This window comes from Oryx dammah, unplaced genomic scaffold (assembly GCF_014754425.2).
Source record: "Oryx dammah isolate SB20612 unplaced genomic scaffold, SCBI_Odam_1.1 HiC_scaffold_21, whole genome shotgun sequence".
NCBI classification, from domain to species: domain Eukaryota; kingdom Metazoa; phylum Chordata; class Mammalia; order Artiodactyla; family Bovidae; genus Oryx; species Oryx dammah.
The window spans coordinates 71230081-71302169 of NW_024070205.1; positions in this window are offsets into that span (position 1 = coordinate 71230081).

A 72089-nucleotide genomic window follows, 5' to 3' on the forward strand; every position below is an offset into this window, starting at 1 on the left:
AATCCCCATGGACGGAGGAGCCTGATAGGCTACAGCCCATGGGGTCGCAAAGAGTCGTACATGACTGAGCGACTTCACTTTTCACTTTCACCATTTCTAATAGATTTTGTATTTCTGTTTTATTTAGTTTTGTCATTTTTCTAGAGGTGTTTTTTTTTTTTTTGTTACTACTTTACAATCATGTGACTTTTTTTCACTTCTCTTAATCTTACATCATGTAACTAAGAACATACATTTATGTGTGGAGATGTTTAAACCACACTGAGAGAGTACTTAAATTTTTATGAAAGAAGGGGCACATTAAGACATTTCTATATATGTAGACAACAATATATATACTTAAATATTAACTCACTATATATGTTTGTGCATATACAAATATATGCAAACACATTATATCATATATTTTCTATATAATCTTACATTAAAAAAAGTATACTGATACTTAAAAATAGCTGTTTTTTTAATAGTGAAATAAAATTCCCCCTTATTTATCTATTTTTAATTTTTTGTATAGTGAACAATACATTGTACATAATTTTTAAAAAATGGTTGGAATGTTAACTTGTTGATGAATAATGAACAGTGTTATGAGATCAAAGATTTCTACAGAATAACAGCTATTCATTGACCTTAGCAAGAAGAGTTTGTATAGTAAGAATTAAAAGGCACTTATATATCTATTATTCCACAGTAGATTCTTTTCTTAAAAAAAAATTAAAAAGAAAAACATGAAGCAGCAATTTGTAATGAACATTCTTCAAACATGTGACAAAGAATCCAGGTTCTGAAATTAAGAGAGGTCACAGAGATGATGCTACTGCTTTTCCAGAGAGGGGAGATTAGATATATCCTTATGCTGATTTTTTGGAGAGTGGTTGAAGATATAGATGAGAGGGAATATACTTGATAAATAAGATTTTTGATGGGGAAAAAGAGTGGATGGTGTTTAGTTCATACATAGAGAGGCAGATCTTTTTTGAAAAGAAAATACTTTTGTCCAATTAGAAGAATGAAGACAATTGACATAGAAATGAAGAGTGGATATAGAAATTGATCTATGAAAGAAATATAGAATATGGCATTTTGAAATGTTTGCAGACTCAAATACATCTTTTCTTTTGTTCTATAATTTATATATAAGCAGCAACATGCTTTTATTGATAATTTTAATTAATGGCCCACGGCAAATCTTAGCTCACAGAAATGTTTTGTTATGCCTCAGAGAAATCAGAGAATTCCAAATGAAAATCTGTATTTCTGCCTCATTTTGAAAAGTTGAAAGTGTTCTTTTGCTTATTCTAAAAATTCCCATAATAACAATAGTTTGAAAATCACAAGTCTGGGACAAGTTAAACTGTTTTGATTTGGGGGTACCAGATGCCTCAAAAGAAATCTACAGCCCTGTGTGGACTGCTCCAGTCTCCGCTGCACACCACTGCATTCTACTTCTTAAAACCTATGTAATTCCTTCTCATAATATGTAAGCATTAAGAACCTTGGGAACTATCAGTTATATTACTAAAAAAGATGTCCACTGGTGAGGCAACAAAGGAGCACAGTTGCTCTCATCCCAAGAAATCAATAACCAATGTGTAGCATTGTGGAGAGAAGGCCAATTACCTGCCCTTATATCTTGATGTGGCCCTTATATCTCAAGGGCTCCCCTGGTGGCTCAGAGGATAAAGTGTCTGCCTACAATGCGGGAGACCAGGGTTCAATCCCTGGGTCCGGAAGATCCTCTGGAGAAGGAAATGGTAACCCACTCCAGTATTCTTGCCTGGAAAATCCCATGGACGGAGAAGTCTGGTAAGCTACAGTCCATGGGGTCGCAAAGAGTCAGACATGACTGAACGACTTCACTTTCTTCTTTATATCTCATAGCTGAGTTCAGAAAAGCCAAAATATCCCATGAACTTTGTGGGTAGTCAGACTGATAAATTTTTAACACTGAAGTGTACATTAGCAATAAGTGTTATATTTGGACTCAAGTTCCAAATTATGGAAAATCAATGTTAGATATATCTTCTTATATAGTTGCCTATTTCCCTTTTGTTTTGTTTTCAGTGATATTTTAATGGAAGTTTAGAGATGGCTATGTCAGGGTTCAGTATGCCAAAGTAATGTTATGTCACCTAAGTATAGCTCAGTAATAAAGAATCTCCTGCAATGCAGGAGAGGTAGGCTCAATCCCTGGGTCAGGAAGATTCCCTGGAGGAGGAAATGGCAACCTGCTCCATTATTCTTGCCTGAGAAATCTCATGGATAGAGGAGCCTGGCAGGCTACAGTTCATAGAGTCACAAGAGTCAGACACGACTTAGCAATACCACCACCACCACTGAGACTATATTTCTTACCAGTTTAACCTCTATTTTTCCATCTAGGTGTTCTGTGCCCTCTATTTCTCATACTGAAATACATGTCTAAGGAAAAGGTATGGAGTGAGGCTTATGGAGAGATATGTGTGTTGTGGTAGAAGAGAGGGAGGGAGAGAAGAAGAGGGAGAGAAAGAGAGAAATATGAGTGGGTTCTTGCAACCTAATAATATAAAACATTTATTTTCTCAGATGATGGATCTGAAAAATAAAAGAACTTTTGCAACAGTATATCTTTTTTCACACATTACCTATGCTCAGGCTGGAAAGAGAAGAATGCTTAGTGGATGCTATAAAAGAAAAGAGCTTTAGCCCCAGGGAAATGAGATAAGTCCCTGAGGACTTTGAGGAGAGAAATGGAGAAACTATCACAAGATGACCAGTCCTTAGACCTTGAAGTCCATCCACAGCACCTGAGAACCAGGTCAGCTCCCACAGGAACTTCCCATTCATGACAACACTTAATCCACATGAATCCAAGAAGTTACCTGGATTACTTTACAGTTGGCTTCTAGTTCAAAGCAGATGATCTATCACCTGCTGAATATTTAATCTACTCTGCCAGGCCTTAACACCCTTTCTACTTATTCAATATATTAAACAATCTTTCATTCCCAAGGACATGTATTAAGCCCCTTAAAAAAGGGAGTAAGTACCTAGATATGTACCACTACACTCAGAATAGCACTCCCAATTCTCAACCAATAATTAAGTCCTCCAAAATCGGGAAGAATAATCCCCAGGCTCATGTCTACTTCCCAAGCCAGTATCAGGATAAAACTGATTGCAAAACTTTCTCAGAACTTGCACAGAGAAAAATCATACTTTTGTCATACAAGTTGAGGAAACTGGATAAAATCCTGAAAGCAATTGGTAGCACTTTTTGTATTTTAAATGAGAGATTAGAATATATATATATATATATATATATATATATATATATATAGAATACTGTTGTGACTAGTGTAGAAACACTTGTGTTTTAAATGAGAGATTAGAATATATATATATATATATATATTTAGGAATATTGTTGTGACTAGTGTAGAAAATGGAAATAGCAAGTGAGGTTAGGAGATAGTCTAAGTAGCATAAATACCCAGAGGAAAAGTTAAAAATTTAATTGCCTTGGAACAAGGTGCTTAGTTTCTTGGAATTTAATTATAAAATGAAAATAATAATAAACATAAAATTATGTTATGAGATTTCACTTGTATGGTTCCTAAGACCATCTGATACAGTGAAACTACATAATATAAAGCTTCTATCACCAAAGTGTTGATCTCTAAAGGTAGGAAGTGCATCATGGTCATGGTAGAGAGTTATGACAAAATGTGGTACGCTGGAAAAGGGAATGGCAAACCACTTCAGTATTCTTGCCTTGAGAACCCCATGAACAGTGTGAAAGGCAAAAAAAAAAAAAAAAAAGACATAGAAAGACATACTTCCCAGGACAGTAGGTGCCCAGTATGTTACTGGAGAAGAGTGGAGAAATAACTCCAGAAATAATGAAGAGATGTAGTTAAAGCAAAAACAACACCCAGTTGTGGATGTGACTGGTGGTGGAAGTTAAGTTTGAGGCTGTAAAGAGCAATTGTGCATAGGAACCTGGAATGTTAGGTCCATGAATCAAGGCAAATTGGAAGCGGTCAAACAGGAGATGACAAGAGTGAACACTGACATTTTAGGAATCAGTGAACTAAAATGGACTAGAATGGGTGAATTTAACTCAGATGACCATTTTATCTACTACTGTGGGCAAGAATCCCTTAGAAGAAATGCAGTAGCCATCAGAGTAAACAAAAGAATACAAAATGCAGTATTTGGATGCAATCTCATAAACGACGGAAGGATCTCTGCTCATTTCCAAGGCAAACCACTCAATACCACAGGAATGCCCCGACAAATAATGCTAAATAAGCTGAAGGTGAATGGTTCTACGAAGATCTACACGACCTTCTAGAACTAACACCCCCAAAAGATGTCCTTTTCATTATAGGGGACTGGAATGCAAAAATTACAATCAATAAATACCTGGAGTAACGAGCAAATTTGTCCTTGGTGTACAGAATGAAGCAGGGCAAAGGCTAAGAGTTTTGCCTAGAATGCACTGGTCATAGCAAACAGCCTCTTCTAAAAACACGAGAGAAGACTCTACACACGGACATCACCATATGATCAATACCAAAATCAGATTGATTACATTGTTTGCAGCCAAAGATGGAGAAGCCCTATACAATCAGCAAAAACAAGACCAGGAGCTGACCTTGGCTCAGATCACGAACTCATTAGTGCCACAAACTTAAATTGAAGAAAGTAGGCAAAACCACTAGACCATTCAGGTATGAATAAATAAAATCTCTTACAACTATAGCGTGAAAGTGACAAATAGATTCAGGGGATTAGATCTGATAGACAGAGTGCCTGAAGACCTATGGACAGAAGTTCATAACATTGTACAGGAGGCAGGGATCAAACAACCCCCAAGAAAAAGAAATGCAAAAAAGTAAATTGGTTGTCAGAGAAGGCCATACAAATAGCTATGAAAAGAAGAGAAGTGAAAGGCAGAGGAGAAAAGGAAATATATATTCATCTGAATACAGAGTTCCAACGAATAGAAAGGAGAAATAAGAAAGCCTTCCTCACTGATCAATGCTAAGAAACAGAGGAAACAAATAGAATGGGAAAGACTAGAGATCTCTTCAAGAAAATTAGAGATACCAAAGGAATATTTCATGCAAAGAAGGGCACAATAAAGGACAGAAATGGTATGGACCTAGCAGAAGCAGAAGATATTAAGAAGAAGTATCAAGAATACACAGAAGAACTATACAAAAAAGATCTTCATGACCCAGATAACCACGTTGGTGTGATCACACACCTAGTGCCAGACATCCTGGAATGTGAAGTCAAGTGGGCCTCAAGCATCACTACAAAGTTAGTGGAAGTGATGGAATTCCAGTTGAGCTTTTTCAAATCCTAAAAGATGATGCTGTGAAAGTGCTGCATTCAATATGCCAGCCAGTTTGGAAAACTCAACAGTGGCCACAGGACTGGAAAAGATCAGTTTTCATTCCAATCACAAAGAAAGGGAATGCCAAAGAATGCTCAAACTACCACACAATTGAACTCATCTCACACACTAGCAAAGTAATGCTCAAAATTCTTCAAGCCAGGCTTCAACAGTATGTGAACCATGAACTTCCAGATGTTCAAGCTGGATTTTAAAAGGCAGAGGAACCAGAGATCAAATTGCCAACATCCATTGGATCATTTAAAAAGCAAGAGTTCCAGACAAAACATCTACTTATGTTTTGTTGACTATACCAAAGCCTTTGACAGTGTGGATCACAACAAAGTGTGGAAAATTCTGAAAGAGATGGGAATAAGAGACCACCTGACCAGCCTTCTGAGAAATCTGTATTCAGGTCAAGAAACAACACTTAGAACTGGACATGGAACAACAAACTGGTTCCAAATCAGGAAAAGAGTGCACCAAGGCTGTATAGTGTCACTCTGCTTATTTAACTTATATGCAGAATACCTCATGAGAAATGGTGGGCTGGATGAAGCACAACCTGGAATCAAGATTGCCAGGAGAAATATCAATAACCTCACATATGCAGATGACACCAACCTTATGCCAGAAAGTAAAGGAGAACTAAAGAGCCTCTTGATGAAAATGAAAGAGGATAGTGAAAAAAATTGATTAAAACTCAACATTCAGAAAACTAAGATCATGGCATATGGTCCCATCATTTCCTGGCAAATAGATGGGAAAACAGTAGAAACAGTGAAAGAATTTTTTTTTGGGGGGGTGGGGGGCTTCAAAATCATTGCAGATGGTGACTGTAGCCATGAAATTTAAAAGATGCTTGCCGTTTGGAAGAAAAGTATGACCAAGATAGACAGGATATTAAAAAGCAGAGACATTACTTTGCCCACAAAGGTCCATCTAGTCAACGCTACGGTTTTTCCAATAGTCATGTATGGATGTGAGAGTTGGACTCTAAAGAAAACTGAGCACCAAAGAATAGATGCTTTTGAACTGTGGTGTTGGAGAAGACTCTTGAGAGGTCCCTTGGACAGCAAAGAGATCCAACCCAACCATCCTAAAGGAAATCAGTTCTGAATATTCATTGGATGGACTGATGCTGAAGCTGAAACTCCAATACTTTGGCCACCTAGTGCAAAGAAATGACTAATTTGAAAAGACTCTGATCCTGGGAAAGATTGAGGGCAGGAGGAGACAGGGATGACAGATGATGAGATGGTTGGATGGCATCACCAACTCATGGACATGAGTTTGAATAAACTCTGAGAGTTGGTTGTAGACATGGAGGCCTGGTGTGCTGCAGTCCAATGGGTCACAAAGAGTTGGATAAAACTGAGTTCTTAGTCTACTGAGTTATACTGAGACTGAACTCTACTGAACTGAAGGGAGTGCATCTAAGCACATATTAAGGACATAAATGCTTTTCAATAATTGATGAATATCTGTATGTTTAATATTAACTAACATCATACTGTTTAAAATAGGCTCAGTTACCATGAGATTCTAAAATTTATTAAAAATTTTTATTTCTTTGTACAGCTGATCCTTGAACAACACAAGCTTGAACTTCAAAGTTATACTTTATGTTTTTTTTTTTTTTATTTTTCAATGGTAAATACTACAATACCACATAACTCACAGTTGACTGGGTCTAAAAATGAAGAAACAGAGATATGAAATAAGAGTGGATATTGAGGAACCAGGAACACAAAAGGTAGACTATAAATTATACACAGATTTTGGATTGTGCACAGGGTTGACATGCCTAACCCCGCATTGTTCAAGGGACAATAGAATTCAATGGTTTTTCATGAGAATTTATAATCTAGAGCACATACTTGACTGCATAATTAAGAAGACATGAGGAAGATAGTAAACTTTTGGGACTCTTTTTGATGCTTAAATACATTATGTGTCCAGACCTAAGATAAATTGGAAAATGCATAAATGGGAAGAATTAATCCATTGATAAATGTAACTCCCAAAATATCAATGTGCTGAATGTCATAATTATTTAATTCTAATATATCACAATTAATCAATTTTCCCATAATGAATTTTCATACAGCTAGATAGTTAATGACTTTACTATCATCCCCTAAAACAAGTTAATCTTGTTTTAATGCTCAAACTTTCAAGCTTGAGTGGAAACATCCTTTTGGAATAAAATAAATGTTTTACAAAACTTTGGGAGTATTATTTGTTATGTCTATTATTTGAAAAGGCAGTTTTTCAAGAGATAACTTTTAAGTAGATTTTAAAGTATGACTGCATCTGATAGGAAACACAATGGAACTCATTGACCATTTAATCCAAAACTCATTTTTTTTTGCAGATGGACCATAACTTTGAAACAGCAGTTCATTATCAATAACTGTGAGCGTGTCTTAAAAGAAATTCCCCATATGTAGAACATATTATGTTTCAAGGACAGAAATTTCTTAAGACTAAACTATGGGTCCAGTTCAGTTCAGTTCAGTTGCTCAGTCGTGTCCGACTTTTGCCACCCCATGAATTGCAGCACGCCAGGCCTCCCTGTCCATCACCATCTCCCAGAGTTTACTCAAATTCATGTCCATCGAGTCAGTGATGCCATCCAGCCATCTCATCCTCTGCCGTCCCCTTTTCCTCCTGCCCCCAATCCCTCTCAGCATCAGAGTCTTTTCCAATGAGTCAACTCTTTGCTTGAGGTGGCCAAAGTACTGGAGTTTCAGCTTTTAGCATCATTCCTTCCAAAGAAATCCCAGGGCTGATCTCCTTTAGAATGGACTGGTTGGATCTCCTTGCAGTCCAAGGGACTCTCAAGAGTCTTCTCCAACACCACAGTTCAAAAGCATCAATTCTTTCACACTCAGCTTTCTTCACAGTCCAACTCTCACATCCATACATTACCACTGGAAAAACCATAGCCTTTACTAGACGGACCTTTGTTGTCAAAGTAATGTCTCTGCTTTTCAATATGCTATCTAGGTTGGTCATTACTTTTCTTCCAAGGACTATGGGTACCTCTTTAAATTAATGGATATGTATTTAATTTTATAAAAATAGATTTGTGCACTAGTGATGTTATTTTATTCTATGCAAGTCAAATATTCTTTCAAATACTAAACAAACCACAGGTATACTTAATAGAAGAAAAATTCCTTAAAAATATTTATCTGCTAGTTAGTATTTCTTTAGGGAAATACTTTCTAATAGGAAGTCATCATAGTGATTAAAAAGACAGACACATTCAGGGACCCAAGACATCTACTAATCTGTTCTCATTGCTAAAATGATAACAATACTCTTTTCATAAAATTATTAGCAAGATAAAATAAGTTTCTATATATAATCCTTCAAATAGTGTCATATATATGACTAACTGCACAAAAAAATAAGCTGTTATTATTACTAATGGTTTACAGAGTATAATCAATTACATCACAGACACTTTCACAAATCAGTAATAAAACTAGGGAAAGAGTACATGAAACCAATGCATTTTAATGTCATGTTCCATGAAAATTAAGCAGACATCCTATGGCAGACAAATGTGCATACTAATTATTATCAGCAAACTCATTAAAGCTTCAATATTCTAGCTAACTCACTGTGAAGGAAGTTCATCAGTCTGACCTTGTAAGATATCTTGACTCCCACAGTGTCACACGGTGGCTTTTCCATTCCAACGGTGGTGTACCTATTATTTTGTTTGGCACAAAGTAATTTATGGTGAAGATTTTAATGGGAAAACAGCATATAATTTCATGTTTAGCTTTCTCTTACAGATTTAAACTCAACTCCTCTCTTCTTCAATCTTTCCCAGCATCAGGGTATTTTCCAATGACTCAGTTCTTCCACCAGGTGGCCAAAGTATTGGAACTTCAGCTTCAGTATCAGTCTTTTAAATGAATATTCAGGACTGATTTCCTTTAGGGTGACTGGTTTGAACTCCTTGCAGTTCAAGGACTCTCAAGAGTCTTCTCCAACATTATAGTCCTGCTGCTGCTGCTAAGTCGCTTCAGTTGTGTCCAACTCTGTGCGACTCCATAGATGGCAGCCTACCTGGCTCCCCAGTCCCTGGGATTCTCCAGGCAAGAACACTGGAGTGGGTTGCCATTTCTTTCTGCAATGCATGAAAGTGAAAAGTGAAAGTGAAGTCGCTCAGTCATGTCCGACTCTTAGCGACCACATGGACTGCAGCCTACCAGGCTCCTCTGTCCATAGGATTTTCCAGGCAAGAGTAGTCGAGTGGGTTGCCATTGCTTTCTCCAATTATAGTCCTAAATTATCAATTTTTTTCAGAGCTCTCATATCCACGCATGACTTCAAGGAAAAAAAACATAGCTTTGACTAGATGGACCTTTGTTGGCAAAGTAATGTCTCTGCTTTTTAATATGCTGTTTATGTTTGTAATAACTTTTCTTCCAAGGAAAAAGCATCTTTCAATTTCATGGCTGCAATCACCATCTGGAATGATTTTGGAGCCCAAAATTAAAGTAATGTTTCCATTCACTGTTTCCATTGTTTCTGCATCTATTTTCCATGAAATAATGGGATGCCATGATCTTAGCTTTCGAAATGTTGAGTTTTAAGTCAATTTTTTCACTCTCTTCTTTCACTTTCATCAAGAGGCTCTTTAGTTCTTCTTCACCTTCTGCCATAAGGGTGGTGTCATCTGCATATGTGAGGTTATTGATATTTCTCCCACCAATCTTGATTCAAGTTTATGCTTCATCCAGCCTGGCATTTCACATGATGTATTTGCATATAGGTTAAATAAGCAGGGTGACAGCATATAGACTTGGTGCACTCCTTTCCTGATTTGGAACCAGTCTGTTTTCTCATGTCCAGTTCTAAGTTTTGTTTCTTGACCTGCATACAGATTTCTCAGGAGGCAGGTCAGGTGGTCTGCTATTCCCATCTCTTGAAGAATTTTCCACACTGTTCTGATTCACAGAGTCAAAGGCTTTGGCATAGTCAATAAAATGGAAGTAGATATTTTTCTGGAACTCTGTTGTTTTTTCAATGATCAGTCGGAGGTTGGCGATTTGATTTCTGGTTCTTCTGCCTTTTCTAAATTCAGTTTGAACATCTGGAAGTTCATGGTTCACATACTGTTGAAGCCTGACTTAAGAATTGTGAGCATTATTTTGCTAGAGTGTGAGATGAGTGCAATCGTGTGGTAGTTTGATCATTCTTTGGCATTGCATTTCTTTGGAATTGGGATGAAAACTGACAATTTCCAGTCCTGTGGCCACTGCTGAGTTTTCCAAATTTGCTGGCATATTGAGTGCAGCACTTTCACAGTATCATCTTTTAGGATTTACAATAGCTCAATGGAATTCCATCACCTCCACTAACTTTGTTTGTAGTGATGCTTCCTAAGGCCCACTTGATTTCACATTCCAGGATGTCTGGCTCTCGGTGGCTGATCACACCATCATGGTTATCTGGGTCATGAACTTTTTTGTAAAGCTCTGTGTATTCTTGCCAACTCTTCTTAATATCTTCTGCTTCTGCCCTAACAAAAAGGCATACAATTTCTGCCCTTTGTTGTGTCCATCCTTGCATGAAATGTTCCCTTGGTATCTCTAATTTTCTTGAAGAGATCTCTAATCTTTCCTATTCTATTATTATCCTCTATTCCTTTGCCTTGATCACTGAGGAAAGCTTTCTTATCTTTCTTTACTATTCTTTGGAACTCTGCATTGACATGGGTATATGTTTCATTTTCTCCTTTGCCTTTTGCTTCTCTTCTTTTCATAGCTGTTTGTAAGGCCTTCTCTGACAACCATTTTGCCTTTTTCGTTTCTTCTTCTTGAGGATGTGTTTAATCACTGCCACCTGTACAATGTTATAAACCTCTGTCCCTAGTTCTTCAGGCACTCTATCAGATTGAATATCTTTAATCTATTGGTAACTTCCACTGTATAATCATAAGGGATTTGATTTAGGTCATATCTGAATGGTCTAGTGGTTTTCCCTACTTTCTTCCATTTAAATCTGGATTTTGCTTTAGGCAGTTCATGATCTGAGCCAGGGTCAGCTCCCAGTCTTGTTTTTGCTGAGTCTATAGAGCTTCAACATCCACAGCTGCAAAGAATATAATCAATGTGATTTTGGTATTGACCATCTGGTGATGTTCATGTGAAGAGTTGTCTCTTGTGTTGCTGGAAAAGGGAGCTTGCTACGACCAGTGCATTCTAGGCAAAACTCTGTTAACCATTGACCTGCTTTGTTTTCTATTCCAAGGCCAACTTTTCCTGGTACTTTGGTATCTCTGGACTTCCTACTTTTACATTCTAGTCTCCTATGATGAAAATGACATCTTTTTCGGGTGTAGTTCTAGCAGGTCATGTACATCTTCATAGAACTGTTCAACTTCAACTTCTTCAGCATTACTGGTAGGGGCATAGACTTGGATTACTGGGATTTTGAATGGTTGCCTTGGAAATGGACAGAGATCCTTCTGTCGTTTTTGAGATTGCTTCCAAATACTATATTTTGGACTCTTTTGTTTACTATGATGGCTACTCCATTTCTTCAAAGGGGGTCTTGCCCACAGTAGTAGCTATAATGGTCATCCGAATTAAATTCACCCATTCCAGTCCACTTTAGTTCACTGATTCCTAAAATGTCAGTGCTCACTCTTGCCATCTCCTGTTTGACCACTTCCAATTTGCCTTGATTCATGGACCTAACATTCTAGGTTCTTATGCAAAATTGCTCTTTACAGCCTCGAACTTTACTTCCCCCATCAGTCACATCCACAACTGGGTATTGTTTTTGCTTTGGTTCTGTCTCTTCATTCTTTCTAGAGTTATTTCTCCACTCTTCTCCAGTAGCATATTGGGCACCTACCGACCTGGGCAATTCATCTTTCTGTGTCCTATCTTTTTGCCTTTTCATGCTGTTCATGGGGTTCTCAAGAATACTGAAGTTGTTTGCCAATCCCTTCTCCAATGGACCACATTTTGTCAGAACTCTCCACCATGGGTCTATCTTGTCTGGCCCTACATAGCATCACTCATAGTTTCACTGAGTTAGACAAGGCTGTGGTCCATGTGATCAGTTTGGTTAGTTTTCTGGGATTGTGGATTTCATTTTCTCTCTCTTCTGATAGATAAGGATAAGGGGCTTACAGAAGCTTCCTGATGGGAAAGACTGACAGAGGGGGAAACTGGGTCTTGTTCTGATGTGCAGGGCCATACTCAGTAAATCTTTAATTCAATTTTCTATTGATGGATGGGGCTGTGTTCCCTCCCTATTGTTTGACCTGAGGCCAAACAATGGTGGAGGTAATGAAGATAATGGCGACTTCCTTCAAAAGGTCTCATGGTTAGATAACTTAGATTAAGAAAATAGTTGATACTGATACTATAGGTTAATTAATTGGGGTAAACATAGGGGATTTTTTTTTAATGCAAAATGAGGAATTATTGATGAAACTAGGGATTTCCTTAAAAAAAAAAAGCAAACTAAAATAAAATGTTTTAAGGTTGTGTAGGGGGGAGGGTATAGAAATTTCTCCCCACCACTACTAACCAAGTTTCTAACACCAGCTTGGAATCCTATACATCAAATCAATAAAAACCCTAGAAATAAATGCATGGCACCTATGGTCACCTAATCTATGACAAAGAAGAGAATAATATACAATGGAGAAAAGACAGTCTCTTCAATAAGTTGTGCTGGGAACATTCGGCAGCTACATGTAAAAGAGGGAGTGCCTGAAGAACTATGGACAGAGTTTCATAACATTGTACAGGAGGTGCTGATCAAACCATCCCCAAGAAAAAGAAATGCAAAAAAGGCAAAATGGTTGTCTGAGGAGGGCTTACGAATAGCTGAGAAAAGATGAAAAGCTAAAGGCAAAGGAGAAAAGGAAAGACATATCCATTTGAATTCAGAGTTCCAAAGAATAGCAAGGAGAGATAAGAAAGCTTTCCTAAGTGATCAATGCAAAGAAATAGAGGAAAACAATAGAAATGGAAAGATTAGAGATCTCAAGAAAATCAGAGATACCAAGGGAAATTTTCATGCAAAGGAAACAACAAAGGATAGAAATGGTATGAACCTAACAGAAGCAGATGATATTAAGAAGAGGTGGCAAGAATACACAGAAGAACTGTACCAAAAAATCTTCATGATCCAGATAACCATGATGGTGTGATCGCTCACCTAGAGCCAGACATCCTGGAAAGGAAAGTCAAGTGGACCTCAGGAAGTATCACTACAAACAAAGCCAGTGGAGGTGATGGAAACCCAGCTGAGCTATTTCAAATCCTAAAAGATGATGCTGTGAATGTGTTGCACTCAGTATGCCAGCAAATTTGGAAAACTCAGCAGTGGTCATAGGACTGGAAAGGTCAGTTTTCAATCTAGTCCCAAAGAAAGGTAATGCCAAATATTGCTCAAACTATCACACAATTGCACTCATCTCACAGGCTAGCAGTGTAATTCTCAAAATTCTTCAAGGCAGGCTTCAACAGTATGTGAATCGTGAACTTCCAGATGTTCAAACTGGATTTAGAAGGGCCAGAGGAACTAGAGATCAAATTGCTGACATCCACTAGGTCATAGAGAAAGCAAGAGATGTCCAGAAAAATATCTACTTCTGCTTCTTTGACTAGGCTAAATCTTTTGACTGTGTGGATCACAACAAATTCAGCAAAATTCTTCAATAGCTGAAATATCAGACCACCATACCTGCCTTCTGAGAAATTTGTATGCAAGTGAAGAAGTAACAGAACTGGACATGGAACAACAAACTGGTTCCAAATCAGGAAAGGAGTACGCCAAGGCTATATATTGTCATCCTGCTTATTTAACTTATATGCAGAGTACATCATGTGAAGTACTGGGCTGGATGAAACACAAGCTGGACTCAAGATTGCTGGGAGTAATATCAATAACCTCAGATATGAAGATGACACTACACTTATATCAGAAAACAAAGAAGAACTAAAGGTCCTCTTGATGAAGGTGAAAGAAGAGATTGAAAAATCTGACTTAAAACTTAACTTTCAAAAAACTAAGATGATGGCATATGGTCCAATAACTTCATGGAAAATAGATGGGGAAACAATGGAAACAGTGAGTTGGTGATGGACAGGGAATCCAAGTTGCTGCAATCCATGCTGTTGCAAAGAATTGGACATGACAGAGTGACTGAACTGATACCATGGAGAAAAGACAGTCTTTTCAATAAGTTGTGCTGGAAAGATTGGGTATATACATGTAACAGAGTGAAATTAAAACATCCTCTAACACCACACATAAAAATAAACTCAAAATGAATAAACACCTAAATGGAAAACTGGATAATATAAAAGTCCTAGAGGTAAACATATAGGCAGAACACTCTTTGACATAAATCACAGCAGTATCTTTTTCAATCCACTTTCTAGAATAATAGAAATAAAAACATATACAAATGAAACCTAATTAAACTTTAGTAAATGCTTTTGCATTACAAAGCAAATGATAAGAAAACTACCTACAGAATGGTGGACCATATTTACCAATGATACAATAATTGGCAGTGAATCAATTACCAAAATATAGAAACAGTTTGTATAACTCAATATGAAAACAACCCAATCAAATAATAGGCATAAAATCTAGTTAGATATTTTTCCAAAGAAGACACACCGATGGTCAAGAGGCACATGAAAAGATGCTGAATATCGCTAGTAAATAGGGAAATACAAATGAAATTATCCTGAAACATCATCTCACATTGTTCAGAAGGTCCATCACCAAAAAGTCTACAAATAATAAATGTTCGAAATGGTATGGGGAAAAAAAAAAAGAATGCTGGTGAGAATACAAATTGGTACAGCCACTATGGTGAACAATATGGAGGTTCTTTAAAAAAACTAAGAATAGAGCTACTATGTGATCCTGCAATCCCACTCCTTAGCATATATACAGAGAAAAGCATATTCTAAAAAGACATATGCACCCCAATGTTCATTGCAGCACTATTTACAATAGCCAAACTTGGAAGCAACCTAAATGTCCATCTACAGATGAAGGGATAGAGAATATGTGGTATACATACATATTGGAAAACTACTCAGCCATAAAACATAATGAAATAATGTGTTTTTCAGCAATATGAATGGACATAGAGATTATCATGCTATGTAAAGTAAGCCAAAGACAAATATCATATGATATTTTTTATATGTGGAATCTAAAAGATGGGATAAAAATGAACTTACATACAAAATAAAAATACTCTCACAGACATAGAAAACAAACTCATAGTTTCCAAAAGGGAAAGGCAAGGAGGGAGCTATAAATTAGGAGTTTGGAATTAATATATACATACTATTATCTTTTAAAAAAGTAACCAACAAGGACCTACTTTATAATGCAGAGAACTATAATCAATATTTTTTAGTATAAGGAAAAATAACCTTAGTATAAGTAAAAATAAATAATATATAGATATAAATATAGATATATTTGGGCTTACCAGGTGGTGATTGTGGTAAATAACCCACCTGCCAATGCAGGAACATAAGAAATGTGGGTTCAATCCCTGGGTTGGGAAGATCCCCTCAAGAAGGGCATAACAACTCACTCCAGTGTTCTTGGCTGGAAAATAGCATTAAGAGAGGCCCTGATGGGCTACAGTCCATAGGGTCACAGAGTTAGACATGGCTGAAGAAACTTAGCATGTATGGATGAGATGTATTTATATCTATATATATCTGAATCACTTTGCTGTATACCTGAAACTAATACGCACTGTAAATAAATGATACTTCAATAAAAATTACTTAATAAACTTTAGATTTATTAAGGTCAGTTGATTAAAAAAAACTGTTAATAAATTCAATTTACTATTTTAACATAAATTTATTTATTTTAATTGGATGCTAATTACTTTACAATATTGCATTGGTTTTGCCATACATCAACATAAATTTAATGTACACACAAATGAGGTATATTTGTTTACATTAATGAAATGTATATATTTGATATTAGTTTGAATTACTGACTAATAGTTATTTTCATTAAATATTATATTATGGATGAATATTGACAGTTCCCCTCCAGGTCTCTGCTGCCTAGTGTATTACTGATGGTTGTAAATGCCAATGTTCCTCATCTACTGAGTATCGGATCTTTCTTCTTAGAGTTAAGGAAAAAAAAAAAAATTCTCTCTTCATCTCTATCTACAGTATTTCATAGCCTTAAATGTACTTAAAGACATATTTTTTCTCCTTTTTTTTTTAATTCTTGGCTATTTTTTTGAAAATTTTCACATCATTCTGATTGTAGAACCATGAAGAGGTAGAAGGTGGGTGGCCTCATGAGCAAACTGCAGACAGAAAGTAAAGTTACTGGTTAAGTGTCCAGATACAGGATAGCTAAAAATAAGTCATGTCTGTAGACCAATCATTGAACCTTGAGTGCCAGTCTATAAATATTAGGATTTACAAACCAGTGGTAGCATGCTATTATTGGGAAATTCAATAATAGAAGTTTTCTTTGAGTGATTCATTTAAAATTATGCTATATAATAATATTTTGTTAGAAGTCAGAATAGTAAGTATCTTTGAGGGTTAGGGGATAGAGAGTGACTGGATAAGATTACTAGACAAGACTTTAAGGAGGCAAATTCTGTGTACTCATTCCTTTCAAACTCTTTGGTATCCCACAGACTATAGCCCACTAGGCCCTTCTCTTCATGGGATTTTCCAGGCAAGAATACTGGAGTGGGTTGCCATTTCCTACTCCAAGTGATCATCCCAACCCAAGGATTGTACTGTGGTCTCTTGTGTCTCCTGCATTGGCAGGTGGATTGTTTAAGAGTTGTGCCACCTGGGAAGCCCTCATTCTGTTTGCATTTACAATTTCATACTTAGTATAGTTATGCATCTCTGAGTGTATCTTTACATCAATAAAAAGTTTAAGATCCTATATTCATGCTTTATTATTCAAGAGTATAAGAACTGCCTTTAGTTTTATATAGATTCATTTAGAAATGATATTTATTAAATAACAATTGTTTTTCAACATGGAAAGGGTTTCATTATTTTTATAATTGTTACTGTAATCATTGTAATCAATTATTTAAAAGATATTCTATAGTTTATTTCTGGTTATAAACTTTATTAAACAAACTAATATAAAACCAATTAATAAATGAACACCATATGAAGGAACAAGAAATAATTATAAAACATTAGTATTACATTAGGTAGACATTTCACAGAATTTCAAGTTTAGTATATTTTTGGTGATTATGTTAGTATTGGAGAGGAATTTATTAAGATTTTGCTAAAGTAAGAACATACCTCTTCCCTTTTCCCTTGTGTCTCAAGAGAAAAGACTATTTTAAAAGATTAGATTGTATCCTTTTCAGTAAATTACTAATTCAGGAAAAAGAAGTGGTTAATTCATTATTTTACCCAGTGGACCAGTTGATTGAATTTTAAATTAACCCATTTAAGTTAACATCCCTCTCATACATGCAAACACCTCATCCTCAGTCCTGAATATTCATTGGAAGGACTGATGCTGAAGTTGAAACTCTAATACTTTGGCTACCTGATGCAAAGAATCAACTCAATTGAAAAGACCCTGATGCTGGGAAAGATTGAAAGCAGGAGGAAAAGGGGATGACAAAGGATAAGATGGTTGGATAGCATCACCAAGTAGATGGACATGAGTTTGAGTAAGCTCCGGGAGTTGGTGACAGACAGTGAAGCCTGGCATGTTGCAGTCCATGGGGTCACAAAGAGTCAGACACGAATCAGTGACTGAACTGAATCTTTTTGAAGCAATTTGATATTGCACTCATCAAGTTACAGTCTTTTCAGTATCACTAAGAGAGTGAAAAAGTTGGCTTAAAACTCAACATTTAGATAACTAAGTTCGTGGCATCTGGTCCCATCATTTCATGATAAATAGATAGTGAAACAATGGAAACAGTGACAGACTTTATTTTGGGGGGCTCCAAAATCACTGCAAATGGTGGCTGCAGCCATGGAATTAAAACATACTTGCTCCTTGGAAGAAAAGTTATGACCAACCTAGGCAGCATATTAAAAAGCAGAGACATTACCAACAAAGGTCCATCTCGTCAAAGCTATGGTCTTCCCAGTAGTTACGAGAGTTGGACTATAAAGTTAAACGCTGAAGAATTGATGCTTTTGAACTGTGGTGTTGGAGAAGACTCTTGAGAGTCCCTTGGACAGCAAGGAGATCCAACTAGTCCATCCTAAAAGAAATCAGTCCTGAATATCCGTTTGAAGAACTGATGCTGAAGCTCTAGGTGACTAGCAAGCTCCATTTCCCATATTTTAAACTTCCTTTTCTGAAAATGATAGATACTTGACTCCCATTTGCTTAATATACATTAAAAGATAAATCCTACTGTATGCAGCCAACAGCCTATGTCCACTTTCACTTCTTCACCACACTCAGTTCAAGCTCCTTGCCCCCATCCCAATCTCCTTTTTACCTGCTTGGCTTCTGCCACTTCTGCCCGGCTGGCTCCATCCTGTCCATGTTCTTTCTGCCAGGTTTCCTCCTTCCATGGCATCCTTGCCAGGATGCCTCTGTCCTTGGTCTGTGGTCTGTGATCTCCCGTCTCCACATGAGGTTTGCAGCAGCCCTCCTATGAAGATGTGCTCCTCATTGCTCCATATCTAGCACTTCCTCTGGGCTCCCCACCCACTCTCCCCAGGTGTGCAATATTTTGCTAGCCTTCTAATTGTTTTAACCTGAAGTAGATTTTAAATGCTGTCATGCAGAGACAGTGGAAACACACCAAATCTGTTAGTGTCAGAACTCTCCTCATTTAAAAAGAGAGAGTCAAAATTGAAAATACATTATAAGATTGATGAAAGCAGTTTGAAATATAAAGCAATAGAGAATGTTGTGCTCAAGATGTGATAAGAAGGACATGGGTTATAAAGTATTTAAAGAGATAACTGAATATAATTTTATTATATATTTGCATTGTGTTGCCTTCAAAATATATCTTTGCATACTTGGTGAAAAAAGCTGTCATGTAAGACAACTGTGACAGGTGACTTGAAAAAGAGAAATAATAATAAATGATAATTTAAATAGTAATACATTTTATATAATAATTTAAAACAGATCAAAGAGAAGGCTGAATGAGATAAAGAGAATGTAATACAACTAAACATCTAATGCTTAAAACATGCAATTAACAGCTGAAGCTCACAAAATTCAATCAATAGTGTATTAGAAAAAATTATTTGTGGAAAAACACTCTCACCCTTGTCAACCCCTCTGATAAAGTTACAGATTTCATTCTTTGGTTTCTCTGCTACAGCTCACCATCCTGTCCCATGAACCCACAGTTATATAAGCATGTGATAAGAATGTTCTTAGGCCTAGTCAATAATAACACTGCAGTCTAGCAATAATGAATGCTACAAATCCTGCAAATGTCATTCATGAATAAAGGTCTTCTTTGGAATTCTCATTCAGAAGTTTAGAGACAAAAAAAAAATAAATGCAACTACATTTATTTATTAACATTTAAAAAATGTATTTACTTTTAATTAGAGGACAATTGCCTTACAATACTCCATTGGTTTGTACCATACTTCCACATGAATAGCCATAGGTGTACTTATGTCTCTCCCTCTTGAATCTCCCTCCCACCTCCCTCCCCATCCCACCAGACTAGGTTGTCACAGAGCACCAGGTTTTAGCTCCCTGCATTATACAGCAAATTCCTGCTGACTATTTTATCTATGGTAATGTATATATTTCAATATTACTCTCTCAATTCACCTCACCCTTTCCTTCCCCCTCTGTGTCCAAAGTCTGTTCTCTATGTCTGCATCTCCATTGTGGAGAACACTATGGAGATTCTTTTAAAAACTAGGGATAAAACTATCATATGACCCAACAATCCAACTACCAGGCATATATCCTAATAAAAACAAAATTGAAAAAGACACATGCACCCCAATATCCATTGTAGCACTATTTACAATAGCTAGGACATAGAAGTTACCAAGATGTCCATCAACAGTTGAATGGATATAGAAATTGTGGTACATACATGCAATGGAATATTACCCAGCCATAAAGGGAACATATTTGAATCAGTTCTAATGAGGTGGATGACGCTAGAGCCTATTATACAGGGTGAAGTAAGTAAGAAAGAGAAAAGCAACCATATTTAGAAAGCAAAGATGGTTGCTTCTGTCTCTATTAATCATTGAACAAGGGCATCTCTGCTCTGAGAATAAAAATCAGGAATGCATAATAAGCAGTAAAAGTTGGATGGAAAGAGAGAGAAAGCAAAAGACTTCTCACATGGAAGGTCTTGCTTCCAGCTTCCTTGAGTCCTCAGATGCTCTGAGCCTCCACTGAGTCTGTTACATGTTTCAGTGCATGCTGTCCCTACCTGCCCTCTACCTCTTCCCTGTGTCTCCTCTGTGTTTCTTCTTGCTATCAGAGCTTACCTCTCACAATGCAAGCTGAAAATAGTAAACATTTCTGCAGCTCCAATTCAATTAGGCTACAGACTGACCCTGGTTTATGGCCCCTGAAGAGAAATCTGCTGATAAAATGAGAGATATGTCAAAAGAAAGTTCTCCCTTTTCTTAAGGTTTGAGTATTGTTGAAGAATGGCTGGATGCTAATAAAGACCTACTATATAGCACAGGGAACTCTACTCAATACTCTGTCATGGCCTATGTGGGAAAATAATCTAAAAAAGACTGGGTATATGTATGAACATAACTATTTCACTTTGCATTACAGCAGAAAGTAGCACAGCTTATAAATCACCTATTGTCCAATAAAAATGTAAGCAAACAGAAAAGAATGGTTGGGTGCTGGAGACAGGGATGAGAAAATAAAAGATTCACAGAAGAGCTGACTTTGAGCCTCAAAACCATGGAACCTCTCAGAGAAGATAATCTGAAAATTATATTCACTTTAAGAAAATGAAACCTCCATTATTTAAGCATTTCTAAGTAAACATCCTATTACATACAGCTAATTGACTGTCAAATGTTATGCCTCTTCATTAATTTTAGCCTAAAAATAGAATCCTACTAAGAATATAACTGTAAAAATCAAGGCAGGATAAACAATTTTTCTACAAAGAAGATATAACCAGGTAGCAGGGGATGAACAAGAAAAGTTAAGAGCATACATCAATGTCAGAATGTAAAGTACCAAAGGAAAGAAAAAAATAAAGGTAGAGGAATGGGGATATTTTAAAATGACACAGCCTACTGTGTGATTTGTGGATTCCTATAAATTGCAGGTGGCCATGTTAAACATGGAGGAATCTTGTTCAAGAAAAAGAAAACATTTTTTTAATAAAAGAAATTATATATTTTTTCCTTTCCATGAAGTTTCTCTTTCAAATAGATATGTTGTTTTTTTATTAACAGTATGCAATAGACTAATTGTGCCCCCCCCAAATTTATATTTTGAAACCTAATCCCCAACATGAGTAATTTGATAGTGGGGCCATTGGAAGGTGATTAGATTATGAGGATGGGCCTCTCATGATTGGGATTAGTGCCTTATAAAAGCAGCAGAAAGCTCTCCCACCTTTTGCAATGTGAGGACACAGTGAAAAGCCTACTATCTCTGACCCAGGAATGGGGTTCTCACCAGACACTGAATCTAACAGTGTCTTGATCTTGGACTTTCCAGCTTCCAGAACTGTCAGATAAATCACTGTTGTTTATGAGACTACGGTATGTTGTTGTTGTTCAGTTGTTACGTCCTGTTTGACTCTTTATGACTCCACAAACTGCAGCATTCCAGGCTTTCTTGTCCTTCACTATCTCCAGTAGTTTGCTCAAACTCCTGTCCATTGAGTCGGTAATGCCATCCAACCATCTCATCCTCTGTCATCCCCAGTTGCCCATTCTCCTGCCCTCCATCTTTCCCCGCATCAGCATCTGTTCCAATGAGTTGGTTCTTCACATTAGGTGGCCAGAGTATTAGAGCTTCAGCTTCAGCAACAGTCTTTCCAGTGAATCGGTTCGCTTCAGTCTCTCAGTCGTGTCCGACTCTTTGCAACCCCATGAATTGCAGCACACCAGGCCTCCCTGTCCATCACCAGTGAATTGCAGCACACCAGGCCTCCCTGTCCATCACCATCTCCCGGAGTTCACTCAGACTCACGTCCATCAAGTCAGTGATGCCATCCAGCCATCTCATCCTCTGTTGTCCCCTTCTCCTCCTGCCCCCAATCCCTCCCAGCATCAGAGTCTTTTCCAATGAGTCAACTCTTTGCATGAGGTGGCCAAAGTACTGGAGTTTCAGCTTTAGCATCATTCCTTCCAAAGAAATCCCAGGGTTGATCTTCAGAATGGACTGGTTGGATCTCCTTGCAGTCCAAGGGACTCTCAAGAGTCTTCTCCAACACCACAGTTCAAAAGCATCAGTTCTTCAGCACTTATCCATGATTGGAAGGTGCTGTATAATAGTCCAATTTATGTAATATTATTCATAATTTGGGGGATTTTTTAATTAAAAATATATGTATCAGTCTCTCAGTCTTGTTGGACTCTTTGCTACTCCTTGGACCGTAGCCTGCCAGGCTCCTATGTCCATGATATTTCCCAGGCAAGAATACTGGAGTGGGTCGCCATTTCCTTCTCCAGGGGATCTTCCTGACCCAGGGATCAAAGTGGGGTGTCCTGGATTGCATGCAGATTCTTTACCATGTAAACCACCAGGGAAGCTCAAATGTGTAGTTCCTATGTTTTCTTAGGTCTTTTTATAATATCAAATTAATGTTAAGAAAATAATACAAACAAGGAAAATCTATGAATAAACTAAGAATGAAAGGAAACTTTTATAATATGACAAATAATATCTATCACACATTAAAGCAAAAATCATATGTAAAACTGACAGTAGAATAACAAAATACTGATGGCAGAAATGACCACTTTTGTTTAAAATGGCTTTTATGTTCCAACAATTCAGTTATAAAGAAAAACAATAATAAATATTGAAAATGAGAACGAGTAACAAGATGGTAATGGCTTGCTCAAAACAGCTCTGACATTTCAAAAATGGTTCAGTTACAAAGAAAATAAGAACACAAATTATTGTTTCCTACATAAGAAATGTTTATTTGCCTGCAAAATCCAGGAAAATTATATGATCATTCTTAGGATTAATAAGGCAATTCTTTATACTTTTGATTAAAATATCCTTAAAGAGAGAATAAATTGTTTTCTACATATGGTGTTTTTGGCAAGCTAGCATAATGAACATAAATCCTATTTATAATAGCAATCAAAACATAAAATACATAGAAAACTTAACATAGCAGAATTATATTGTAATGTAGATTAAAAGAAGGCAATCATAGGAACTGAACATGTCCTAAATTTCTGTATTAAAGATTTTGGTACATGTTCAATTTTGTCTTTTATTTTTTACTTCAACTATGTCAATTTATCATTGTTGGAATTTGTACAGTTCCTCTATTATTTAATTTCATCTATTCCCCTTCATTCCCATCTATTACACTCAATTCTTTCCCTATTATAATAGGCCACCTTTATCTTGTGTTAATTGTATATTCAGGGCTTCCCTGGTGGCTCGGTGATAAAGAATTGATAACTTATGGTGAAGAGTATTGGATTCATGATCTGCAAAGGAGAGAATTTTGCTTCAGAACCAAAGACATGACTTCAGTCGCTCAGAGCTTTATGTGGCAAAAGCTTTATCACAGTGAAAAAGGGACAGAGAAAGCTTCTGACATTGACATCAGAAGAGGGCAGAGAGTGCCCCACTTGCTACTCTTCAAGGGTCTTATATGCTTTTTCAATTGATTACTAACAATAGAAAGGTCTTACCAGACCCACTCCCACAACACACATCCTAAGATAGCAGGGTTAGTCAGAGGTTCTTAAGAAGGAGAAACATGTCCTCAAGCAAGACACATTGCTGTTATATAATTATTAGTACAGAGTTTAAGGAAAAATATACCCTTGAACAAGAAGAGTTGTTTTGTTGTGCAATCATTAACTCTGGGCTTAAAGAAGTTTAATCTCAGGCAAAATAGATTGTTCCCATAACAACTCAGAGCTTAAGAAAAAAAGTCTTATGTGACTAAGATGAAGGAATATAGAAAAAAGTTTGTCCTTTCCTCTTCCTCAAGGGGCCTGGTCTCCTTATCAACCTACCTAAGAATTAGCTCTCTCAGAATCCACCTGCAAATGGAGGAGATGAGGATTTTATCACTGGGTCAGGAAGATCCCCCAGAAAGGGAATGCTAACCCATTCCAGTATTCATGCCTAGGAAATCCCATGAACAGAGGAGCCTGGTGGGCTATAGTCCATGGGGTCTTTAAAAAGTCGGACACAACTTAGTGACTAAAAACAACAACCAACAATTATATATACATCTAGGTATGTTCTTACAAAGTGTGTTTTTATATTTAATGGGAATGTATTAAATTCCACATTTTTAATATCTCATTTTTATAGAGAAGTCTGGTTTTAAAACTCTCTATTGTTATATCTAATACTTTTTCAAATTACTGGAAAGTAGATCACAGTATGTACCCAGCTTACAATAATGGAAAATAACATCACCTCCAAATCCTTACATGACAAATAATTTTCAGTGAGCATATTTGTACATATTCCCTTTGGAACACTATAGGGCTTTGTTTGTGCTATTTAGCTAGATAATAAATATGCCTGTATATCACTTGCCTAAGTGCTGCTAGCTTAATCTCAGAATAGCTGTTCTCTGCTCTCCTTCCAGCCACCAACACATTAGGGACCCTATTCCCATTATTTACCAACAATTACATGTTTTACTTTCTTTTTTCTTTTTTTGCCAGTCTAGTAGAATATTATTTTATCTTTTTATTTTAATTTCTATGTCTGAATTCTAATTCGAATATCGTTTTCATGTAAAGTTTCCTTTATTTAAATTGCCTATTTATACTACTTACCAATTTTTCTCTTGAGTTGTCCTCTTCTTAGTGATATGCAAAAGTCTTTGTATATTATAGACATTAATCATTTTTCAGTTTTAAACATAGTGGAATATCTTCTTAATGTTATCTTTCTATTAATTTTGTGATATGCTTTACTAAATAGAAATCTTTAATTCTATTATAACTTCATATGTTAGTATTCTGTATTGTCTTTGGCTTTTGAAAATTTGTTTTTTAGTTTTATTTTGTTGTGTGGTAAAACACAGCATGAGATGTTCTATCATAAATACATTTTAAGTGTACAGTACAGTATAGTTGCAGCAGATCTATAAACATGTTCATCTTGCTGAGCTGAAACTGTAACTTTTGATTAATAAGTCCTCTTCTTCTTTCCCCTTAGCTCCTAGAACCAGCATTTCACACTTGATGTCTATGAATTTGACTATGTTTGCTACTTCATATAAATGGAATCATGCAGAATCTGTCTTACTACAAGTGGCTTATTTCACTCAATTTATACTTAAGAAATCCTTCCCCATCCTAGGTCAATGATATATTCTATATTTATATGCATGCACAGATTGCCTTGGGCCAAAGGTCAGTCCAACTAAACAGACTTGCAAGTAGGAAGGACTCAATACACATCATCACACTGTGGAAATGACAATTGTCAGAACACCTTTTAATCACTTCGTACTTGCAAGTGTAAAAAATTTTAGGAATACTGGCTATGTGTAAAAAGCAAAAAAAAAAAAAAAAAAGAGTCTTTTAAAAAGGATAGTTTATATTTTCTGTTGAAATAGACCAAACATATTTACATTAAGACTGAATTTTCCCATGAGGAGCTGATGATCTAAGCCACAGTCAGCTCTAGGTCTTGTTTTGGCTGACTGTATACAGCTCCTCCATCTTCAGCTACAAAGAATATAATCAAGAACATTTTTTTTAATATATTGACCATTTGGTTATGTCCATGTGTAAATGTCATCTCTTGTGTTGTTGAAAAAGGGTGTTTTCTGTGACTAGTGCAGTCTCTTTGCAGAATTCTATTAGTCTTTGCCCTGCTTCATTTTGTACTCCAAGGCCAAACTTTCTGGTTACCCCAGGAATCTCTTGACTTCCCACTTTTGCATTCATATCCCCTATGGTGAATAGGGCATCTATTTTTGGTGTTAGTCCTAGGAAGTTTTCTAGGTCTTCATAGAACTGGTTAACTTCAGCTTCTTCAGCATTGGTGGTTGGGACATAGACTTGGATTACTGTGATGTTGAATGGTTTGCTTTTGAAAAGAATTGAGATCATTCTGTCATTCTTAAGGTTACATCCAAGTACTGCATTTTGAACTCTTGTTGATTATGAGGGCAACTCAATTTCTTCTATGCGATTCTTGCCCACAGTAGTAGATATAATGGCCATTTTATTTAAATTCACCTATTCCTGTCCATTTCAGTTCACTGATTCCTGGGATGTTGATGTTTACTCTTCCCATCTCCTGCTTGACCATGTCAAACTTACCTTGATTCATGGACCTAACATTCCAGGTTCAAGGCTCTGGTCTATTCAGTAGTCTTGTACAGATGTGACAGCTGGACAATAAAGATGGCAGAGCATCAGAGAATTGATACTTTCCAATTGGGATGACTCTTCAGAGTCCCTTGGAAAGCAAGCAGATCAAATCAGTCAATCTCAAAAGAAATCAACCCAGAACACTCTTTGGAAAGATTGATCTGGAAGCTGCATCTCCTGATGTGAAGAACTGATGCATTGGAAAAAACCCTGATGCTGGGAGATTAAGGCAGAAGGAGAAGACAATGACAAAGGATGAGATGATTGGATGGCATCACTGATTCAATGGACATGAACTTGTGCAAACTCTGGGAAATACTGAAGGGATATGGAAGCCTAGCATGCTGCAGTTCATGGGGTCGTGAAGAGTTGGACACAACTTGATGATTGAACAACAATTACATTGAATGTGAATCTTTCCCCAAGACTTCAAGAAGCTCCAATGAGAAGTTTAAATGTTCTGAACATAAACTCTTTCAGAATTTTATTTTGTTAAAATTTATATAAATATCCAATGTTTGAGACTACAAATACATATTTTTGTAGACCTTTTATTTAAAGTTTTTGAAATGTTTGAGGTGGAAGCATTCATCTTCTTCCTCTGCCAGACATCCAAATGCATTGTGTTCTTCTCACCTGTAATTCTTGTGAACAAGATATTCTGGAATCAGTTATTGCACTAATGCTTAGAAGAGAACTAAGGGGACTTCTGTGGTCATACATGCTTATTTATACCAGTGAAATATGGGTACTTAAGTCTAGTCATTAAAGCTATCAAATACAGCCTGATAAAACAAAAAGATTATTATATACAGAGGGAAACATAATTTTTGCACATGGTTTGGAGTATTTGATTTTTTTTTTCTATTAGAAGGAGTGTGCATTTTTTCACATATCCCTGGGCTCTACAAATAAATACATTCCTGAGCAACTTTTGGATGAAATAGTCATTCTTTTGAGTAGCATTTTTACTGTTTCAATTTTCCTAAAACTTTCCTGCTTTAAGGTAAATGGCTATCTAGCAGAACATTAATAACAAAGAATTTCCCATGTCATTCTCTTCATTGACTTGCAAATGCAATCATTCTTGTTCTCTTTTGAAAATAGAGGATTGCAGTGTACTGCCTTACAGGCTGCAATTCTCATCAGAGAGTTGTACAAAGAGCTTGTTCCATTTCAAATTCATATCTGGAAAAACACTACTGAAATATGCCATATTTTGTATGCAAAGTTTATTCTATCCTTCAATGAGAAAAGAAGAATTTACCTTTCTAACTAAGATATAAGTAATATAATTAAAGTCAATGGAACAGTCCATATCAGAAAAATGAGAAAATCTGGGTCCAAGAGTCAAATTTGTTATTGTTCAGTTGCTAAGTCATGTCTGACACTTTGCAACCCCATGGACTGCAGTATGCCAGGCTTCCCTGTCTTTCACCATCTCCCTGAGTTTGCTCAAACTCATGTCCATTGAGTCAGTGATGCCATCCAAGCATCCCTGCTGCCCTCTTCTCCTTTTGGCTTCAATCTTTCCCAACATCAGGATTCAAGAGTCAAGTACAAGTCAAATGACTTAAAATAGAGATATAGGTGAATTCAAAACAATGGGAAAAAATGGGATTATTTTCAAGTTTTAAAGAAAGATTTAAATAGATTATGGTTTTCTATATCCCTTTAAGAACTACCCCATAAGCAGAATATGTTAGAGCTGTGAATGCATATGTGTGTGTGTGTGTGTATTCTAATTATGTGGCATATATTTCACTTATTTGATTAGGATTTGTCTTAAAAATGAATAGCTAACATTAAAAAAAGAGAAATAAATTTGGAAAATTCTAATTGACTGGGCCAATTAAAACTCTTTTTCCATACATCAACATGAATCCACCATGAGTGTACATGTGTTCCCAATACTGAACCCCTCTCCCACCTCCCTCCCCATATATCTGTCTGGGTCATCCCAGTGCACCAGCCCCAAGCATCCTGTACCCTGCATTGAACCTAGACTGGCAATTCGTTTCTTATATGATATTATACATGTTTCAGTGCCATTCTCCCAAATCACCCAACCCTCTACCTCTCCCACAGAGTCCAAAAGACTGTTCTATACATCTGTGTCTCTTTTGCTGTCTTGCATACAAGGTTATTGTTAGAATCTTTCTAAATTCCATATATATGTGTTAGTATACTGTATTGGTATTTTCTTTCTCGCTTACTTCACTCTGTATAATTGGCTCCAGTTTCATCCACCTCATTAGAACTGATTCAAATGTATTCTTTTTAATGGCTGAGTAATACTCCACTGTGTATATGTACCACAGCTTTCTTATCCATTCATCTGCTGATGGACATCCAGGTTGCTTCCATGTCCTGGCTATTATAAACAGTGCTACGATGAACATTGGGGTACACGTGTCTCTTTCAATTCTGGTTTCCTCAGTGTGTATGGCAAAACCAATACAGTATTGTAAAGTAAAATAAAGTAATATATATATATATATATAGTATTGGTTTTGTCATACATCAACATATTTTCTAGTAATTAGCTTATGCTGTTCACAAACTTCTTTATGTGTTTTTCCCTTTACTTACTGTGAATTAAATTATATTTTAAGTTTGTTTTCTTTAAAAAAAAAAAACAAATAAAATAAAATACAGCAAGGCCATAGGTCACTGTGAAACTCAGCCAAAGTGACAATAAAAGATCTCACAGGCGAAAAAAAAAAAAGAAAGAAAGAAAGAAAGAAAAAAAAGGAAACACCTCTTTTTCATCATATAACAGAGAACTGAAAAAATAAAAGATAAAAGTATTAAAAAGTCATAATCCAGGAAAAGACTGGACAAGTGATTTCATTATGGTTGTTGTCTTGATTTTTTTAGATAAAATCTAGTGCTACTTGTCTATCAGCTAAGGATATGGGTAACGGTGACAAAACATGCCCTCTTAGAGAAATATTTTATACAGCATCATCTCGAAGGTCTCTCCAACTTCAGCATATTTGAGAAAAAAAGAAGCCTAATTGGAAAATAAAGATATTTAAAAAAAAAAAAAATCCCAAATCTATTTCAGTTCAAATTTACCAAAGGGTGTCTTTCCTTCTTATACATTGCTGTGATAATTTTTTTAGTCTAGAAATCAGTTTAAATAAATGATAATAAAAGCTTCTTATAAAAAATAGGGTATTTATGCTTTTGTTTTGTTTTATAAACTTCAATTGCAACTTGTTCAGTTGAGCCTCTCCAAAGTCTTTTAAATGATGGCTTGTATTTTAATTTAGAAAAAGTTGAAATTGGGATTTGGTTGCAGTTTTAGGCTAGGGATATTTAAGTTTCTGATTTCAACTCCCCTTTAGAAAACTCAGCTGAAAGAGACGGAGAAACAGTAGTCATACAACTATGTTTTTTACAGAAAAGCTCCATGGCTGGAATTTTGCTGTGAAAAATTGCCACCCCATAATGTGTACTAGTTTATACTTACCTATATATTCAAAAGCAGAGACATTACTTTGCCGACTAAGGTCCATCTAGTCAAGGCTATGGTTTTTCCTGTGGTCATGTATGGATGTGAGAGTTGGACTGTGAAGAAGGCTGAGCGCCGAAGAATTGATGCTTTTGAACTGTGGTGTTGGAGAAGACTCTTGAGAGTCCCTTGGACTGCAAGGAGATCCAACCAGTCCATTCTGAAGGAGATCAACCCTGGGATTTCTTTGGAAGGAATGATGCTAAAGCAGAAGGTCCAGTACTTTGGCCACCTCATGCAAAGAGTTGACTCATTGGAAAAGACTCTGATGCTGGGAGGGATTGGGGGCAGGAGAAGAAGGGGACGACCGAGGATGAGATGGCTGGATGGCATCACGGACTCGATGGCCGTGAGTCTGAGTGAACTCTGGGAGATGGTGATGGACAGGGAGGCCTGGCGTGCTGCGATTCATGGGGTCGCAAAGAGTCGGACACGAATGAGCAACTGAACTGAACTGAACTGAATGGTTTATTTAGGTGTAGTGCTGCAGGAAGTCATAACAACACTCATAGTATTTCAAATACTAATTTTAATAAAATGTTCTAGCAAGTTGAAACTTTGGAGGTAGGCAACTAGCATTCTTGATGCTAAATTTGCTTTCTTGGAAGCTTATGGACATTGAGAACTCCCAGTAGTTGTTCAGGGCACAAAGACACTGTCAATCTCTCCTGGAGTGTAACTTAGTACTCTGGAAATAAAAACAGATATTCTCCAGGTCCAATACTTACTCTCTTGATTAAATTTATATTTGAGTATGAGACCAGAGCTGGTTAAGCTCCTCAATTCTTTTTACTGTGCTAAAAGTAGAGAAAAAGTTAACAAATAAAGGATAGACTGAGCTGTCTAATGTTAAAGGTACAGATGTGTGTGGGAGAGATGATACTTGTCATATGAAGAGTCTGACTCCCTGTCCAGACAGAGCCTCAGGCTGCAAACTCAGATGTGGTTGTAAATTCCACCATCTGTTTATAATATTTGCATATGCTTGAAGGTGTGTGACCTTAGTGGAAATAGCTCACATTAACCAAATTCACAAGAGACTAACCTACTGACCAAATGACAAACCACTAATGTGTAAAGAGGAATGCAAAATGACAAATTATTAATATGTTGAGAGAAATATAAAGTGACAAACCATTGATGTATAAAGAGAAACGTGACTCTCAAGGAGAGTATAACATTCATTTCCTTTATTTGGGAAGATGCTCCTAGTGGAAAAATCCTCATGAAAAGCACAAAAATGTTATAGTTGGTTCATGGAAATAATTATCACTTAGGATCGCATTTGCTGAGCAGGTCTGTTCTAATGGACACAGCTAAAAACCTAATAAAACATCTGTACTCTTTTGAGTCTTAAAGATAATATGGCTGCTATTTCCTTTCTATTCATACAGCCTTCTTTTAGTCATGGTATATTAAAATAAATTGAGAGGAAGCAAGTTTAGTTAATTTAACTCTTACATGGAGTCTTGATATAGGGAGTGTGGGTAGTGTAGCTGATCACTACAACTCCAGGAGTTGAGGATTGCCCTTGTTGTCCAGTGGTTAAGAATCTGTCTGCAAATACAGGGGACACAGGTTCAATTTGTGGTCTGGGAGGATTCCACATGCTGCAGAGCAACTAAGCCCATGTTCCATAGCTACTAAGCCCATGTTCCAGGGCCCTTCAGTCACAACTGCTGAGCCAGAGTGCCTAGAGCCTGTGCTCCACAACAAGAGAAGCCACTGAAATGAGAAGCCTAAGCACTTAACAAAGCATAGCCCTGGCTTGCTGCAACTAGAGAAGACCCAGCACACCAAATATAAATAAATTTTAAAATATGTGGTTGAAATGGACTTGAGGTCTCCCTTTTTCCAACCTGTAACCTCTCCCACTCATGCTATCCTGTTTATTCCCTAAAAAATTCTGGAGATTTGCCAACCAAAATGGAAAACCACTGAATTAAAGGAAGCAGTATCCTCTGATGGTCAGGGATGAAATCTTATTTGCCCAGGGTTTCTTTGCTCATAAAGCAAGATGATAATACCATATTCCTGTACTGGTTTGGATGAGCTAGTTTACAATTTAGTAACAGCAACTCAAAAAAAAAAAAAAAAGCTTATTCTTCACTCATGTTCAGGCTCTTCACAATTTTTCTGCACTGATCTTGTTCTCACTCGGGACTTAAACATTCTCTGAACACTGATGGAAGCTGAAGAAGAAAAAGAGAGGATGTGGCTGCATGTGCAGGCTCTAGAAACTTCTACCCAGAAGTAACATATTTTAATCCTGCTCACTTACTCTTGACTGAAGACAGGAAACCATTTTCAAGGGTGATGGGAGTGAAACACAGCTGAGAGGAATACTAATCATTGTAACATGCAATCTAATACTAACCTTTACTTCAAACTTGAGAGGTGGTCAAGAAAATGACCTAAGGAAAGTAGCTTAGGTAAAATATTATGGCAATTATTCTGTTTATTCTGGAGTCTATGTTGGATGGAAGAGAGAAGTTTAAGGTCATTTTGGAAGACTTCCCAGCAGTAGAGTTTTATTTACCTTTCTTTCACCATTGGTCCCTCAAGTGGGAAGTAGAATGTACACAAGCCCATCAGTGTTAGAAAGAGAACATGAGAACATAGCAGTGCTTCCTGGTAACTTTCTTGTTTTACTGAGTTCTATCTTGTTTTCTTATTTTCCTTGACATTAAATATGTTTACTCTCTCACTGGTCTGGAGAAACCAAATGGGCAATTTAACCAAAGCAACATCTTAGAGATGATGGAAAACTTATATGCCACAGAGGTCTTGGCAAGTTGGCAAACACTGGGTGCAATATCTGATAATAGAAAGAACAATAATACTTGTTCTTTCATAATCAGTTATCAATGCTACTGAGAACTGACTACTTAAAACAGAGAATATTTGGTGGACTTGTCAATGTCTATCCATTCCTTAGACCGAAACATACATTTTGGTGAAAAAATCATTGATATATGCTGTAATTAATATAATATAGATAGATTGATGGGAAAGTTTGAGAGAAGGAGGAGAAGGGGGTCACAGAGAATGAAATACTTGGATGGCATTACCAACTCAATGGACATGGATTTGAGCAAACTCTGGGAGACAGTGAAGGACAGGGAAGCCTGACATGCTTCAGTCCATAGGGTTGCAGAGTCAGACATGACTTAGTGATTGAAAGACAGCAACAATACACGTATAGATACTCTTTCAATTTTTTTTCCAAAAAATCATTTTCATCTGAATAGCATTTTCAAAATGTGGCATTTTACATTTCCCCTTCATGGTCTGTACAACACTAAGAGCAGAGACAATACTTTGCCTACAAAGGTCCATATAGCCAAGCTATGGTTTGTCCAGTAGTCATGTGTGGATGTGAAAGCTGGATGATAAAATGTGCTGAGCACCAAATAATTGATGATTTTGAACTTAGAAGACTCATGAGTGCCCCTTGGACATCAAGGAGATCAAACTAGGCAATCCTAAAAGAAATTAACCCTGAATGTTGACTGGAAGCACTGAGGCTGAAACTGAAGTTGCAGTACTTTGGCCACCTGATGCAAAGACTCAACTCATTAGAAAAGACCCTGATGCTGGGAAAGATTGAAGGAAGGAGGAGAAGAGGGGACAACAGAGAATGAGATGGTTGGATGGCATCACAGACTCGATGGATATGAGTTGAGCAAGCGCCAGGAGATGGTGAAGGGCAGGGAAGCCTGGAGTGCTACAGTCCATGGGGTCACAAAGAATCAAACACGACTGAGTGACCAGACAATGAACAACAAGAAGAGTAAGTAAATGCAAGAGAAGGTCACATTCTCAGATACCAGGGCCTCTACCCTGCTTCAGAAAGAGATGTTATCATTATTTCTATCTATGTATATTTACATTTTTTTTTTTTTACGGTTCTATGTGAAATCACCACAGCTAACAACAACAACAAATCAAAAATTTTTTAAAAAAGTGAATTCCATTAACATGTATTAAAAGAGTCTGATAGTATGATGATTAAGACTGCAGTCTCTGAAACTAGCCTGCTTGAGTTTATTAAAACAAGCTTGATATACAGTAGATCCCAGCCTTCTGCTTAGTTAGCCATTGATTTACTCAAAGGAATGGTAAGAAAAGCCCATTTTCAAGTTCATATTTACAAATTCAAAGAATACACAAAAACATTTACTAATGTGCTAATTATATAGAGAAGGAAATGGCAGCCCCTCCAGGATTCTTGCCTAGAGAATCCTGTGGATACAGGAGCCTGGTGGGCTGCTGTCAATAGGGTAACACAGAGTCGGACATGACTGAAGTGACTTGGCATGCATGCACACATGCATTGGAGAAGGAAATGGAAACCCACTAGTATTCTTGCCTGGAGAATCCCAGGGACAGAGGAGCCTGGTGGGCTGTCGTCTAAGGGGTCTCACGGAGTCAGACACAACTGAAGCGACTTAGCAGCAGCATCAATGTGCTAATTAACTCTTAGGGAGAAATTTGGAAACAAAATAAATTTCCAAATTAAAAGATGACTTCAAGCTTAAACTAAAAAAACGAAGAGAGTTACCAAAATATGTTAAATCACATTATCAAGTTCAGCTCAGTCGCTCAGTAGTTTCTGACTCTTTGCAATCCCATAGACTATAGCATACCAGGCTTCCCTGACTATCACCAACTCTCTGGGCTTGCTCAAACTCATGTCCTTTGAGTCAGTGATGCCATCCAACAATCTCATCCTCTGTCGTCCCCTTCTTGTCATGCCTTCAATCTTTCGCACCATCAGGATCTTTTCCAATGAGTCAGTTCTTCTCAACTTGTGGCCAAAGTGTTGGAATTTCAGCTTCAGCACCAGTACTTACAATGAATATTTGGGATTGATTTCCTTTAGGATTGACTGGTTTGATATCCTTACAGTTCAAGGACTCTCAAGAATCTTCTCCAACACTACAGTTCAAAAGTATCAATTCTTCCATGCTTAGCTTTCTTTATAGTCCAACTCTCACACCCATACATGACTACTGAAAAAAAACCATAGCTTTGATTAGATGGACCTTTGTTGGCAGAGTAATGTCTCTGCTTTTTAATATGCTGTCTACGTAGGTCATGGCTTTTCTTCCAAGGAGCAAGTGTCCTTTAATTTCATGGCTGCAGTCGCCATCTGCAGTGATTTTGGAGCCCAAGAAAATAGAATTTCTCACTATTTTCATTGTTTCCCCATAGATTTCTCATAAAGTGATGATAGTGGTTGCCATGATCTTAGTTTTTTGAATGTTGAGTTTTAAGGCAACTATTTCACTCTCCTCTTTCACTTCCATCAGGGGATCTTTAGTTCTTCTTCCTTTCTGCCATAAGTATGGTGTCATCTGTGTGTCTGAAGTTATTGTTATTTCTCCTGGTAATCTTGATTCCAGCTTGTGCTTCATCCAGCCCAGCATTTCACATATAAATTTAATAATCATGTTGACAATATACAGTCTTGATGTACTCCTTTCCCAATTTGCAACTAGTCTGTTGTTCCATGTCTGATTCTATCTGTTGCTTCTTGACCAGCATGAAGATTTCTCAGGAGGCAGGTAAGTTGGTTTGGTATTCACATCACTTTAGGAACTTTCCACAGTTTGCTGTGATCCACACAAAGGCTTTGACATAGTCAAAAAAGCAGAAGTAGATGTTTTTCTGGAACTCTCTTGATTTTTTGATGATCCAACAGATGTTGGCAATTTGATCTCTCTTTCCTTTGCCTTTTCTAAACCCAGCTTGCACATCTGGAATTTCATGGTTCACATATTATTGAAGCGTGGCTTGGAGAATTTTGTGCATTAATGTGCTAGCTTGTGAGATGAATGTAAGTGTGCAATAGTTTGAACATTTTTTGGCATTGCCTTTCTTTGGGATTGGAATGAAAACTCACCTTTTCCAGTCCTGTCGTCACTGCTGAGTTTTCCAAATTTTATGGCATATTGAGTGAAATACTTTCAGAGCATCATCTTTTAGGATTTGAAATAGCTCAACTGGAATTCCATCACCTCTACTAGGTTTGTTCATAATGATCCTTCCTAAGGCCCACTTGACTTCCCATTCCAGGATGTCTGGCTCTAGGTGAGTGATCACACCATCACAGTTATCTGGGTCATGAAGATCTTTTTTGCATAGTTCTTCTGTGTATTCTTGTAACCTCTTCTTAGTATCTTCTGCTTCTGTTAGGTCCATACCACTTCTGTCCTTTATTGTGCCCATCTTTGCATGAAATATTCCCTTGGTATCTCTAATTTTCTTGAAGAGATCTCTAGTCTTTCCCATTCTATTGTTTTTTTTGGGGATGGTCTTGATCACTGATGCTTGTACAATGTCATGAACTTCTGTCTATAGTTCTTTGGCACTCTGTCTATCAGATCTAATCCCCTGAATTTATTTATCACTTCCACTGTATAGTCATAAGGGATTTGATTTAGGTCATACCTGAATGGTTTAGTGGCTTTCCTTACTTTCTTCAGTTTAAGTCTGAATTTGGCAATAAGGAGCTTGTGATCACTAAATACAAGTAATACTTATATAAGAAAGGAAAAGTGAATAGTTTTTTAAATCCAGTTAATATTTCAATTGCTTCTGGTTCAAGATTCTGAAAATTTTGGTAAGTTCTTGGCATTTTTATAGTTTTAGTTTTGTACTACACTTAAAAAGTTTGTGGCAATTACATTATTGGAGGTAAATCTTTTTATTAAAGTCTTATTTTAGATGGTATGACCAACTGATAGCTCAGTCTTAAGGAAAAATAGCGTCGAATTGAGTCCATTTCTTCAGAAATAAAGCTTCTAAAATTTATATTTGCCTTGTAAATTCATGATAATTTCTAGTTCAGAGGTTAAAGAGGATGATTTGAAAGTAACTTCTACTTCCAATTCAGCTAAAAAATATATAAAATGTGGTTTAAAAGTAAATCATTGCATGATCTATAAGTATTCAAAACACTTGAGGGGAATGGCAATGGAATGCTGGTGACAAGAAGATGTCCCGAGATTTCTAACTTCTGCTTAGTATACGGAAAGCTGGAAAAGACATTGTTTCCAACATTTCACCAAGGAAAAACATATACTCTATAAGGTCACTTTTTTTTTTTTCTTGAGCTCATTAAAAATCTAAAGTCACAGGATAATCAATTAGTTTGACATAGAAGCAAAGACCAAGCCTTGAAGGACAGACAATGATAAAAGCCTCCTGGGAACAGAAAACAAAATTAAACCAAGGCTCTCTTAGAAAACAATAAGGAGGTTTCAGCTACACTTTAAAGGGATTTTTAAAAGTCGAGTATGAGCTGAAGGGAGAACCTATTGACTCTGGTAGTTGTGAGGGGGAGTTTGGCCTCACTAATGCTTTCTTCTCCACTGGCCTCAACGGGTGCTCACAAATGACACTGAGAGCTGGGCAGGGTACCAGAGGGTTTTCTAGAGAGCTGAAATCTTCCCAGAAGGAAGCTGCAGAGTGTCAGGAGAAAGAGGGTAGAAATCACTGAGAAAATCCACTCCCTACTCAGAGAGAAAAGGCCTGCTCAGTAATGAGACTGAAGGAATACAATAAAGGAATCCCCCAGGATTAAAAAAAAAAAAAAAGTTTATACATGTTAATCTAAGCATGTAAATAATTTAAGGAAACATAAATAATCTAAATATGCAAACTAAAATATAAAGTTTGGTATATTGGATTTAAAAAAAAAGAAAGACTAATTATATGCTGTCTACAGGAAATTCACATAAATATAATAAAAATACAACTACAGTTGTAGACTTTAAGATTTCTGTTTCAGTCAATAGAAGCAATAAAATCAGGAGTAATTTGGAAGATACAATCAAAACTATCAAACAATTAGATATGATTTATATTTGTATGACTTCCCACCAAACAGCAAAATAATACACTTTATTTTTAAGTGGACATAGGACTTTAACAAAGATAGGCCCAATTCTGAGTCATGGTCAAGTAACTGAAATCATATAAAGTATATTTTGTAGTCAAAATGAAATTATATTAAGAATGAATCATAGAACAGAAAAATGCCTGGAAACTTCCTAAATATGTAGAACAAATATCACTCTTAAAACTAGCATACACATCAAAAGGGAAAATATCAATTAGAAATTAAAAAAATATTTTATACTGATTGGAAATGAAACCACAATGCATAAATTTTTTTAAGATGCAAATAGTACTATTTAGAAAGGGACTTAATAGAAAAGAGTAAAGAGAAATAGAGGAAAATAAACCTTAAAAAAAAGAAATAAATAATAAGACAAAAGCAGAAATTAAAATATAAAAACAATAGAGGAAATTAATGAAACCTGACTAGGCAGTTGCTTGAAAAGAACAATGTAACTGATAAACCAAACCAGAATGATCAAGGGGAAAAAAAAAAAAGGAAAAACATAAATTAAAACATAGACGATATCATAACACATCAAATATATATTGCAATGATTACAATATGTATTAGAATTATGTGGCCCTATATAGGTTTAATAAATTTAATTCATAGTTGAAAACTTTCCAGAAACATCAACCTTTCCAGGTCAAGTTGACTTTAGTGGAGATTCCTACAAATCATGTATAGAAGAAATAATCCCAATTGTATTCAAACATTTTCATAAAGTAAAAGTGTATCTAAAACTTTCTATTCCTTGTATAAGGACTGCTTGTTTCTGATATAAAAATTAGATATAGACATTACAACAGATGTAAACTGGAGACAACAATCACTAATGAAAATAGAAACAACAAAGTATTAGTGAATGAAATATAGCAATATATTAAAAGAAAAATATTATCATAACTGATGGGTTTTATCTGAGAAATGCAAGGCTGATTCAACATTTAAAAGTTAGCATAATTCAATAAGACAGAAACATGGGTTCAGGCAGGTAAATGCATGTTAGGGATGCTCATTAAGTTTCCATAACTTAGAGGCTCAACAAATAAAATGTTCAACAAAAGTCACTTATGCCTGAGTCTCAAATAAAAACCCAAATCAAATATGCTAAAATTAGTAAAGATGTATATAAAGAAAATTTGGCCCAAATATACATATTTGAAAACTTACAATATTTCACACACTTTCATTGAGAAGTTGGGAGAGGAGACACATACATAGTCATTTGATTTTCTTGTTATTTTTATTAAATTGGAATTTTAGTTTTAACTCTTTAATGCTATTTCTTCAACTTTTACTTCAGGTTTTTCCCACACTAAGAGTTGGTAGCAGCGCTTTCTATTACTATATCATTTTATCACATGAAAGTGAAAGTGTCATTTCTGACTCTTTGTGACCCCATGGAGTCCTCTGTACATGGAATTCCCCAGACAAGAATACTGGAATGCACTGCAGTTCCCTTATCCAGGGGATCTTCTCAACCCAGGAATTGAACCAGGGTCTTCCCCAAGGGCCAGATTCTTTACCATCTGAGCCACCAGGGAACATACTGGACGCCTGATATTCTAGAAGTATACACGCACTCATGCTGTCACTTCAGTCACGTCTAACTCTTTGCAACCCCCATGGACCATAGCCTGCCAGGCTCCTCTGCCCATGGAATTCTCCACACAAGAATACTGGAGTGGGTTGCCATGCCCTCCTCCATGGGATCTTCCCCATCCTGGGACTGAACTCATGTCCCTCATGTCTCCTGCGTTGGCAGGCAAGTTCCTTACCACAAGTGCCACCTGGGAAGCCCCTCTAGAAGTGTAACCAAATCACTTAATTAAGGAAGTAATAAAAAGATGAGGGAATTGTATGTCTGGAGAGCACTTAGTAACACTTACCTCAATACCATAATATTATAGATTATAAAAGAAAATGTAAAGAATTTACATTTGGCCACTGTCTGGTTGGCACTGTAACTGAACTGCATTGACTATAGACCCACTGCTGTCCTCTATAAGTAAATCAGGATATCTGACCATTGCTTAGACTAGTATCTTTACACAGCACAGAAACATTTTGAGGGATGAAATTTTTTAAGGTTGTATACTTACATTCATGCCTCAAACTGGATTTCACTTATGTTTAGTTATTTCACCAAATTTGTTCAAGCCAGTGAAATCTTCAAAATAAAGTTTATCTAAAATTTAATTACTTTTTCTATAATTTTCATGAGACAAATCTCTGAATATAAAATAGCTTTGTTTTGTCCATGATGTGTGTGTGTGTATTCTAAATTGATAAAAAAAAAAAAAAGGTAGTATATAGAGGTAAAATGAACCATAAAACATGATGGAGGATTTTTAAAAGCTATCTTATTTTCAATAAGTACCTAATGCTGAAAAAACAAGACAAAAATATATTTAAAAACTCAAGAAAATAATTGATAAGGTTAAAAATATAGCCTGAACATGTAGCCTGAACATTTGTAAAGGAACTATGCATTGATATTTTTATATTGCATCTAACTTGGTCCTCAGTGACATCTCTTGTCTTCTTTTCTGTCCTGCAATGTGCAGCTAGAGCCTAATAACTATTTCAACTATGATTTGTAAAGGGTTTTACCTATGTTTAGTTAAGGTTTATAAAAAATCTCATAGTAAGAATATAGATACACAAATACTTTTTTTATAAAACACATACTCAACTTTTCTGGTTTGATTCAAGGTGAATATTTTATAAATTAAAGAGGAGAGATAAATTATTTCTTACTGTAAAATTCAAAATATGCTTCATCAATTACCACAAGGACAAAAACTATTTTAAAAATGCAAGTTTACACACTTAAATGACATAGAAATATATATTAAACCAATGGAATATGATATTTCCATACACCTTTTTCTGAAATACCTAGTTAGCAGAGACATGACTTTGCCAACAAAGGTCTGTCTAGTCAAGGCTATGGTTTTTTCAGTAGTCATGTACAGATGTGAGAGTTGGACTGTGATTATTACCTCCTACTTATATGTCTAGTTGAACAGACTGGTTCCAAATTGGAAAAGGAGTATGTCAAAGCTGTATACTGTCACCCTGCTTATTTAACTTATATGCAGAGTACATCATGAGAAATGCTGGACTGAAAGAAACACAAGCTGGAATCAAGATTGCAGGGAGAAATATCAATAACCTCAGATATGCAGATGACACCACCCTTATGGCAGAAAGTGAAGAGGAGCTAAAAAGCCTCTTGATGAAAGTGAAAGAGGAGAGTGAAAAAGTTGGCTTAAAGCTCAACATTCAGAAAATGAAGATCATGGCATCCGGTCCCACCACTTCATGTGAAATAGATGGGGAAACAGTGGCAACAGTGTCAGACTTTTTTGGGGGCTCCAAAATCATTGTAGATGGTGACTGCAGCCATGGAATTAAAAGACGCTTACTCCTTGGAAGAAAAGTTATGACCAACCTAGATGGTATATTCAAAAGCAGAGACATTACTTTGCCGACTAAGGTCTGTCTAGTCAAGGCTATGGTTTTTCCTGTAGTCATATATGGATGTTAGAGTTAGACTGTGAAGAAGGCCGAGCGCTGAAGAATTGATGCTTTTGAACTGTGGTGTTGGAAAAGACTCTTGAGAGTCCCTTGGACTGCAAGGAGATCCAACCAGTCCATTCTGAAGGAGATCAACCCCGGGATTTCTTTGGAGGGAATGATGCTAAAGCTGAAGCTCCAGTACTTTGGCCACCTCATGCGAAGAGTTGGAAAAGATTCTGATGCTGGGAGAGATTGGGGGCAGGAGGAGAAGAGGACGACCGAGGATGAGATGGCTGGATGGCATCACTGACTCGATGGACATGAGTGTGAGTGAACTCCGGGAGATGGTGATGGACTGGGAGGCCTGGCGTGCTGCGGTTCATGGGGTTGCAAAGAGTCGGACATGACTGCGTGACTGAACTGAATGTATATGTCAATTTTGTTTATATATTCTGACAAAAATAGCACACTACATGGCAGGTTTGTGTTCCTTCTGCTATATTTTTGTATCATATGTTTGCATGTAAAATATTTATCTTAATTATGAAAAAAAGTTACTTTTGCATGATTAATACAAAAATGTTGATTGAAATACCTCTGTTATTGCTTAGAACTAATCAGTGAAAAGACAGGCATGGTACCTCTGCAGCTCGCACTCTATTCCTTGCTTCTGAATGGAAAAGACACAGTAGTCTTTTCCACTAGTCCCTCTTTATAACAGTAAAAGAGAGCAGACACAGTTTTATTCCATAGGTCTTCTCCTCTTCTTAAATTTTGGAAGAGCTTTTAATAGCTAAATATTTGATTAGCTAGTGTAGTTTGCCTGTCATGCTTGAATATGTCTGTCATCATTTTCCAAACTGTTAAAGTATATGGTTTACCTATATAGTTACACAACAGCAATCCCTATTTTACACCAGAAAGTGTTATTTTGAAAACTCTAAGTTCCTGTAACATAAAGAAGATACTCAATAGCTCTGTGATTTATTTAATTCTTTATTTCTCTTCTTCATTTGTTCATTCTTCTGGCACCATACCTTGTCTTAGTTCAGACTGTCCTAATAAAATATTGCAGGCTCAGTTCAGTTCAGTTCAGTCACTTGGTCATGTCCGACTCTTTGCAACCCCATGAATCTCAGCACACCAGGCCTCCTTGTCCATCACCATCTCCCGGAGTTCAATCAAACTCACGTCCATTGAGGCAGTGTTGCCATCCAGCCATCTCATCCTCTGTCATCCCATTTTCCTCCTGCCACCAATCCCTCCCAGCATCAGAGTCTTTTCCGATGAGTCAACTCTTCACATGAGGTGGCCAAAGTAATGGAATTTCAGCTTTAGCATCATTCTGTCCAAGGAACACCCAGGGCTGATCTCCTTTTTTAATTTTTATTTTTATTTTTACTTTATTTTACTTTACAATACTGTATTGATTTTGCCATACATTGACATGAATCCACCACAGGTGTACATGAGTTCCCAATCATGAACTCCCCTCCCACCTCCCACCCCATATCATCTCTCTGGATCATCCCCGTGCACCAGCCCCAAGCATCCGGTATCCTGTATTGAATGTAGACTGGCGATTCTTTTCTTACATGATAGTATACATGTTTCAATGCCATTCTCCCAAATCATCCCACCCTCTCCCTCTCCCTCAGAGTCAAAAAGTCCATTCTACACATCTGTGTCTCCTTTGCTGCCTCACATACAGGGTCATCATTACCATCATTCTAAATTCCATATATATGTGTTAGTATACTGTATTGGTATTTTTCTTTCTGGCTTACTTCACTCTGTATAATTGGCTCCAGTTTCATCCATCTCATTAGAACTGATTCAAATGTATTCTTTTTAATGGCTGAGTAATACTCCACTGTGTATATGTACCACAGCTTTCTTATCCATTCATCTGCTGACGGACATCTAGGTTGTTTCCATGTCCTGGCTATTATAAACAGTGCTGCAATGAACATTGGGGTACACATGTCTCTTTCAATTCTGGTTTCCTTGGTGTGTATGCCCAGCAGTGGGATTGCTGAGTCATAAGGCAGTTCTATTTGCAATTTTTTAAGGAATCTCCACACTGTTCTCCATAGTGACTGTACTACTTTGCATTCTCACCAACAGTGTAAGAGGGTTCCCTTTTCTCCACACCCTCTCCAGCATTTATCGCTTGCAGACTTTTGGATCGCAGCCATTCTGGTTTGAAGCGGTACCTCATCGTGGTTTTGATTTGCATTTCTCTAATAATGAGTGATGTTGAGCATCTTTTCATGTGTTTGTTAGCCATCAGTATGTCTTCTTTGGAGAAATCTCTATTTAGTTCTTGGCCCATTTTTTGATTGGATCATTTATTTTTCTAGACTTGAGCTGTATAAGTTGCTTGTATATTTTTGAGATTAGTTGTCAGTTGCTTCATTTGCTATTATTTTCTCCCATTCCAAAGGCTGTCTTTTCACCTTGCTTATAGTTTCCTTTGTTGTGCAGAAGCTTCTAAATATAATTAGATCCCATTTGTTTATTTTTGCTTTTATTTCCAGTATACTGGGAGGTGGGTCATAGAGGATCCTGCTGTGATTTATGTCGGAGAGTGTTTTCCTATGTTCTCCTCTAGGAGTTTTATAGTTTCTGGTCTTATGTTTAGATCTTTAATCCATTTTGAGTTTATTTTTGTGTGTGGTGTTAGAAAGTTATCTAGTTTCATTCTTTTACAAGTGGTTGACCAGTTTTCCCATCACCACTTGTTAAAGAGATTGTCTTTACTTCCTTGTATATTCTTGCCTCCTTTGTCAAAGATAAGGTGTCCATATGTGTGTGGGTTTATCTCTGGGCTTTCTATTTTGTTCCGTTGATCTATATTTCTGTCTTTGTGCCAGTACCATAGTGTCTTGATGACTGTGGCTTTGTAGTAGAGCCTGAAGTCAGGCAAGTTGATTGCTCCAGTTCCATTCTTCTTTCTCAAGATTGCTTTGGCTATTCGAGGTTTTTTGTATTTCCATACAAATCTTGAAATTATTTGTTCTAGTTCTGTGAAAAATACTGCTGGTAGCTTGATAGGGATTGCATTGAATCTGTAGATTGCTTTGGGTAGTATACTCATTTTCACTATATTGATTCTTCTGATCCATGAACATGGTATATTTCTCCATTTATTTGTGTCATTTTTTATTTCTTTCACCAGAGTTTTATAGTTTTCTATATATAGGTCTCTATATATAGGTAGATATATTCCTAAGTATTTTATTCTTTTCATTGCAATGGTGAATGGAATTATTCCCTTAATTTCTTTTTCTACTTTCTCATTGTTAGTGTATAGGAATGCAAGGGATTTCTGTGTGTTGATATTATATCCTGCAACTTTACTATATTCATTGATTAGCTCTAGTAATTTTCTGGTGGAGTCTTTAGGGTTTTCTATGTAGAGGATCATGTCATCTGCAAACAGTGAGTTTTACTTCTTCTTTTCCAATTTGGATTCCTTTTATTTCTTTTTCTGCTCTGATTGCTGTGACCAAAACTTCCAGAACTATGTTGAATACTAGCAGGGAAAGTAGGCACCCTTGTCTTGTTCCTGACATTAGGGGAAATGCTTTCAATTTTTCACCATTGAGGATAATGTTTGCTGTGGGTTTGTCATATATAGCTTTTATTATGTTGAGGTATGTTCCTTCTATTCCTGCTTTCTGGAGAGTTTTTATCATAAATGGATGTTGAATTTTGTCAAAGGCATTGTCTACATCTATTGAGATAATCATATGGCTTTTATTTTTCAATTTGTTAATGTGGTGAGTTACATTGATTGATTTGCAGATATTGAAGAATCCTTGCATCCCTGGGATAAAGCCCACTTGGTCATGGTGTATGATCTTTTTAATGTGTTGTTGGATTCTGATTGCTAGAATTTTGTTGAGGATTTTTGCATCTATGTTCATCAGTGATATTGGCCTGTAGTTTTCTTTTTCTGTAGCATCTTTGTCAGGTTTTGGTATTAGGGTGATGGTGGTCTCATAGAATGAGTTTGGAAGTTTCCCTTCCTCTGCAATTTTTTGGAAGAGTTTGAGTAGGATAGGTGTTAACTCTTAAAATTTTTGGTAGAATTCAGCTGTGAAGCCGTCTGGACCCGGGCTTTTGTTTGGTGGAAGATTTCTGATTACAGTTTCAATTTGCGTGCTTGTGATGGGTCTGTTAAGATTTTCTATTTCTTCCTGGTTCAGTTTTGGAAAATTGTACTTTTCTAAGAATTTGTCCATTTCTTCCATGTTGTCCATTTTATTGGCATATAATTGCTGATAGTAGTCTCTTATGATCCTTTGTATTTCTGTGTTGTCTGTTGTGATCTCTCCATTTTCATTTCTAATTTTATTGATTTGATTTTTCTCCCTTTATTTCTTGATGAGTCTGGCTAATGGTCTGTCAATTTTATTTATCCTTTCAAAGAACCAGCTTTTAGCTTTGTTAATTTTTGCTATGGTTTCTTTTGCATTTATTTCTGCCCTAATTTTTAAGATTTATTTCCTTCTACTAACTCTGAGGTTCTCCATTTCTTCCTTTTCTAGTTGCTTTAGATGTAGAGTTAGGTTCTTTAACTTTTTTCTTGTTTCTTGAGGTATGCCTGTACTTCTGTGAACTTTCCTCTTAGCTCTGCTTTTATAGTGTCCCACAGGTTTTGGGTTGTTGTGTTTTCATTTTCATTCATTTCTATGCATATTTTGATTTCTGTTTTGATTTCTTCTGTGATTTGTTGGTTATTCAGAAGCGTGTTGTTCAGCCTCCATATGTTGGAATTTTTAATAGATTTTCTCCTGCAATTGAGATCTAATCTTAATGCATTATGGTCAGAAAAGATGTTTGGAATGATTTTGATTTTTTTGAATTTATCAAGGTTAGTTTTATGGCCCAGGATGTGATCTATCCTGGAGAAGCTTTCGTGAGCACTTGAGAAAAAGGTGAAATTCATTATTTTGGGGTGAAATGTCCTATAGATATCAATTAGGTCTAACTGGCCTATTGTATCATTTAAAGTTTGCGTTTCTTTGTTAATTTTCTGTTTAGTTGATCTGTCCATAGGTGTGAGTGGGGTATTAAAGTCTCCCGCTATTATTGTGCTTTTGTTAATTTCTCCTTTCATACTTGTTAGCATTTGTCTTACATATTGCGATGCTCCTATGTTGGGTGCATATATATTTATAATTGTTATATCTTCTTCTTGGATTGATCCTTTGATCATTATGTAGTGGCCTTCTTTGTCTCTTTTCACAGCCTTTGTTTTAAAGTCTATTTTATTGGATATGAGTATTGCTACTCCTGCTTTCTTTTGGTCTCTATTTGCATGATATATCTTTTTCCAGTCTTCACTTTCAGTCTGAATGTGTCCCTTGTTTTGAGGTGGGTCTCTTGTAGGCAGCTTATATAGGGATCTTGTTTTTGTATCCATTCAGCCAGTCTTTACCTTTTGGTTGGGGCATTCAACGCATTTACGTTTAAAGTAATTATCGATAAGTATGATCCCATTGCCATTTACTTTATTGTTTTGGGTTCAGGTTAATACTCCCTTTTTGTGTTTCCTGTCTAGAGAAGATCTTTTAGCATTTGTTGGAGAGCTGGTTTGGGGGTGCTGAATTTCTCTCAGCTTTTGCTTGTCTGTAAAGCTTTTGATTTCTCCTTCATATTTGAATGAGATCCTTGCTGGGTACAGTAATCTGGGCTGTAGGCTATTTTCTTTCATCACTTTAAGTATGTCTTGACATTCCCTCCTGGCCTGAAGAGTTTCTATTGAAAGATCAGCGGTTATCCTTATGGGAATCCCCTTGTGTGTTATTTGTTGTTTTTCCCTTGCTGCTTTTAACATTTGTTCTTTGTGCTTGATCTGTGTTAATTTGATTAATATGTGTCTTGAGGTGTTTTGCCTTGGGTTTATCCTATTTGGAACTCTCTGGGTTTCGTGGACTTGGGTGATTATTTCCTTCCCCATTTTGGGGAAGTTTTCAACTATTATCTCCTCAAGGATTTTCTCATGGTCTTTCTTTTTGTCTTCTTCTTCTGGGACTCCTATAATTCGAATGTTGGAGTGTTTCATATTGTCCTGGAGGTCTCTGAGATTGTCCTGATTTTTTTTTTAATTCGTTTTTCTTTTTTCCTCTCTGATTCATTTATTTCTACCATTCTATCTTCTATTTCACTAATCCTATCTTCTGCCTCCGTTATTCTACTATTTGTGGCCTCCAGAGTGTTTCTGATCTCATTTATTGCATTATTCATTATATATTGACTCTTTTTTATTTCTTCTAGGTCCTTGTTAAACCTTTCTTGCATCTTCTCAATCCTTGTCTTCAGGCTATTTATCTGTGATTCCATTTTGATTTTAAGATTTTGGATCATTTTCACTATCATTATTTGGAATTCTTTCTCAGGTAGATTCCCTATCTCTTCCTCTTTTGTTTGGTTTGTTGGGCATTTCTCCTGTTCCTTTACCTGCTGAGTATTCCTCTGTCTCTTCATCTTGGTTATATTGCTGCATTTGGGGTGGCCTTTCTATATTCTGGGAATTTGTGGAGTTCTCTTTATTATGGAGTTTCTTCACTGTGGTTGGGGTTGTATCAGTGGCTTGTCAAGGTTTCTTGGTTAGGGAGGCTTGTGTTGGAGTTCTGGTGGGTGGAGCTGGATTTCTTCTCTCTGGAGTGCAACAAAGTGATGAGTAAGGGGTTATGAAACATCAGTGGTTTTGGAGCAACTTGAGCTTCCTGTATATTGAAGCTCAGGGGTGTGTTCCTGTGTTGCTGGAGAATTTGTGTGGTGTGGCTTGCTCTGGAACTTGTTGGCCCTTGGGTGGTGCTTGGTTTCAGTGTAGGTATGGAGGCATTTGATGAGCTCCTATCGATAAATGTTCCCTGGATTCAGGAGTTCTCTGATGTTCTCAGGATTTGGACTTAAGCCTCCTGCTTCTGGTTTTCAGTTTTATTTTTACAGTAGCCTCAAAACTTCTCCATCTATACAGCACCTATGATAAAACATCTAGGTTAAAGATGAAAAGTTTCTCCACATTGAGGGACACCCAGAGATGTTCACTGAGTTACATGGAGAAGAGAAGAGGGAGGGGGTAATTAGAGGTGACTGGAATGAGATGAGGTGGGATCAAAAGAGGAGAGAGCAAGCTAGTCAGTAGTCACTTCTTTATGTGCACTCCTCAGTCTGGACCGCTCAGAGGTGTTCACGGTGTTATACAGGGAAGAGGAGAGGGAGGAAGTAGACAGAGGTGGCCAGGAGGATAAAAGAGGGAAACGAAAAGGAGAGAGACAGATCCAGCCAGTAACCAGTTCCTTAGGTGTTCTCCACCGTCTGGAACACAAAGAGATTCCCAGAGTTGGATAGAGAAGAGAAGGGGGAGGGAAGAGACAGAGGCCACCTGGTGGAGAAAAAGGAGAGTCCAAAGGAGGAGAGTGGGGTCAAGCTAGTAATCTCACTCTCAGGTAAAATTGGGTACTGAAATTTGGGTTTTTAAATGTACAAAATTGGCAACAAATACCAAAAAGCAAAGATTAAAAATCTAGAGTAGAGGTTGGATTTTCAAATATACAATATTAAAGAAAAGAAGAAGAAGAAGAAGAAAAAGCCACAAGAATTATTATAAAAACAACAACAACAACCACAAAAAGACTATATATAGCATTTGCTTTAAAAAATAGGGTCTTTTTTTTTTTGAATAGTAATGGTAGGTTATAAAAATAAAAATTAAAGGAGAAATAGAGGACTTAAAAGTTTTAAAAAGTTAAAAAAAAGGAAGAAAAAAACACACAACAACAAAAAAAAAAGAAAAAGAAAAAAAAAGAATGATCATAAAAGTAGTAACGATATATCTGGCCTTTTTTCTGGTGTTGTGGGCAGTGTGGGGTCACTTCCAAGGTGGTTCCCTCTGTTTAACTTCTTCTGTGTGCTGGTCTCTTCAGTGTCTGATTTCCATCCTGACACAGGGGGGCAGTGGTGGACACTATTTTTTTTTTAGGCTCACTTGTTCAGTCGCGCTGTGGGGAGGGAGGGATGCTGCAAACAAATGACACTGGCGTGTGATTGCAGTGTCTCAGCCCCACTGGGCCTGCCCCTGCTCGTGGCACACACTGCTCAGGTTCTACATTCCTCTGCCGGGAACCGTCTGAGGTCGGCCCTAGGCTGCATGCACCTCCCTGGTCTAAGCTGCTCAGGCTTGGCACTCAGGTAGCCCTCAGAGGTGCAGATTCAGTTGGGACTGCGTTTTGTGCCCTTCCCAGATCCGAGTAGCTCAGGTGTTTGGCAAGCACGGTCGCTGTGACTTATTGCCTTTCCTGTCTCTGCTGCTCAGTTTTCTGGATGTACCGCTGGTGCTCCTTGTCAGGCAGATGGTGACTGTCCAGAACCCCCAGAAGTCTTAGCAAAGAAGCCTGCTTGCAGTTTGGTAGGTAAAGTCTCTCCAGGGTTGCAATTGCCCCCTTCCAGCCCTTATGGTTCTGGCTGCTTGTCACCAGTGGGGGATGGTCTGCAGCCGGCTATTTCTGTTCCATCCTTTGTTCTGTGTGTGGTCCTGGTGGTGCCTTATGTTTGAGCTTTTCATGTGGTAGCCATCCCAGAGTCTGATTTGCTAGCCCAAGTTAGTTCATTCTGGTTATGTGGGGGGGCATTCCTGCCCGATTCTTAAAAAGCACTGCAGCCTGCACCTCCCATGCCTCCCTGCCCTGCCCCTACTTGCTAGTGGTGGATGCAGGTGTCTGCACTGCTTTTCCACTGGGGGAGTTACTCTTGGGCTTGTAATCTGTTGGTTTTAATTATTTATTTATTTTTCCTTCCTGTTATGTTGCCCTCTGTGCTTCCAAGGCTTGCCATAGACTTGGCAGTGAGAGTATTTTCTGGTGTTTAGAAACCTCTCTTCTTAAGATTCCCTTCCTGGGACGGGATTCCCTTCCTGGGACGGAGCTCTCTCCCTACCTCCTTTGTCTCTTGTTTCATCTTTTATATTTTTTCCTACCTGTTTTTGAAGACAATGATCTGCTTTTCTGGGTGCCTGATGTCCTCTGACAGCATTCAGAAGTTGTTTTGTGGAATTTGCTCAGCATTGAAATGTTCTTTTGATGAATTTGTGAGGGAGAAAGTGGTCTCCCCATCCTATTCCTCCACCATCTTAGGACTGCCTGATCTCCTTTAAAAGGGACTGGTTGGATCTTCTTGAAGTCCAAGGGACTCTCAAGAGTCTTCTCCAACACCACAGTTCAAAAGCATCAATTCTTTGGCACTCAGCTTTCTTCACAGTCCAACTCTCACATCCATACATGACCACTGAAAAAGCCATAGCCTTGACTAGATGGCCCTTTGTTGGCAAAGTAATGTCTCTGCTTTTCAATATACTATCTAGGTTGGTCATAACTTTTCTTCCAAGGAGTAAGCGTCTTTTAATTTCATGGCTGCAGTCACCATCTGCAGTGATTTTGGAACCCAGAAAAATAAAGTCTGATACTGTTTCCACTGTTTCCCCATCTATTTCCCATGAAGTGATGGGACCAGATGCCATGATCTTCCTTTTCTGAATGTTGAGCTTTAAGTCAACTTTTTCACTCTCCTCTTTCACTTTCATCAAGAGGCTTTTTAGTTCCTCTTCACTTTCTGCCATGAGTGGTGTCATCTGCATATCTGAGGTTATTAATATTTCTCCCAGACAGATTAAATAATTTTTTAATATTTAAAAAATAAAACATAATTTTCTCATGTTCTGGGGCCTGAAAGCCCAAAAATCAAAGTGGCATCATGGTGCTTAGAGTTTAGAAATTCTATGGCTTGCAGAAGGCTCCCTTTTTGCTATATCTCATTTGGCCTTTCTTTAGTGCATGCATGTGAAGAGTGAGAAAAAGAATTATTTGGTCTCTTTCATGTAGGCACTAGTTCTATATTATTAGAACTCTATCTACCCTGATGACCTCCTTAAACTATTTCCTTAACGGGACCATCTTCAAATACAGCCACACTATTGTTTAGGGTTTCACCATTGGAAATTTGAGTAACTGAAACATTCATTCTATAGCACAGTGGGATTGAGAACAGTGATAAAGACTGGCTTGGGGAAGGTGGAAATCATCCAGAGCAGGACAGACAGACATGAGTATACTAAAATACTGGTGAAAATGAAGGCGTTTTAAAAAAGATTCAATAAGGATACTGAGACAGAGCATCCAGAGATATAACAGAGGAACTGTGGATATGTTCATTTTGGTGGGCAAGGGAAAATAATATTTCTTCAAGGCGGGCCTGACTCAGATGCTGCCATATGTCGCATGAAAAGAGAACTGAAACGCGTCTTCTGGGTTCAGCACCACGGCCAGTGGAGGCCATAGAGTGATTAAAGAGGAATTTTTTGAAGAAAATTTGATTGGTTTTCACTGTACAAAGTTGCTATTTATTTTGTGATGCTAAAATCATTACAACTATGATACTTCACACAATGAAATTCATGTTTAATAGATTAAAATTAATGAAATCAATTTTCTTTGATAAATAGCACGGAATTTTATCCATAGAGATGCTTTCCTTGAATGATAAGAAACTCCTGCAAATTGAGTACTAATTAGCACAATCAACTCACAGTGGATAAAAAATGGATGCTTGTTTCTTTGAAGAAAAAATTACAACATATTCACTGGAGCTAATTTTAGAGTCTAGGGTTCACTTAAAAACTACTGTTATGAAGCAAATTAGAAGGCATGACAGACAGAAAAATATTTGTGAAAGGCACACCTGATAGGAGACTGTCATCTGAACTATAAAAATAACTCTTAAAAGTTTAAGCCTAGCTAAAAAAAGAACCAAAGGTCTCCACAGTCATCCAACCAAAAGAAAAAAAAAAGATATATGGATGACAGAGTATAAAAATGATGCTCCCATCATATGTCATCAGGGAAATTCAGATTAAAACAATGAAATGCCACTACACACTTACTATAAAAACTCAAATTCAGAACACTAACATCATCAAATTTTGGCAAAGATGGGGCAGCGGCAAAACCTCTCATTCATTGCTGGTGGGAATGCAAAAGAGTTCAGGCACTTTGGAAGCCAATTTGTTGGTTTCTTGCAAAAATAAGCATATCTTTACCATATGACCCAGCAACCATGCTTCTTAAAGCACTTACCCAAAGAACTTGTAAATTTGTGTATACACATAAATCTGCGCAAAGATGTTTATAACAGCTTTACTTGTAATTGTCAAAATTTGGAATCAGTTAATATGTTCTTTAGGTGAACAGACAAACTGTGGAGAATCTACATACTGGAATATCATTTATTACTAAAAAGAAATAATGCATCAAGCCATGAAAACGTACAGGAAACATATAAGCATGTTAAAAAGTGAAAACAAGCTAATATGAAGACTGCATACTGTATAATTCCATTATATAACACCTAGGCAAAACTATGCAAGCAGTGTAATTTCAGTGGTTTCCATGTTGGTAGGGGAAATGAAGAATGAACAGATAGAGCAGATGAAAGTAAAAACTAAGAGTATAGCTACTGGTCCAATCACTTCATGTAAATCAATTCAGTTCATTCACCTAGTCATTTCTGATTGTTTGTAAACTCATGTTTGCAGCATGCCAGGCTTCTCTGTCCATCACCAACTCTCAGAGCTTGCTCAAACTCATGCCCGTAGAGTCAGTGACGCCAACCACCCATCTCATTCTCTGTCATCCACTTCTCCTTCTGCCTTCAAACTTGCCCAGCATTAGGGTTTTTTTCCAATGAGTCAGTTAATTGCATCAGGTGGCCAAAGGTTTGGAGTGTCAGGTCTAGTATCAGTCCCTCCTATGAATATTCAGGACTGATTTCCTTTAGGATTGACTGGTTGGATCTTCTTGCTGTCCAAGGGACTGGCAAGAGTCTTCTCCAAGACCAGACTTAAAAAGCATCAGTTCCTCAGCACTCAGCTTTCTTTATGGTCTAACTCTCACATCCAAACATTCCTGGAAAAAACATAGTTTTGACTATATGGACATTTATCAGCAAATAATGTCTCTACTTTTTAATATGCTGTCTAGGCTGGTCATAGCTTTTCTTCTAAGGAACAAACATCTTGTAATTTCATGGCTACAGTCACCATAGTGATTTTGGAGCCCAAGAAAATAAAGTCTGTCAAAGTTTCCATTGTTTCCCCATCTATTTGGCATGAAGGGATGGGACTGGATGCCATGATCTTAGTTTTTTGAATGTTGAGTTTTAAGCCACCTTTTTCACTCTCCTCTTTCACTTTTATCAAGAGGTTCTTTAGTTCCTCTTTGCTATCTGCCATAAGGGTGGCATCATCTGCATATCTGAGGTTATTGATATTTCTCTCAGCATTTTTGATTCCAGTTTGTGCTTCTTCCAGCACAGCATTTGTTTCTAGCGATGTTTCCTAAGGCCCACTTGACTTTGGACTGCAGGATATCTGGCTCCAGGTGAGTGCTCACACCATCGTGGTTACTGGGTCATTAAGTTCTTTTTTTGTATGGTTCTTCTGTGTATACTTGCCATCTCTTCTCAATATTCTATGCTTCTCAGGTCCGTACTGCTTCTGTCTTTTATTGTGTCCATTTCTGTGGTCATGTATGGATGTGAGAGTTGGACTGTGAAGAAGGCTGAGCGCCGAAGAATTGATGCTTTTGAACTGTGGTGTTGCAGAAGACTCTTGAGAGTCCCTTGGACTGCAAGGAGATCCAACCAGTCCATTCTGAAGGAGATCAGCCCTGGGATTTCTTTGGAAGGAATGATGCTAAAGCTGAAACTCCAGTACTTTGGCCACCTCATGCAAAGAATTGACTCATTGGAAAAGACTCTGATGCTGGGAGAGATTTGGGGCAGGAGGAGAAGGGGATGACCGAGGATGAGATGGCTGGATGGCATCACGGACTCGATGGACGTGAGTCTGAGTGAACTCCGGGAGATGGTGATGGACAGGGAGGCCTGGCGTGCTGTGATTCGTGGGGTCACAAAGAGTCGGACACGACTGAGCGACTGAACTGAACTGAACTGAACTGCATGAAATGTTCCCTTGGTATCTCTAATTTTCTTGAAGAGATCTCTAGTCTTTCCCATTTTACTGTGTTCCTCTATTTATTTACATTGACCACATAGGAAGGCATTCTTATCTCTCCTTGCTATTCTTTGGAACTCTGCATTCATATGGATATAACTTTCTTTTTTTGTTATGATTTTTACTTCTCTTCTTTGTCTTAGCTATTTTCAAGGCCTCCTCAGACAACCATTTTGCTTTCTTGCATTTCCTTCTCTTGGGGATGGTTTTGATTTTTGCCTCCAGTACAATGTCACGGACCTCCACCCATAGTTCTTTAGACACTCTATCAGATCTGATACCCTGAATCTGTCACTTCTTGTGTAATCATAAGGCATTTGATTTAGGTCATACCTGACTGATCTAATGGTTTAACACATTTTCTTCAATTTAAGTCTGAATTTTGCAATAAGGAATTCATGATCTGAGCCAGTGTCAGCTCCCAGTCTTGATTTTTTTTGGCTGTATAGAGCTTCTCCATTCTCAGCTTCAAAGAATATAATCAACTTGATTTTGGTATTGACCATCTGGTGATGTTCATATGTAGAGTTGTCTCTTGTGTTGTTGGAAAAGGGTGTTTGCTGTGACCAGTGCATTCTCAGCAAATCTCTGTTAGCTTTTGCCCTGTTTCATTTTGTACACCGGGGCAAACTTGCCTGTTATTCTAGGTATCTCTTGACCACCTACTTTTGCATTCCAGTCCACTATGATGAAAATGACATCTTTTTTTGTGTGTTATTTCTAGAAGGCCTTGTAAGTGTTCATAGAACAGTTCAACTTCCACTTCTTCTGCATTAGTGGTTGGGACACAGACTTGGATAACTGTGATATTGAATTGTTTGCCTTGGAAACAAATAGAGATCATTCTCTCACTTTTGAGATTTCACCCAAGTACCGCATTTTGGACTCATTTGTTGCCTATGAGGTCTACTCAACTACTTCTAAGGGATTCTTGCCCACTATAGTAGATGTAACTGTCATCTGAATTAAATTTTTCTGTTCCAGTCCATTTTAGTTCACTGATTCCTAAAATGTCAATGTTCCCTCTTGCCATCTCCTATTTGACTGCTTCCAATTTACCTTGATTCATGGATGTAACATTCTAGGTTCCTATGCATTATTTTTTTTTTTACAACAGAGGACGTTCCTTCCATCACCACAACTGGGTGTTGTTTTGCTTTGGCTCAGCCTCTACATTTTTTCCTGACCTATTTCTCTGCTTTTCTACACTAGCATATTGGGCACCCACTGATCTGGGGAGTTCATCTTTCAGTTCAGTTCAGTTCATTTCAGCCGCTCAGTCATGTCTGACTCTTTGCAACCCCAAGGACTGCAGCACACCAGGCCTCCCTGTCCATCACCAACTCCCAGAGTCTACCCAAACCCATGTCCATTGAGTTGGTGATGCCCTCCAACCATCTCATCCTCTGTCTTCCCCTTCTCCTCCTGCCCTCAATCTTTCCCAGAATCAGGGTCTTTTCAACTGAGTCAGCTCTTCTCATCAGGTGGCCAAAGTACTGGAATTTCAGGTTCAACATCAGTCCTACCAATGAACATCCAGGACTGATCTCTTTTAGGGTGGACTGGCTGGATCTCCTTGCAGTTCAAGGGACTCTCAAGAGTCTTCTCCAACACCACAGTTTAAAAGCATCAATTCTTCGGTGCTCAGCTTTCTTCACAGTCCAACTCTCACATCCATACATGACCACTGGGAAAACCATAACCTTGACTAGACGGACCTTTGTTGGCAAAATAATGTCTCTGCTTTTGAATATGCTGTCTAGGTTGGTCATAACTTTCCTTCCAAGGAGTAAGTGTCTTTTAATTTCATGGCTGCAATCACCATCTGCAGTAATTTTGGAGTCCAGAAAAATAAAGTCAGCCACTGTTTCCCCATCTATTTGCCATGAAGTGATGGAACTGGATGCTATGATCTTAGTTTTCTGAATGCTGAGATTTAAGTCAACCTTTTCACTCTTCTCTTTCACTTTCATCAAGAAGCTCTTTAGTTCCTCTTCACTTTCTGCCATAAAGGTGCTGTCATCTGCATATCTGAGGTTATTGATATTTCTCTTGGCAAACTTGCTTCCAGCTTGTGCTTCCTCCAGCCTAGGGTTTCTCATGCTGTACTCTGCATATAAATAAAATAAGCAGGGTGACAACATACAGCCTTGATGTACTCCTTTTCTTATTTGGAACCAGTCTGTTGTTCCATGTCCAGTTCTAACTGTTGCTTCCTCACCTGCGTACAGGTTTCTCAGGAGACAGGTCGGGTGTTCTGGTATTCCCGTTATTTCAGAATTTTCCACGGTTTATTGTGATCCACACGGTCAAAGGCTTTGGCATGGTCAATAAAGCAGAAATAGATGTTTTTCTGGAACTCTTTTGCTTTCTCGAAGATCAAACAGATGTTGGCTATTTGATCTCTGGTTCCTCTGCCTTTTTTTAAAAACAGCTTGAACATCTGGAAGTTCACAATTCACATATTGCTGAAGCCTGGCTTGGAGAATTTTGAGCATTACTTTACTAGCGTCTGAGACAAGTGCATTTGTGCACTAGTTTGAGCATCCTTTGGCTTTGCCTTTGTTTGGGATTGGAATGAAAACTGACATTTTCCAGTCCTGTGGCCACTGCTGAGTTTTCCAAATTTGCTGGCATATTGAGTGCAGCACTTTCACAGCATCATCTTCCAGGATTTGAAATAGCTCAACTAGAATTCCATCACCTCCACTAGGTTTGTTTGTAGTGATGCTTCCTAAGGCCCACTTGACTTCACATTCCAGGATGTCTGGCTCCAAGAATTTCAGGAGTATTTTTCAGCACCACAGTTCCAAGCCATCAATTTTTTGGCATTCTGACTACAGTCCAGCTCTCACAACCCTACATGATCACAGGGAAGACCATAGCCTTGACTATATGGACCTTTGTCAGCAAAGTAATGTCTCTGATTTTCAACACACTGACTAGGTTTGTCATCGCTTTCCTGCCAAGAAGCAATTGTCTTCTGATTTCATGGATGTAGTCACCATCTGCAGTGATTTTGGAGCCCAAGAGGAGGAAATCTGTCACTACTTCCACCTTTTCCCCTTCCATTTGTAATGCAAATAGATGCCAGATGGCATGATCTTAGTTTTTTTCTAATATTTAGTCTAAAGCTGGCTCTTTCACACTCCTCCTTCACCCTCCTCCTTCACCCTCATCAAGAAACTCTTTAGTTCCTCTTTGCTTTCTGTCATAAGCGTGGTATCATCTGCATATCTGAGGTTATTGATGTTTCTCCCACTTTTCTTGATTCCAACTTGTAACTCATCCAGTCCGACATTTCTCATGATGTGCTCAAGGTGACAGCAGACAGCCCTCTCATACTCCTTTCTGGATCTTGAACCAATCAGTTGTTCCATACAGGGTTCTAACTGTTGTTTCTTGACCCATATACAGGTTTCTTAGGAGACAGGTAAGATTTTCTGGTATTCCCATCTCTCTAAGTGGAGAAGGCAATGACACCCCACTCCAGTACTCTTGCCTGGAAAATCCCATGGATGGAGGAGCCTGGAAGGCTGCAGTCCATGGGGTCGCTGAGGGTCCGACACGACTGAGTGACTTCACTTTCACTTTTCACTTTCATGCATTGGAGAAGGAAATGGCAACCCACTCCAGTGTTCTTGCCTGGAGAATCCCAGAGATGGGGAAGCCTGGTGGGCTGCCGTCTATGGGGTCACACAGAGTCAGACACGACCGAAGTGACTTAGCAGCAGCAGCATCTCTATAAGAACTTTCCACAGTTTGTCATGATCCACCCAGTCAAAAGCTTTAGTGTACTTGATAAAAAGAGGTAGACATTTTTTCTGGAATTCCTTTGCTTTTTCTATGAGCCAGCTAATGTTGGCAATTTGATGTCTAATTCTTCTTCCTTTTCTAAACTCACCTTGGACATCTGGAATTTCATGGTTCCCATAATGCTACAGCTTAGCATGCAAGCTTTTAAACATGACCTTACTAGAATGGGAGATGAGTGAAACTGTCCAATGGTTAGCATGTTCTTTAGTACTACCCTTCCTGGGCTTTGGGATGAGGATTGACCTTTTCCAGTCCTGTGGACACTGCTGGGTCTTACAGATTTGTTGACATAATGAATGCAAAACCTTGATAGTGGAAGCGTCCTTTAAGGATTTGAATAATTATACTGGAATTTTATCGCATCCACTAGATTTACTAACAACAATGCTTCTTAAGGCCCACTTGACTTCACATTCCAGTAATGGCTCTGGATGACTAATTGTAGTAACCCGGTTCATTAAATTCTTTCTTACACAGTTCTTGCATGTATTATTTCCATCTCTTCTTGATTTCTTCAGTGTCTACTAGGTCTTGTCTCTTCTAGCCATTTTTTGGAACTCTGCATTTAATTGGATGTACGTTTCCCTCTTTCTCTTGCTGTTCGTATCTCTTCTTCTTCTGCTACTTGTAAAGCCACCTCAGATAACCACTTTTCCTTCTTTCTTCTTTTTTGCTTTGGGATGGTTTTGTTTGCTGCCTCCTGTACAATATTATGGACCTCTGTCCACAGTTCTTCAGGCACACTGTTAACTAGCTCTAGTCCCTTGAATCTATTCATTATATCTACTGCAAATTTATATGGGATTTGATTAAATCATACCTGGCTGGCCAACTGTTTTTCTGATTTTTTTTTTTTCAGCCTGAATTTTGCTATGAAAAGCAGATGATATGAGCCACAGTCAGCTCCAGGTTTTGTTTTTACTGACTGAATACAGCTTCTCCATCTTTGGCTACAAAGAATGCAATCAATTTGATTGATTCCATTGTAGACTATACCAAAATGTGTTTATCTATTCATGAGTTAATAGCATTTGAGTGTGCCTTTTAGAAAGCTATTATGAAAATTTTATGTTCAAGTCTTATATAAACATGCACAAAATTTAAAAAGCTATAGTTCTGATAAATTCTCTCAGCAAGTCTTTTTGCATTGCTTTCATTTTCTGAAAGTATGTTTTTCTGGTTTTTATTTTTTTGTTCCCCCCCTTATAGTAAGTTTCTATTCTCAGTCTCTCAGTCTTTGCAACCCCATGAACTACAATCAACCAGGCTCCTCTGTCCATGGGATTCTCCAGGCAAGAATACTGGAGTGGGTTGCCATTTCCTCCTCTGGGGTATCTTCCCCACCTAAGGGTTGAACCCATGTCCCCTGTGTCTCCACATGGAATGAAAGCCCACTACTTAACTGTTCTTTATGTGAACTGTTCCTAAGCTGAAGCAGGTAAGATTCAGGATAAATTTTCTAATGACACAGAGCTCCAGATTCTATTGTTCTGTTTTTGCCATATGTTAGTGTTAGTGTTAGTCACTCAGTCATGCCCGACTCTTTGTGATCCATGGACTGCAGCCCACCAGGCTCCTCTGTCCATGAGATTTTCCAGGCAAGGATACTGGAGTGGATTGTCATTTCCGTCTCCAGGGGATCTTCCCAACCCAGGCATTGAACCTCAATCTCGTGTACTGCAGGCAGATTCTTTACCAACTGAGCTATAATAGTGTTCACAAATATGGTGGCTTTGCTTTGCTTTTCTGGGCCAGCTTCCCTCCTCCACTTTTATCTGGACCTTTCCCTTCTTTTTTTTTTCCCGTTTTGGTCTCTACATTGTTTATTTTTGTGCCACATCCAGAAGTTCCTTTTTAGTGTGCTATCTGATCCTACAACATATGGTTAGCTGGTCAGTTTTGAGAGTTCTTGTAATGGTATAGATCGAATCATGTGAAACTAGCACTTTCACATGCTGTACTGAGTTCCACTGGTTCTTTTCTGCAAATATAGTATTAACGTGAACTTTTTGCATCTGTTTGCCTTTATTTAGTTTTGAGATTTGTGGGGACAGCTCATCTCCGAATTTTACTGCAAAAATGGTATTCATAGGTTTCATAATGCGGATATATAACTGCTCTCCTGCTTTTTATCAGGATTTAGAAAACTATGCTGTAATCTCCATCTGCTTAGAATCTCCTAGTTATTTTTAAATGCCTTCATACAGCTGTTTTAGAAAATGCTTTAGTCACTGATTTTTGTTCCCAAAGTAATTTTCTCATTAATTTATAATTAGCTATGGTGATTCTGCCAGTAAATCATTAATGTTGAGACAGATTTCTTTACTTTGATGACTTGCATCAATGTTAACTTTAAAAGGAAAAAAACTATAAACAGTTCTGCAATAATTTCAAGGAGTCAGACTTAAATAGGGGCATATACTGCTGATGCTAAGTCACTTCAGTCATGTTCGACTCTGTGCGACCTCATAGACAGCAGCCCACCAGGCTCCTCCGTCCCTGGGATTCTCCAGGCAAGAACACTGGAGTGGGTTGCCATTGCCTCCTCTGAGGGGCATGTGTGGCCTCCTCTATAAGATCTTTATGGTATTATAAGATACAAAGTTCCTCATTTTGGTTGTTTAAAACTCTTATTAGCCATATTTTTTAGCTTTTAAACCTATTCCTTCCTATTTGAAAATAAAGCCAATGTTCAAACAAGTAGAAAAAGAATGAGTGTAAAATTCAAAATATACTTAATAAATTAATAAAATGTATAGAAGTTAATTTCAGCATTTTTTGATAGGAAAACTATTCATGGAGTGGAAATATGCTTAGTTTTACTATAGATAATGACTTAAGTATTTATTATGGGACTTAGTTTTGTCACCAAAATGCAAGTTTATGGGCCGGCATACACAGTGAGGCGAAATAATACCAAAATATCAGAGTTTAGAGCAGAGAAATATTTACTGAAGACCATGCAAGGAGAGGGGTGGCTTTTGCATTAAAAACACCTCAGACTCTCAGCAAAACCCTTTTCAAGGAGAGAGGAGAGAGGGGCATGAGAAGTGGTTCTAAAAATCTTAGTGTCAGATCCCTCATTCTGGAGGTCAGGTCATGGTCAGGTAACATGTTCTTATAAATCTCGAACAAGTGTTATCCTCTGTCCTGACAAGAAAAGGAAGGTCTCAAGGCATGACTTTCCCCTCCAAAGTCTGGTCCTGCTGAGGTAAGGCCAGCCTTCTCTGGTAGCACCCCCAGGGCAGGGTCCTCAGACCCTGCTCAGCTGTCATTGCTGAGGGAACCAGGCACCCAGACCAACTGGCCCTTAGGCCCCTAGGTTGCCCATATGGCAGGGAACTGGGGGGTTTGGAAGGAGGTAAGTTCCACAAAACTTGCCCCAACCAGATGGTTGCTGCCATGAGGAGGCAGAGGTGGGGATGGGGCGGGGGTCACAACTTCCTCAAGGCCTAGGACTGGCCAGTGGGTGACCTTGATGAGAGTTCTGGAGACCAGCAGAACACAGTCCTCCACCTGTAACCTGGGCCCCCAGCTCACCCACTTACCAAGGGCTACATGAGATGGAGGGCCATGAGGAGAAGGCTGGGATCCACCTCTGACCTCAGTCTCCTCTTGCTTATGATCACCGCTCCACTGACCACTGATCTAATGTGCCGGGAACCAGTGTGAGGAACTCTGCCCATGGCAAAGGTCATGAGGAAGGAGGCTTGGCATACGCAAAGGTGTGATCAAGCCTCAGGAAACCCCCTGTTCCCAAGCATCTAACCCCAAAACCAGAGTCTGTTTTATGCTCTCACCTACACCTCTGACTTTACGGGGGGCTCTCCCCCATAACCGTTTCTCTCGGAGAAGGAGTAAACGTGCAGCTCCAAGGCAATAAAAATTCCTGGGTGTGACAAGAGTGTTTCAGCTTATGGACTCCTCTGAAGGTTATCTGGCCTGCCTGTATAGGTTCATCTGGCCACATGTGATTGTTTACAGCCTCCCAATCTGAGAGGCATGGGATGTTTTAGACTTACTAAAGGCAAAATTCTTTTGGGGAGTTAGAAATTATTAGTATAGTGGGTTGGTTAGGAATTATATCAGTGAAAGGTTTTTCATTTGTTGTGTCAATAATTGCTGCTAATTCCCTGCTCTGGGTGGGACAAGGGTGTTTCAGGTCAAACCTCTCTGCTGACAGACTAGCTTGTGTGACAGGATTATCCATACTCCTGCCACATGATTGTTTACTACCTCTTAAACATAAACAGCACAGAGAGTTTTGGAGTATTTTGAGAGTCTTAATTAGCATACGGCTTTTTCTTATCATTGAGTCAATGATTGCCACCAGGCCTCCATATCCTTAGGCACCTGGGAATATATTAATCAATGTATTTGGAATATAGAAAAGGACATATAGTAGTTTTTGATGTTAGCAATACTAGACTTTTTGAGTTAATGGATTTTCTCTTTTGTAATAGATCACTGTGCTTTGTTATAAATCACTGTGTCTTTGTTATGTAAAAATGTAACTTTATCACTATCTTAAGACTAAATAGATCTTAAGGGGAGCATTGATGAAAGGATTTTCACTTGTTGGGCTGATGTTTGCTGCTAAATCTCCATATTCCCTGCCCGTATAATGAATATAACTAACATATAGGAGAAATAAGTATTAACCTTTAAACATATAGGAGAAATAAGTATTAACCTTTAAACATATAGGAGAAATAAGTATTAACCTTTAAGATTAATCCTGTTAACCTTGGGTTAAATAAATTCCTTTCTTGATTGTAACTCACTACACCCTCACCCTATAGGAATGCAACTTTATCTGGAGGGTGGTGCCTGGTTTAAGAAAAAACACCCTTGGAAGAAATAAGGTTTTTGGTTATCAGAAAGAAAGGACCATAGAATGTCAGCAGGTCTCACTCATGGCCAGAAGATGATAAGACCTTTTTTTGTTATACATTTATGTGAAGCACCTGATTTTGATAAAGGTCAGGACTGCTGACCCCTGCGTGACTCTGTATTCATCCCTATGTGTAACAAAAGGTATATAAGCAAACCCCAAAATAAAGAAATCGGATCAGTTTCCGGAAAGCCTGATTCCCTCATGTCGTCCTTTTCTGCTCCCCGTTTTTCTGGCTGAATTCCCATCTGGATCATGGGTGCCCTCCAAGTCTACTTATTTGCCCCGGTTTTCAAGCCCACGCGAGAAGGAGCCCAAGGAGGGGCACCTTCCGATATTCAAGTGGCACCGGCGGCCCAATGTAGATGGTGCAAATTCCTTGTCTTGGAATTTAATTGGTATCCCACGTGAACCAAGTTATTTGGCCTCTTTTTCTCTGCTAATCTTCTAATCCCTCTCTATCTGTAATTAAATAAGTTATTAGTTATTTCCAAAGACGCTGATGCCGTCCCCACCTTTGAATTCCCTAGATCCACTGGGGCTGGACCCTGGCACCAATGGAACCTCTAACAGTTGCTAACAGACAGTTGCTCACCTGGGGAAGAAGCTCACTGCCATGTGGACCAATGGCTGAACAAGATTACTAATTTGGGGGCAGGGCCCACGGTGCCTGACCAATAGCTTTAAGACACACGTGAAGGCTCACTCATGTTCAACTCTTTGTGACCCCATGGACTGTAGCCTGCCAGGCTCCTCTGTCCATAGAATTTTCTAGGCAAGAATATTGGAGTGGATTGCCATTTCCTATTCCAGGAAATCTTCCCAATATATGGATAGAATTCATGTATCCTGTGTCTCCTACATTGGCAGGCAGATTCTTTACCACTGAAGCACTAAGGGACCATTAATGGTCTTCTCAGTAACCATTGCCTGGTAACAGGGTGAGGTGGATGGGGTAATAGCCTGCAATAATGTCCCAATACTAAGGTCTATATAGGGCTGTGCTCTATTACAGTTTGGCCAACACACCCAGCATAAATTGGCACTTACTATTCTAGTCACAGTTACTGAGGGTAAAGAATCCACAAGCATGCAGGAGACACAAAAGACATGGGTTCACTACCTGGGTTGGGAAAATCCCCTGGAGTAAGGCACGGTAAACACTACAGCATTCGTGCTTGAAAAAAAATCCATAGACAGAGAAGCCTGGCAGCTATGATCCATAGGCTAGCAAGGAGTTGGACACAAGTGAAGTGACTGAGCACACATTCTAGAAAAAAATGCTACAGAGCCACCTGTTGATATAATTGCCTCTCTTTGGTCTGAACTAATGTGTTTCTTATTGATCTCTCATGCTCAGTTCACGATCTCACATTTTAGGTGAATGATTTACAGACCTTCTAAAACTACCACCCAAAAAAGATGATCTTTTCATTTTAGGAGACTGGAATGCAAAAGTAGGAAGTCAAGAGATACCTTAAGAAACTGGGAAATTTGGCCTTAGAGTACAAAAGGAAGCAGGGAAATGGCTAACAGAGTTTAGGCAAGAGAACACGTTGGTCACAGGAAACACCCTCTTCCAACAACACAAGAGAAGTGAAGATTATACACTTGGATATCACAAGATGGTCAATACCATGATCAATGGTCAATACAAAATCAGATTGATTATCTTCTTTGCAGCTGGGGATGGAGAAGCTCTATACAGTCAGCAACAACAAGACCAGGAGCTTACTATGGTGCAGATCATGAACTCCTTATGGCAAAATTCAAACTTACATTGAAGAAAATAGGGAAAACCACTAGACCATTCAGGTATGGCCTAAATCAAATCCCTCAAAAGTATACAGTGGAAGTGACAGATTCAAGGGATTAGACCTAATAGAGCCACTAAAGAACAAGACGATAGATGTAGGCTCATGACATGTACAAGAAGCAGTTATCAAAACCATCCCCAAGAAAAAGAAATGCAAAAAGGCAAAATGGGTGTCTGAGGAGGCCTTAAAAATAGCTGAGAAAAGAAGAGAAGCTAAAGGCAAAGGAGAAAAAGAAAGATATAACCATTTGAATGGATAGTTCCAAAAAATAAAAAGGAGAGATAACAAAGCCTTCCTCAGTGATCAATGTAAAGAAACAGAGAAAAACAAGAGGATGGGAAAAACTAGAGATCTCTTCAAGAAAATTAGAAATACCAAGGGAACATTTCATGCAAAGATAGGCACAACTAAGGACAAAATGTTATGGACCTAACAGAAGTAGAAGATATTAAGAAGAGGTAGCAAAAACACACACAGACTTTACAAAAAAGATCTTCCTGACTCAGATAACCATGATGGTGTGATCACTCAACTAGAACAAGATATCCTGGAATTCAAAGTCAAGTGAACCCCTTAGGTCCACAAGCATCACTACGAACAAAGCTAGTGGAGGTGAAGGAATTCCAGTTGAGCTCTTTCAAGTCCTAAAAGATGATGCTGTTAAACTGCTTCACTCAATATTCCAGAAAATTTGGAAAACTCAGCAGTGGGCACAGGACTGAAAAGGTCATTTTCATTCCAATACCCAAAAAAGGCAATGCCAAATAATGTTTAAACTACCACACAATTGTACTCATCTCATACACTAGCAAAGTAATACTCAAAATTATCCAAGCCATGCTTCAAAAGTACATGAACCATGAAATTCCAGATGTTCAAGCTGGATTTAAAACAGGAAGAGGAACAAAAGATCAAATTGCCAACATCCGTTGGATCACCTAAAAAAACAAGACAGTTCCAAAAAACTCATTTACTTCTGCTTTATTGACTATGTCAAAGCCTTTGACTGTGCCTCATAACAAACTGTGGAAAATTCTTAAAGTGATGGGTGTACGAGATCACCTTACCATCCTCCAGAGAAATGTGTGCCGGTCAAGAAGCATAAGTTAGAACTGGACATGGAATAACAGACTGGTTCCGTACTGGGAAATGAGTAGGTCAAGACTGCATATTGTCACCCTGCTTATTTAAGTTATATGCAGAGTATATCATGTAAAATGCCAGGCTGAATGAAGCAAAAGTTGGAATCAATATTGCTGGGAGAAATATCAACAACCTCAGATAAGCAGATGACATCTCCCTTAAGGCAGAAAGCGAAGAGGAACTAAACAGCCTTTTGATGAAAGTGAAAGAGGAGAGTGAAGAAGCTGGACTAAAACTCAACATTCAAAAAACAAAAATCATGGTATCCAGTCCCATCACTTCATGGCAAATAGATGGGGAAACAGTGATAGACTTTATTTTTGAAGGCTCCAAAATCACTGTAGATGGTGACTGTAGCCATGAACTTAAAAGATGCTTGGTCCTTGGAAGAAAAACTATGGCAATCTTAGACAGCATATTAACATTACTTTGTCGACAAAGGTCCATCTAGTCTAAGCTATGGTTTTTCCAGTAGTCATGTATGGATGTAAGAGTTGGGCTATAAAGAAAGCTAAGCATCAAAGAATTGATACTTTTGAACTGTGGTGTTGGAAAAGTCTCCTGAGAGTCCCTTGGACTGCAAGGAGATCAAACAAGTCAATCCTAAAGGAAATCAGTCCTGAATATTCATTGGAAGGACTGATGCTGAAGCTGAAGCTCCAATATTATGGCTCCATATTGTGGAGAACTGACTCTTTGGAAAAGACCCTGATGCTAGGAAAGGTTGAAGGCTGGAGGGTAAGGGGATGACAGGGGATAAAATGGTTGAATGGCACCACTAACTCGATGGACATGAGTTTGAGCAAGCTTTCAGCCTGGCGTGCTTAAATCCATGATGTCACAAAGAATCAGGCATGACTGAGTGACTGAACTGAACCTAGAACACATCCAGGATAGAAAATGAAAATATGTACAGTATTGTTCGGTTATCTTAAAACTGAACATCTCCAACATTTTTATTAGTCGGCCTAATTTATTTCAGACTTTTTGCCAATTACTTGTTGACAATTTTTGCTCCCTTGTAATTTTGAGATTTATTATGCCATCTGGCTTAGCAACAAAGATTTACAAAACTTTGTCCTTAATTTCTCCAGTCCTTCAACATAATATATGAATTAGTACCTAGCTTTAAAAAAGGAAATAAATAGTCATATACACTGAACACTTCTGTTTTCCAACTTATTAGTTATTTATTAACTAGATGAGAAAAGTGAAAGTCACTCAGTTGTGTCCAACTCTTTGCAACCCTCTGGACTATACAGTCCATGGAATTCTCCTGGTAAGAATATTGGAGTGGGCAGTCTTTCACTTTTTGATGGTATCTTCACAAGCCAGGGATTAAACCCAGGTCCCTTGCATTGCAGGCAGATTCTTTAAATGCTGAGCCACAAGGGGAGCCCAGGAATACTAGAATGGATAGCCTATCCCTTCTCATATGGATCTTTGTGACCCAGGAATTGAAGTGTGTGCCCCTGGATTGCAGGCAGATTCTTTAACAACTGAGCTATTAGGGAAGTGGCAAAAAGAAATGACACTGAAAGAGGAACTCCCCAGATCAGCAGGTGCCCAATATGCTAATGGAGAAAAGTGGAGAAATTAATCCAGAAAGAATGAAGAGACAGATCCAAAGAGAAAGAAACACTTAGTTGTGGATGTAACTGGTGACAGAAGTAAAGTCTGATGTTGTAAAGAACAGTATTGCATTGGAACTAGAATGTTAGGTCCATGAATCAACATAAATTGGAAGGGGTCAAACAGGAGATGGCAAGAATGAATAATGACATTTTAGGAAACAGTGAACTAAAATGGACTGGAATGGGCAAGATTAATTCAGATGACCATTATATCTACTACTGTGGGCAAGACTCCCTTATAAATGCAGTAACTGCCATAGTCAACAAAAGAATCCAAAATGTAGTATTTGGGTGCAATCTCAAAAATTAGAGAATGATCTCTGTTTCCAAGGCATACCACTCAGTATCACATTAATCCAAGCCTATGCCCCAACCACTAACACCAAAGAAGCTGAGGTTGAACTGTTCTATGAACACTTATACGATCTCCTAGAAATAACATCCAAAAAAGATGTTCTTCTCATCATAGGGAAACTGGAATGCAAAAATAGGAAGTCAAGAGATACCTAAAGAAACAGGCAAATTTGGCCTTGAAGTAAAAAATGAGGCAGGGCAAAGGCTAACAGAGTTAACGATCCAGATAACCATGACCTTGTGATCACTCACCTAGAGTCAGACATCCTGGAATGTGAAGTCAAGTGGGCCTTACGAAGCATCACTACAAACAAAGTTAGTGGAGGTGAGGGAATTCCAGTTGAACTATTTCAAATCCTGAAAGATGATGCTGTGAAAGTGCTGCACTCAATATGCCAGCCAATTTGGAAAACTCAGCAGTGGCCACAGGACTGGAAAAGGTCAGTTTTCATCCCAATCCTAAAGAAAAGCAAAGCCAAAGAATGTTCAAACTGTCATACAATTGCACTCATCTCACAAGTAGCAAAATAATGCTCAAAATTCTTCAAGCAAGGCTTCAACAGTATGTGAACTGTGAACGTCCAGTTGTTTAAGCTGGATTTAGAAAAGGAAGAGGAACCAGAGATCAAATACCAACCTCCTTTGTATCATAGAAAAAGCAAGATAGTTCCTAAAAGACATCTACTTCTTTATTGACTATGTCAAAACCATTGACCATGTGGATCACAAGAAACTGTTGAAAATTCTTAAAGAGATGGGTATGCTGCTGCTGCTGCTAAGTCGCTTCAGTCGTGTCTGACTCTGTGCGACTCCATAAATGGCAGCCCACCAGGCTCTGCCATCCCTGGGATTCTCTAGGCAAGAACACTGGAGTGAGTTGCCATTTCCTTCTCCAAAATACTAGACCATGTTACCTGCCTCTTGAGAATCTGTATGTTGTCAGGGAGCAACAGTTAGAACTGGACCTGGAACAACAGACTGGTTCCAAATGGGAAAGGAGTACAACAAGGCTGTATACTGTCACCCTACTTATTTAACACATGCAGAGTACATCATGCAAAACACTGGGCTAGATGAAGCACCAGTTGAAAGCAAGATTGCCAGGAGAAATATCAATAACCACTGGAAAAACCATAACCTAGACAGACCTTTGTTGACAAAGTAATATCTCTGCTTTCCAATATACTATCTAGAATGATCATAACTTTTCTTCCAAGGAGTAAGCATCTTTTAATTTCATGGCTGCAATCACCATCTGCAGTGATTTTGGAGCCCCCCAAAATAAAGTTGGAGACTGTTTCCACTGTTTTCCCATCTATTTACAGAATGGGAAAGACTAGAGTTCTCTTCAAGAAAATTAGAGATACCAAGGGAACATTTCATGCAAAGATGGGCTCAATAAAGGGCAGAAATGGTATGGACCTAACAGAAGCCGAAGATATTAAGAAGAGGGGGCAAGAATATACAGAACTGTACAAAAGGGAGATTCACTACCCAGATAATCACGATGGTGTGATGACTCACCGAGAGCCAGACATCCTGGAATATGAAGTCAAGTGGGCCTTAGAAAGCATCACTGCAAAAAAAAGCTAGTGGAGGTGATGAACTTCCAGGTGAGCTATTTCAAATCCTGAAAGATGATGCTGTGAAAGTGCTTCACTCAATATGCCAGCAAACTTGGAAAACTCAGCAGTGGCCACAGGACTGGAAAAGGTGTTTTCATTCCAATCCCAAAGAAAGGCAATGGCAAAGAATGCTCAAACTACCACACAATTGCACTCATCTCACATGCTAGTAAAGTAATGCTTAAAATTCTCCAAGCCAGGCTTCAGCAGTATGTGAACTGTGAATTTCCAGATGTTCAAGCCAGTTTTAGAAAAATGCAGAGGAACCAGAGATCAAATTGCCAACATCCGAATGGATCATTGAGAAAGCAAGAGAGTTCCAGAAAAAAATATTTATTTTTGCTTTATTGACTATGCCAAAGCCTTTGACTGTGTGGATCACAATAAACTGTGGAAAATTCTGAAAGAGATGGAAATACCAGATCACCTGACCTGCTTGTTGAGAAACCTATATGCAGGTGAGGAAGCAAGTTAGAACTGGATATGGAACAACAGACTGGTTCCAAATAGGAAAAGCAGTACATCAAGGCTGTGTATTGTCTCCCTGATTGTTTAACTTATACACAGAGTACATCATGAGAAACGCTGGGCTGGAAGAAGCACAAACTGGAACCAAGATAGCTGGGAGAAATATCAATAACCTCAGATATGCAAATGACACCACCCTTATGGCAAAAAGTGAAGAGGAACTAAAAAGCCTCTTGATGAAAGTGAAAGAGGAGAGTAAAAATGTTGGCTTAAAGCTCAACATTCAGAAAACAAAGATCATGGCATCTGGTCCCATCACTTCATAGATGGGAAATAGATGGGGAATCAGTGGAAACAGTGTCAGACTTTATTTTTTTGGGCTCCAAAATCACTGCAGATGGTGAATGCAGCCATGAAAAGATACTTGTTCCTTGGAAGAAAAGTTGTGACCCATCTAGACAGCATATTAAAAAGCAGAGACATTAGTTTGCCAACAAAGGTCTGTCTAGTCAAAGCTATGGTTTTTTCAGTTGTCTTGAATGCATGTGAGAGTTGGACTATAAAGAAAGCTGAGCACCAAATAATTGATGCTTTGTAACTATGGTGTTGGAGAAGACTCTTGAGAGTCCCTCGGACTTCAAGGAAATCAAATATTTCAATCCTAGAGGAAATCAGTCCTGAACATTCACTGGAAGGACTGATGCTGAAGCTGAAGCTCCAATATTTTGGCCCCTTGTTGCACAGAACTGACTCATTGGAGAAGACCTTGGTGAAAGATTGAAAGAAGGAGTAGAAGGGGACAACAGTGAATAAGATGGTTGGATGGCATAACTGACTTGGTGACATGAGTTTGAGCAAGCTCTGTGAGTTGGTGAAGGACAGGGAAGCCTGGCTTGCTTCAGGCAACAGGGTTACAAAGGATTGGGCAGGACAATACATCTGAACTTAATTGAACTGAATAAATTCTCAAGAGTTGGTGACTTAATTTATTTTCTTCTTCCCATGATCATGTTCCCTGCACCTTTGTGTGATATTTTCTCTTTAATCAGGAAGCAACTGCCAAAAAGCTTTGCAAACAATTCCAATGGTGACAAAAATGCAGATAAATATATACATATATTAAAGAATATATTAATGAGCATAGGATATATATATATATATGTTATGCAATATATACATATGGAGATGTTTGGATAGTATCACCGACTCAATGGGCATGAACTTGGGCAAACTCCAGGAGAAAGTGATGGACAGGGAGGCCTGGAGTGCTGCAGTTCATGGGGTCGCAGAATCAGACACGACTTAGCAACTGAACAGGAACAGTAACCTATGGAGCAGGAAATGGCACCCCACTCTGGTATTC